The sequence below is a fragment of the Physcomitrium patens genome, chromosome 3, assembly GCF_059467195.1.
Source record: "Physcomitrium patens ecotype Gransden chromosome 3, ASM5946719v1, whole genome shotgun sequence".
NCBI lineage: Eukaryota > Viridiplantae > Streptophyta > Bryopsida > Funariales > Funariaceae > Physcomitrium > Physcomitrium patens.
Window position 1 is genome coordinate 23,182,268 of NC_143412.1, and position 68,080 is coordinate 23,250,347.

Consider the following 68,080-nt stretch of genomic DNA (forward strand, 5'->3'; position numbering starts at 1 on the left):
TCGAGAAGCATTATTGAGAACTACAGCTACAATACGAGGAAGAACAGGTTGGGAGGATCCCGTTGAGTCTCTTTCAGTTCATGCATATATTGCTAAGAGCCAACATGAAGCTTTGATGGAAGAGAAAAGACGAAGAAATTTTGATGATACTAGAGAAGGAAATTCTTTTAAGAGGTAAACTGGAGGAGACAAGGCTCGGGAGGCAGCTTCACAAGAATTGCCTGTAAAGGATACCTCAGCATCATTGGGAGAAAAAACAACGGAGACAAAAGATAAGGGCAAATCAATTGCTTATAAGCTACTTTCTGACATTGAAGCAGCAACAAATTTGAAAGGGGTGTTGGAAGAACGTATATTAAACACTAAGGTGGAATTCACATTGAAAGAAGTCTTGGGAATTACAAAGAAGGAGTTTCATGGTGTTATCATTGACAGCATTAAGCGAAAGAGGCAATTAATGAGCGAAACTGGAATGAGTCATACTATTGACGCAAGAATATGTAGAGATGAAGAAGAGGTTGATATTGGTTACAAGCAACCAATAAATGAAAAGAATGGGTATAATCAGCGAGTACGTTTCGAAGATTCTAGTGACAAGGAAATGGAAACTTTGAGCCATTATACTCGAAAGCATTGGGCAAGGGCAACTACTGAGGTATTGGTGAAGGTAGGAGATATAGAAGAACCAATAGTTGCTTTGGTGGACCATGGTTCTGAAATAAATCTCATGTCTAAAGATCTTTATAAGAAGCAAAAATGGCCAATTGATATGGAACATGGATGGGCAATACGAGCAGCTAATAACACACGAGGCGAATTATATGGAGCTTGTCCAGATGTCAAAATTCGGATTGGGGATGTTGCTACGGAGCAACATTTCTTCGTTCAAGATACAACGTCTTATTCGTTGATTTTAGGACAACCTTATATCACGGCAATACGGATGGAAACAAAGGTACTTGACGATGGTTCTGCTTATGCAAGTGTATGGAGCGAAGATGGGAGAAAAGTTGTACAATTTCTAACAGTACCTCCTAACCATGAACGGAATCGAGATAGGTTGAGGGAGAAACCATTGCCAAAGATTGTTGAAGGATTTAAGGATTTTGGGGAGGTACCACTGTAAAGCGAGATTATGGAGGTACAAAAGAGGAGGTACTCTCGCGAGATGAAGGTGCCTTTGATGCGAGTTTTATTGGTATATTGGAGAATGGAAATATTATGTATAAGAAAGTTGAAGATTTTAAAAGAAAAGAAAGAAAAAGATTATATGATATTGAAGGACAGTTACACAAGATAGGTACATTGTAAGATGATGAGAGGATTTTGGGTGTTTATGAAGAAAATGGGCTGGAAGATTCATTGGAATTGATTACATCTATTGGGTTAGGAGATAATGATAAGATTGTTGAGATTCATTCGAGAGAGGTTTATACCATGCTTGAATCTTTTCAAGCACCAGAAGTCACAGTAGAGACGAGATATAAAACGGCAGATAAGAAGATAAAGCCTGTTGCCGGACCATTACCAGAGGATTCTAAAGAACAAATGGGAGAAGCATCAAAAGAAGCAAGTTTAAGAGATCCAATGAGTATTGGACATCAGTTTACTGAAGAGACTTTTGAAGAATTGAAGATTGGTTCTGATGGTTCTTTATTGCCGGAGGAAATTACTTGCTTCGAAAAGATGTTGGCTAAACAAGGTAGATCGTTTGCCTTCGAATCTCATGAAATTTGGTGTGTGGATCCAAATATTATAACACCTATGGTTATCTTCACTGTACCGCATGTACCTTGGAATCTAAGACCGATTCCAGTACCGAGGGCACATTTACCTAAATTGGTGGAACTATTGAAAGAAAAGATAAAGATGAAAATACTAGAACCTTCATTTGCGCCGTATTCTAGTCGATGGTTTACGGTACCTAAGAAGAATGGGTCACTGCGGTTTATTCAAGATATGCAGCCGATGAATGCTGTAACTGTCAGGAATGCAGGAATTGGACCTATTGTGGATGAATTTGCTGAGGCGTTTGCTGGAAGGGCGATCTATTCAATGGGTGATTTGTATTCAGGTTATGATCAATTTCAACTTGCCGAAGGAAGTAGAAATATGACAACGATGAGGACACCGCTTGGATTCGTTAGAATGTGCACTCTTCCTCAAGGCGCGACCAACTCAGTTGCACATATGATGAATGGGATGAATAAGGTATTGAGAGATTTTATCCCGGAAAAGACTGTGCCTTTTCTGGATGATGTTCCTATAAAAGGGTGCAAAGAAGGAGATAAGGATGAAACTTTAGATACGAGGGGGTGTCGCAGATATGTTGTTGATCATATATAAGATTGTGAAAAGATTTTAACTCGGCTTGGAGAAGTTCATCTTACATTATCGAGTATGAAGTCCGTATTTGGAGTGCGAGAGGTTGTAATTGTTGGACATTTATGTGGATCTTACGGAAGAAAACCAGATCCGACTAAAGTTGATGCAATTGGAAGGATGAAAGAGGATTGTGGTTCTTTAACAGAGGTTCGCAGGTTTTTGGGTGCATGTATATTTTATCGAATCTGGATCCCTCATTTTGCTCACATAGCGGATCCATTATATGAACTGTTACGCAAGGGTTACCGATTTGAATGGGAAGAAAGGCATATTCAGGCAATGCAAAGATTGAAGAAATTTTTGATGTCACCTCCAATATTGAGGAAGGTTGATTATAAGTGCAATAGACCAGTGATTCTTACTGTAGACGCTAGTCCAATTGCTGTTGGATGGGTTGTGGGTCAAGATGATTCGAATGGGAGTAGATTTGCAGTTCGATTTGGAGCTAAAGTTTTAAGTATTCGTCAGCGTGCATATTCGCAAGTCAAAAGAGAACTTTGGGGAGTCGTTTCGGCTATGAAAGCTGAAAAGGACTATTTGATTGGGGCAGTAGTAGTAATTGAAACAGATTGCTTGCCATTGCTTGGAATGATTATTAACTGTTCAACGCCAGATATTGCAATGTTGAGATGGATTGCTTATATTAAGTCACTAAATCCAGAATTTAAGCATATCACTGGAAAGGACAATTTAGTAGCAGACATGCTATCTCGAGCAAGATACGAGAGGGAGGACGAAATAGTTAAAGACATTGATGATTTCGGATTGAAATTCTATTCAATATCAAATCTCAACAGAGAAGACAAGCTATTTCTTGAAGAATCTTATGAAGGAGAATTATTGGATATTGGTCATTATTTGAATACCTTGTCTAAGCAGGGGAATTGGTCTACAGAAAAATTCAAACAAATAAGAAAAAAAGCATATGGATTTTTACTTCGAGATGGATTCTTATGGAAGAGACCGAAGAAAGGAATTGAGATGCCACAACGAGTGATAGGCAAAAGGAAAGAAAAACTAAAATTATTAAAGGAGTTTCATGATAGTTTATGGGCAGGCCATAGAGGAATCTGGGCTACTTTTGCTAAACTCAAGGAACGATATTGGTGGAAAAATATGTATCGAGATGTGCTCTCATTTATAGAGTCATGTGAAATCTGTCAATCGTATTCTAATATCCGACATCGAGATGGTCTTCATCCTACGTATCCTCTGGCTATTCATTTTAAATGGGTTGTTGATTTGGTTATTATGCCGGTTGGGTTATGGCAAGTGAGATATTTGGTTTTAGCTCGTGAAGATTTATCAAATCAAGTAGAAGGAAGAGCATTGAGGACAAAATCTACAGAAGGGATTTGTAGGTTTTTGCTTGAAGATGTCATTTGCCGTTACGGGTGCATAGGAAAAATCACTGCAGATCGTGGAGAATTAAATGCACAAGAAGCTCGTAAGTTCTTTGAAAAATGTGGAGTTAAACTATCACTTACTACTACTTATAATCCGGAAGGGAATGCGAAAAGCGAACGCGGTCACCCGCCGATTGTGAAAGCATTGGTTAAAGCTTGTAATGGGAAGGTTAAAGAGTGGCCACGGCTTTTGTCATTTGCATTATGGGCTGATCGAACAACACATAGTTCGGTGACAGGATATATGCCAGTAGAACTTATGACAGGTCAAAAACCAATTATGCCGATTGAAGAAAAGGTACTTACTTGGAGTATGCTACCATGGGAAGATGGATTGACAAGAGAAGAACTTCTGGCTATTAGGATTCGACAATTGGAGCAAAGAACGGAAGATGTCCAGATAGCATTGGGAAGGTTAAAAAGAGCAAGGTTACAAAACAAGGCGCGATTCGATAAGCAACATCGATTGAGACCAAAAGCAATCGAGGAAGGTGACTAGGTATTTGTTTATGACAATAGTCTGGATAATCAACATAGTACTTTGCGGAAATTTTCAAAACGTTGGTTTGGACCATATGTTGTAACAACTGTTCATGATAATGCGACTTACTCATTACGGGAGTTAGATGGTACAAAATTGAAAATACCAATTGCAGGGAAGAGAGTAAAAATATTTAAACGAAGACACGCGGAGATGAATATGGAAGACCTGAATGAAGGTACAGAGATTCCGCAGCAAGAAGATGAAAGTGATATGGATAATGAAGGTGACGAAGACGAACTGGACAAAGACGTAGGGGATATATTCTGAATCAAACAGCAATTGGGTAAATTGGTGCATACCGGAGGATGCACAGGTTCAGAGGGGGTGGATGTCGTGTTGTAACACGAGTATACAGTGAAAATAAAAAGAAAGGGGAATTTTATTAATATTCAGTTATCTCGAATATTGGGAGCATCGACCAACTCCAGTACAAATACTGAGTGGTCAGGTTCAGTGACTCCGTTACAGTCAGCCAGGGCATACTGGAATACCCCGTTCGATTCCAATAACGGGAGTCAGCAGGAAGAGAAGGACCAATTCACACGACGGGTTCGAGGAGCCAATTGGATCCAATTTCGAGAATCCAATCCGGGTCCTCTTACCCAATATGAGACCTGTACTGGTGGGGCAACCCAATGCAGTCTAGTTATGGGAAATCCAGGTTACTACGGGCATCTTCCTCAATATAGGACCTGAATTGGTCGGGCGACTCAATGTGGTCCCGATTATGGGGTTCGATTCTGTTTCAGGCTGTCCTGTTCTCTGTGCCGTCTCAGGGAACGTTGTTTTTGCTAAATGGATTTCTTAAAGGTAAAAACGGAGGAGAAAGCTTGAGGTGGGAGCCAATTTCGGATCCAAGCTTGAGGTGGGAGCCAATTCCAGATCTAAGACGGAAGATTGAAGAAATTCAGAGGATAAGGTTAAGGAGGATATAGTTTTGGAGTGGTGTAGATTTTTATTTTTGGGGGATGGGAGGTTTTTGAAGAGCAAGGAAATTAGAGAGGGGAGCTTCATGCTTGGGGTCGGGGAAGGAAAGACATAGGATTTGGATTTTTCTTCTTTGTAGAGTTTTGGGGAAGACTGAGGCAATCGTTGCTGAAGTCAGTGTTGTAATGGTGAATCGGGATTTTTAAATGAAGTGGGTTTGAATACTCTTGACTTTTTTGTGAAATCGAGTTACGTCTGTGATTGAAGGATTAAAAGGGTGTCTATAGGATTGAGTATGCGGAGTGAATGAAATTTATTGGGTTAATCTAACAAGACCGTCAGTGGATACAAGATCGTAAGTACAAAGCAGTATTGAAGGTTAACAGTTTGGGTTGTACGGGGTTCTCTGTAACGTCTAGGGACCAACCGGCTGGGGCAAAAAGGACTCCGACAAGTAGTCAAAGAGCACCCGTATAGATTTACGGTACATTGTTGCAGTCGTTTATATTCCAGCAGTCAAAAACTGATAGACTGCTTGACTATCGGCGAATCTCCATACTACCTTCTACAGCCAGACGCCCGGCGCGTTCTCGAGCAGGAAAGCACGTAATACGACACCGGTAGATTTAAACGATATGCAATTGGATTGATTTGTGTAGAAATAGAAAATGGTCCCGGCCTTCGTTAGTCCAACTTGTCACAAGGACGAGTGGTCTTGATATTGCGATGAAGTAGCCATACCTTATCACCCAAGACGAATGATGGTTGTTCCTTTCGATAGACATTCGCATTGGCCTTTTTGTTGTTCTTGAGCCTCTTTTAACTGCGCCTTCATCGTTGCATGTAGCTCTGATAAATGAATTGCCAAATCATTCACAGCAGGATTATCAACTTTTGAAAAGTCAAAAGTATCAAGTCGTGGATGATAACCATAATTAGCAAAGAAAGGTATTTGTTTTGTAGAAGAATGTACTGTGTTATTGTAAGCAAACTCTGCCAATGGCAAAAGAGTTGTCCAATCATCTTGTTGGTAATTAATGGTACATCTTAAATATTGCTCCAAAACTTGATTAACACGCTCCGTTTGTCCATTGGTTTGAGGATGGAATACCAAAGATAGTTTTATATCCACTTTAAGAATCTTGAAAAGAGTTCGCCAAAATCTTGATACAAATTGAATTCCCATATCTGATATAATATCCTTGGGTAATCCATGATAGCGATAGATATTGTCAAGAAAGAGCTTAGCTGTTTCTTCACCTGTGATAGATTTTGTACATGGTACAAAATGTGCCATCTTGATAAAATGATCTACTATCACAAATATAAAGTCATAAGAACCTGAGATTGGAAGATCCGTGATGAAGTCTATAGAAACAGAAGACCATGGTTGTTCTGGAATGGGTAATGGCTAAAGAAGTCCAAAAGATCGATGACGAGGAGTTTTCGATCTTGAGCAAATTTTACATGATTGTACAAAATCTTTAACTGCCTTCCACATTTGAGGCTACCAGAAATCCCTAGATATCAGCTCCAAAGTCTTATTATATCTGAAATGTCCTGCTGCTGGGAAGTCGTGACGAGCTTGAAGAACACGTAAACGAGCTTCTCCTTCTGGAACATATAGGCGTCCTTCGAAATAGAGTAGGTTGTTCTTGAATTCAAATTTAGATGGATCATGAGATTTAGAAGAATTGTTCTTGATATCATGAACAAGAGGGTCTGAAGACATACTTAACTGGACTTGCTAAAGGAAAGTTAAATCAACAGTCAATGTTGATTTTATTGCTCGAAGATGAAATTATTCCGGCTTCAAGAGAACCGTTCTTTGTTGCTCAAAAGTTGCATCTCCTTCTTTTGGTGCAAGATAAGAACGTCTAGACAAGGCATCGGATAAACCTTGTTGTTTTCCTGGCCGATAAGTGATGATGAACTCGAATCTCGATAAAGACATGCTCCAACGAGCTTGGCGATGATTTAATACGCGTGCTGACATAAAATATTCGAGGTTCTTGTGATCTGTATATACGATGACTTCACTAGAAGCGCCTTCTAGATAATGACCCCATTCTTGAAAAGAATCCACAATTACAAGAAGTTCTTTGTCGTGGATCTCATAATTGATTTCTGCTGCTGAGAATTTTCTTGAAGGAAAGGCTACTGGATGAAGTTTATCATCTGTTCCCATTTGTGATAAAATCGCACCCAGAGCAAAGTCTGATGCAACTATTTCTATAAAGAATGCTTTGGAAAAATCAACACGATACAAGATTGGTGCAGAAACAAACGCTGTCTTTAAAGATTCAAAAGCAACTTCCACTTCTTAATTCCATTGGAGTTTGTCTTTACAAGTCAAACGTGTAAGTGGAGCTGCTACTCGAGAGAAGTCTTTGATGAAGATGCGATAGTAGTTGGCAAATCCCAAAAAATATTGGACATCTCTTACCGTTTTTGGGATCTTCCAGTCTATAATAATTTAAACTTTCTTAGGATCCATCATAAGTCCATCATTTGAAATGATGTAACCTAAGAAATCGACTTGAGTAGTGTGGAATACACACTTTTCTATCTTGGCATAGAGTCCTGCATCTCTTAATTTTTGTAACACACGACGAACATGAAGTTCATGTTCTTTTGGATTCTTAGAATAGATCAAGATGTCGTCTAGATAACATACCACAAAATCGTCCAAAAACTCTCAAAAAACATCATTCATTAGATGCTGAAAAGCTGCTGGTGCATTTGTAAGTCCAAAAGGCATGACGTTGTATTCAAAATGTCCATACCTAGTTCGAAATGCAGTCTTTCATTCATCTCCTTCCTTGATGCGTACTAGATTGTATGCTCCTGGAAGATCTATTTTTGTATAGATCTTAGCTTGATTCAGTTGATCAAGAAGTCCGGATATTGAAGGTAGTGGATACCTGTTTTTGATGGTAATCTTGTTGAGTCCTCGATAATCAACACACATCCGCAATGATCCATCTTTTTCTTCACAAATAGAATTGGAGCTCCTACCGGAGATTTAAAATGGTGTATGAAATTCTTGGCTAGATTTTCTTCAATATACTCCTTGAGTTCAGCCAACTCATTTTGTGATAAACTATAGATTGGTCCGAATGGCGGTTGTGCTCCTTCTTGAAGGTCAATTGAAAAATCATAGAGACGATGTTTCAGGAGTGTATCCGCATTCTTTTTTTCAAATACATCTTGAAATTCTTGATATTGGCTTGGAATGCCACTTGAAGTCTTTTCACTAGTAGAAATGGGTGTAGCATAAATAATGTATGGTAATTCTTTCATAGCAGCATGCAAGAAAGCTTTTGCACCTATAAATATGGGTTTAATTGAACTAGACTTATGACTCTCTACTTGCTTAACTACACTATTAGTTATACTTTCAGAGAAAGTGAGAGTTCGGAAAATCCAGTCTATTTGAGGGTTGTATTTTTCTAACCATGATAAACCTAAAATGACTAGGTTAGAAGGAGATCTTATAATATTAAATACTACAAAACTATTATGACTATTGATTATTACTTCTATAGGAAGGGTTTCGTGAGTAATATCTCTAGAAGACAATGGACGACCATCTATGACTTCTACATGAACAGGTTTAGTTTTCTTTACTAAAGATATGCTATGTCTTTTAGTAAATTCTTCATCTAAAAAACACGCTGAGGCTCCTGAATCTAACAAGGCAGAGACTTTGTAATGTTTAGGTCCTAAAATAACATTTAATGTAAAACAAGGAGAGGGCTCTGAGGAGAGAATAGGACCTTTATTAGAAGTTGTGCAAGGTTCCAGCCGCACGGTTCCTATTGTAGCTGGACAAACTTGTTTTCCGACATATTATCTTCTTTCACATCCATACTCCTCATTTTGTGATTGCATCATTTCTTTGGACAATGCTGAGCAGTGTGCTTTGGTTCTCCACAATATAAACATAATCCTTCTTGACGACGACGAGTCTTTTCTTGCTCATTAAGAGGTTTGAAACGTACTACATCAATTTATATATCCTCTACTTCCGAATGTATGTGTTGAAGAGGTGTTGGTGTTGCCATTGAATTATAGTAACGTTGAGGTCCACTTGTACGGTTCTCAGATCGGAATTCAAAAAGACGATTGTCGCACTTCACAGCAAAGTCAATTGCTTGACTCAATGTTTTAGGATCAGGTAAGTTGAGTATTAATTTTTTTTACCTCATATTGTAATCCGTAGAGAAATTGGCTAATAAGTGCAGCATCATCCCACTTGATATCAGTTGCAAGTTGTCAAAATTATGAAGCATATAACGTTACTGATCGATTGCCTTGTCGTAAAATATGGATCTTATTGGTTGCAACACGAATTACATCATGTTCACCATACATGGATCAAAATTCTACCAAAAAAGCTTCTAGATTATCTAATATTAGATCTCGTCGTTCAAAAAAAGATGAAAACCACGATAGTGCCGAACTTGAAAGATGTGTACCAATGAATTTAACTTGTGATCTTGGAGTTGGATAGCTTTGAGATTGAAGTTCAATCACAAGTTGCACTAAATTGATAAATCCTCGAAACTTGGATCTGGTGCCATCAAACTTCTCAGGTAGGGTAATTCTTGGTTCTCTAACATTTGAAGGGCGTTCCACCATAGGAGAAAGGACATGGTTTGGTGCAGATGTTGAAGCAGCTCCAACCATTTCTATATCTTCACTTCCTGCCAATCTTGTTGCTCCTTGTGGTGGTAAATTGAGTTGATGCATCGCAAGTATTAACTCCCTCAATTGCTCTTGCATTTGTGCCATTTCACTCTTCATTTCAAGAAGTTCTGCCATGATAATACTTAGAAGAAAGAAGATGTCTAATATCGCTCAAGACAAATAGAAGAGAGGACTTGCGGACAAAGAAAATACAAAGGACAATATCAGTTTAGAAGAGGATAATCCGCAACTTCTAATACGCTTATATCTTATCAAGAAAAAGGGATAATCCACTCTTAATCAAGATTAGACAAAGCTCTGATAATGTAGGTGTAGTCTTGTCAATCTGTCAAGGACAAGAACTCGATGAAAAAATAATTCAAACAAGTGAGCCTTCACTCAAAGAGAGGTAACAAAATATATATAAACAACTATATATATTGAAAGAAAAACTGGAATGGCTATTCTCAAAAGATGTTACGGACACAAAATACAGACTTGAAATCTAACAAGAAGTTCAAGAAGAAGTGGCAGAACTAGATTAAACAGATGAGTACAAGAACAACACCAGAAAGGTGAGCTAGAACTCGAAGAGATGTGTTGTCGAGACTGAAGAACCCTTCAGCCTCGACTCCTATATATACTACTGAATAGGAAGCTTCTCGAGCTACTTCCGCTAACTAGGACGCTTCTCCAACAACTTCTACTAATTAGGAAACTTCTCGAGCAACTTCCTAGAATCTATCAGAATATTTTAGAACCTTCTAAGAATATTCTAAAACCTTCTAAGAGAATCTTTAGGGAATATTCTAAGAATCTTCTAGAACCTTCTAAAGAAATCTTTAGAGAATCTTTAGAGAATATTCTAGAAGAATATTTGAAGAATCTTCCAATGTATGTCCATGACATCACCTCTTCTTCTAACTTCGAGGTCTCCGAGAAGCAATGTTGTTATCAGTCAATACCAACGCAAGAAAATGAAAATCTGTCGCATCACATCCGCTATGAATTCCAATTGTTGTTCGCGAGGCAAATGATTCATCGGCCCTTGGAGCCAACGGTAGTGACCAACACCTTCAACCTCTGACCAAGCGTGGACTTCTGTGTCTTCATTGTGAAACTGTCCTCCAAACACACCTTCTGGCTGACCGTCATAGGCAGGCTCGACCTCAAATACAATTACTAGCGATCTGTTGCTCGGTATCCTCCGACGTCGTCGTGGTGCAGGCGGTTCTTCATCTCGCGGTCGTCTTCGTGAGCTAGTCGCTTGAGATGACATAACAAGTGTAGTATCTTGACTATCCATGTCCAAAGGCTAAAATGATGAGAGCAAACTATAGTTGCTAACAAAGTTCTACACTATCGAACTATGGGTTTTGGAGGTGCCCTCCCCCCTTTTTATGCTACTTGATGAGCAAGCTTCAGCAAGAAGCTATCGTTGAATCGGCTTAGGTTTATGAGGATATCGTTGATGAAATTCTTGTACCTTTTTTGGTGCATTGGCAAGATTTTCGGCACGCTCCCACGTTTGTTCATTGATGTCGTATCCACTCCAATGCACTAAATACTCCAATTTTCTCCTATTACGTCGTGAATCTAGTACCTTTTCCACCTCGTATTCCTCATGGTTTTCAATTTCGATACTTGGTGGCGGACTTTGTACTCTTTGGAAAAAAGCTGGCTCTCGATAAGGTTCCAACAAAGACACGTGAAAGACTGGATGTACCTTCATAGTAGCTGGTAACTCCAGACGATATGCCGTCGGATTGATCTGCTTCTCGATAACAAATGGCCCTAATCTCCGATAGTCCAATTTGTCATATGGCCGCTTGGTCTTGATATTCCGTCGAAGAAGCCATACTTTACTTCCAACTTTAAAAGTAGGCGCCTCATTTCGATATTTATCTGCAGATGCCTTGTAACTCTCTTGGGCAGATTGCAATTGAAGCTTCAACGTCGCTTGAAGCTCCGATAGTTGCTTCACAAATCCTTCAGCTGCTGGGTTGTTATTTGCTGAAGAACTCAATAAATCGAGCTTGGGGTGGTATCCGTAGTTGGAGAAGAATGGTGTTTGTTGAGTTGATGCATGAAGAGTGTTGTTGTATGCGAACTCAGCAAGCGGTAGATATGCAGTCCAATCATCTTGTTGATAGTTGATGCTGCATCGTAAATATTGCTCCAAAACTTGATTCACCCGCTGTCGTGTTGTAACACGATTATACAGTGAAAATAAAAAGAAAGGGGAATTTTATTAATATTCAGTTACCTCGAATATTGGAAGCATCGACCAACTCTAGTACAAATACTGAGTGGTCAGGTTTAGTCACTCCGTTACAGTCAGCCGGGGCATACTGAAATGCTCCATTCAATTCCAATAACGGGAGTCAACAGGAAGAGAAGGACCAATTCATAAGACGGGTTCGAGGAGCCAATTGGATCCAATTTCTATAATCCAATCCGGGTCCTCTTATCCAATATGAGACCTGAATTGGCCGGTCAACCCAGTGCAGTCTAATTACGGGAAATCCAGGTCTTACTACGGGTCTTAGCCAATCTGACGCGAGGACCAATTTGACCCAATTACGGGAACATCCAAGTTACTACGGGCATCTTTCCCAATATAGGACCTGAATTGGTCGGGCGACTCAATGTGGTCCCGATTACGGGGTTCGATTCTGTTTCAGGCTGTCCTGTTCTCTGTGCCGTCTTAGGGAACGTTGTTTTCGGTAAATGGATTTCTTAAAGGCAAAAACGGAGGAGAAAGCTTGACGGCGAGAGCCAATTTCGGATCCAAGCTTGAGGTGGGAGCCAATTCCGGATCTAAGACGGAAGATTGAAGAAATTCAGAGGATAAGGTTAGGTGGGATATAGTTTTGGGGTGGGGTTTTTTTTTTAAGGGAAGATCAAGGGAATTGGAGAGAGGAGCTTCATGCTTCGGGTCGGGGAAGGAAAGACAGAGAATTTGGATTTTTCTTCTTCGTAGAGTTTTGAAAAGACTGAGGCAATCGCTGCTGAAGTCAGTGTTGTAATGGTGAATCGAGATTTTTAAATGAAGTGGGTTTGAATACTCTTGACTGTTTTGTGAAATCGAGTTACGTCTGTGATTAAAGGATTAAAGGGGTGTCTATAGGATTGAGTATGCGGAGTGAATGAAATTTATTGAATTAATCTAACAAGACAGTCAGTGGATACAAGATCGTAAGTACAAAGGGGTATTGAAGATTAATAGTTTGGGTTGTTCGGGGTTCTCTGTAACGTCTAGAGACCTATCGGCTGGGACAAAAAGGACTTCGACAAGCAGTCGAAGAGCACCCGTATAGATTTACTGTACATTGTTGCAATCGTTTATATTCCAGCAGTCAAAAACTGATAGACTGCATGACTATCGGCGAATCTCCATACTACCTTCTACAGCCAGACGCCCGGCGCGTTCTCGAGCAGGAAAGCACGTAATACGACATAAGTGGTGAACCCGACGTGAAAGCTTGAGGTGGAAGGTATTGGATTTCGATTGATTTTATCTTTATTTTTATGGAAAACGAAAATAAAAATTTTGAAGGGTTTTTGGGAGAAGTTTCTGGTGGGGAGTCTTCTAAAGGACAAGGTATGCACATGGATCCGTCTATTGCTAGTTTGTTTCAAGCCTTCTCATTGTCAATGGAGCAACAGCAAAGCAATGATCGAAAGGAAGCTCTGGCAACCAAAGCATTGCAAGCAGTGGTCAATAAAATTGATCAATTTGATGGGAGGAATATTTCAAGGTATTTAAGATGTTATGTTCGTGAAATGGAATTAAATCGGGTTTCTGAGAAAAAAATGGTTGCACTATTTGGACTTGCCACGATACCGGAGATAAGGGACCACATTACATCGATTACGGATCGTTATGGGAATTCATGGGAGGATTTTTCACATGCATTGAAAGACAAATATTTCTTGGAAGATGCTGATCGCGTTACTAAGAAGCTGTTTCTGGGATGGATTGAACGGCCCAATAAGAATTTGCAAGCAACAGAGCTACTAAGGGAATTTGAGAGGCAGTACTCTCAATTATCGAAGGTAGAAAAATTGACATTGGAGCCGAACAAAGTTGATCTATTTCTTCAAGCTGCTGATGGAGAATTGCAAGAGAAATTAGAACCCCTTCTTGAAGACAAAGAAGAAGATGAAGGATTGACAATGAAGTGGAAGAACGTTGTCGTGTTGTAACACGAGTATACAGTGAAAATAAAAAGAAAGGGGAATTTTATTAATATTCAGTTATCTCGAATATTGGGAGCATCGACCAACTCCAGTACAAATACTGAGTGGTCAGGTTCAGTGACTCCGTTACAGTCAGCCGGGGCATACTGGAATGCCCCGTTCGATTCCAGTAATGGGAGTCAGCACGAAGAGAAGGACCAATTCACACGACGGGTTTGAGGAGCCAATTGGATCCAATTTCGAGAATCCAATCCGGGTCCTCTTACCCAATATGAGACCTGTATTGGTGGGGCAACCCAATGCAGTCTAGTTACGGAAAATCCAGGTTACTACGGGCATCTTTCCCAATATAGGACCTGAATTGGTCGGGCGACTCAATGTGGTCCCGATTACGGGGTTCGATTCTGTTTCAGGCTATCCTGTTCTCTGTGCCGTCTCAGGGAACGTTGTTTTCGGAAAATGGATTTCTTAAAGGTAAAAACGGAGGAGAAAGCTTGAGGTGGGAGCCAATTTCGGATCCAAGCTTGAGGTGGGAGCCAATTCCGGATCTAAGACGGAAGATTGAAGAAATTCAGAGGATAAGGTTAAGGGGGATATAGTTTTGGAGTGGTGTGGATTTTTATTTTTGGGGGATGGGAGGTTTTTGAAGATCAAGGGAATTAGAGAGGGGAGCTTCATGCTTCGGGTCGGGGAAGAAAGACATAGGATTTGGATTTTTCTTCTTCGTAGAGTTTTGGGGAAGACTGAGGCAATCGCTACTGAAGTCAGTGTTGTAATGGTGAATCGGGATTTTTAAATGAAGTGGGTTTGAATACTCTTGACTGTTTTGTGAAATCAAGTTACGTCTGTGATTGAAGGATTAAAAGGGTGTCTATAGGATTGAGTATGCGGAGTGAATGAAATTTATTGGGTTAATCTAACAAGACAGTCAGTGGATACAAGATCGTAAGTACAAAGCAGTATTGAAGGTTAACAGTTTGGGTTGTACGGGGTTCTCTGTAATGTCTAGGGACCTACCGGCTGGGGCAAAAAGGACTCCGACAAGTAGTCAAAGAGCACCCGTATAGATTTACGGTACATTGTTGCAGTCGTTTATATTCCAGCAGTCAAAAACTGATAGACTGCTTGACTATCGGCGAATCTCCATACTACCTTCTACAGCCAGACGCCCGACGCGTTCTCGAGCAGGAAAGCACGTAATACGACAACGTTGAAGATGCGGTGGGGTTGCTTACAAAAAAAAAAAGGAGGAAGGATAGGACTAATATTCCGAAAACAGTACAAGCACCCAAAGCTCCAGTACGTACAACACCACCGACAATGCCTACAGTTCAACCTTCGACATCCTTGTCAAAGAAAGCAGATATGGGTATGGAAGAAATTATACGAGGAATGCGAGATCTTCAAATCAAATTGGCAAGACTTGAAGAGAATACTTCTATAAACAATTCGAAGAATGTTTCAAAACAAGGATATGTACAAAGATGCATTTGGTGTGATGATGCTTCACACACTAGAAAAGATTGCAATGAATTTAATAATATGATACGGCAGGGAATTATTTACTGGAAAGATGGGAAGATAGCATTGAAAGATAGGGAGGATCTTCTTCAAACCAATTTTGGCAAGGGAGGAATGAGAGCATTGGTTCAAGATTACTTAAAAGGGCATGAAACAGTAGCACGAGAAAGTGCAAGTTATGGTGCTAGAGTAGATGATGAAATTGGTGGAAGTACGGAAACTAGTGAGTTTTGGGCTTCTGCCGTTTCTATAATGCAAGAAGGGAAATTACCTCGAGAAGCGTTATTGAGAACTGCAGCTACAAAACGAGGAAGAACAGGTTGGGAGGATCCCGTTGAGTCTCTTTCAGTTCATGCATATATTGGTAATAGCCAACATGAAGCTTTGATGGAAGAAAAAAGACGAGGAAATTTTGATGATACTAGAGAAGGAAATTCTTTTAAGAGGTAAACTGGAGGAGACAAGGCTCGGGAGGCAGCTTCACAAGAATTGCCTGTAAAGGATACCTCAGCATCATTGGGAGAAAAAACAACGGAGACAAAAGATAAGGGCAAATCAATTGCTTATAAGCTACTTTCTGACATTGAAGCGGCAACAAATTTGAAAGGGGTGTTGGAAGAACGTATATTAAATGCTAAGGTGGAATTCACATTGAAAGAAGTCTTGGGAATTGCAAAGAAGGAGTTTCATGGTGTTATCATTGACAGCATTAAGCGAAAGAGGCAATTAATGAGCAAAACTGGAATGAGTCATGCTATTGATGCAAGAATATGTAGAGATGAAGAAGAGGTTGATATTGGTTACAAGCAACCAATAAATGAAAAGAATGGGTATAATCAGCGAGTACGTTTCGAAGATTCTAGTGACAAGGAAATGGAAACTTTGAGCCATTATACTCGAAAGCATTGGGCAAGGGCAACTACTGAGGTATTGGTGAAGGTAGGAGATATAGAAGAACCAATAGTTGCTTTGGTGGACCATGGTTCTGAAATAAATCTCATGTCTAAAGATCTTTATAAGAAGCAAAAATGGCCAATTGATATGGAACATGGATGGGCAATACGAGCAGCTAATAACACACGAGGCGAATTATATGGAGCTTATCCAGATGTCAAAATTCGGATTGGGGATGTTGCTACGGAGCAACATTTCTTCGTTCAAGATACAACATCTTATCCTTTCATTTTAGGACAACCTTATATCACGGCAATACGGATGGAAACAAAGGTACTTGACGATGGTTCTGCTTATGCAAGGGTACGGAGCGAAGATGGGAGAAAAGTTGTATAATTTCTAACAGTACCTCCTAACCATGAACGGAATCGAGATAGGTTGAGGGAGAAACCATTGCCAAAGATTGTTGAAGGATTTAAGGATTTTGGGGAGGTACCACTGTAAAGCGAGATTATGGAGGTACAAAAGAGGAGGTACTCTCGCGAGATGAAGGTGCCTTTGATGCGAGTTTTATTGGTATATTGGAGAATGGAAATATTATGTATAAGAAAGTTGATGATTTTAAAAGAAAAGAAAGAAAAAGATTATATGATATTGAAGGACAGTTACGCAAGATAGGTACATTGCAAGATGATGAGAGGATTTTGGGTGTTTATGAAGAAAATGGGCTGGAAGATTCATTGGAATTGATTACATCTATTGGGTTAGGGGATAATGATAAGATTGTTGAGATTCATTCGAGAGAGGTTTATACCATGCTTGAATCTTTTCAAGCACCAGAAGTCACAGTAGAGACGAGATATAAAACGGCAGATAAGAAGGTAAAGCCTGTTGCCGGACCATTACCAGAGGATTCTAAAGAACAAATGGGAGAAGCATCAAAAGAAGCAAGTTTAAGAGATCCAATGAGTATTGGACATCAGTTTACTGAAGAGACTTTTGAAGAATTGAAGATTGGTTCTGATGGTTCTTTATTGCCGGAGGAAATTACTTGCTTCGAAAAGATGTTGGCTAAACAAGGTAGATCGTTTGCCTTCGAATCTCATGAAATTGGGTGTGTGGATCCAAATATTATAACACCTATGGTTATCTTCACTGTACCGCATGTACCTTGAAATCTAAGACCGATTCCAATACCGAGGGCACATTTACCTAAATTGGTGGAACTATTGAAAGAAAAGATAAAGATGAAAATACTAGAACCTTCATTTGCGCCGTATTCTAGTCGATGGTTAACGGTACCTAAGAAGAATGGGTCACTGCGGTTTATTCAAGATATGCAGCCGGTGAATGCTGTAACTGTCAGGAATGCAGGAATTGGACCTATTGTGGATGAATTTGCTGAGGCGTTTGCTAGAAGGGCGATCTATTCAATGGGTGATTTGTATTCAGGTTATGATCAATTTCAACTTGCCGAAGGAAGTAGAAATATGACAACGATGAGGACACCGCTTGGATTGGTTAGAATGTGCACTCTTCCTCAAGGCGCGACCAACTCAGTTGCGCATATGATGAATGGGATGAATAAGGTATTGAGAGATTTTATCCCGGAAAAGACTGTGCCTTTTCTGGATGATGTTCCTATAAAAGGGTGCAGAGAAGGAGACAAGGATGAAACTTTAGATACGAGGGGATGTCGCAGATATGTTGTTGATCATATACAAGATTGTGAAAAGATTTCAACTCGACTTGGAGAAGTTCATCTTACATTATCGGGTATGAAGTCCGTATTTGGAGTGCGAGAGGTTGTAATTGTTGGACATTTATGTGGATCTTACGGAAGAAAACCAGATCCGACTAAAGTTGATGCAATTGGAAGGATGAAAGAGGATTGTGGTTCTTTAACAGAGGTTCGCAGGTTTTTGGGTGCATGTGTATTTTATCGAATCTGGATCCCTCATTTTGCTCACATAGCGGATCCATTATATGAACTGTTACGCAAGAGTTACCGATTTGCATAGAAAGAAAGGCATATTCAGGCAATGTCGATTGAAGAAAAAGTACTTACTTGGAGTATGCTACCATGGGAAGATGGATTGACAAGAGAAGAACTTCTCGCTATTAGGATTCGACAATTGGAGCAAAGAACGGAAGATGTCCAGATAGCATTGGAAAGGTTAAAAAGAGCAAGGTTACAAAACAAGGCGCGATTCGATAAGCAACATCGATTGAGACCAAAAGCAATCGAGGAAGGTGACTAGGTACTTGTTTATGACAATAGTCTGGATAATCAACATAGTACTTTGCGGAAATTTTCAAAACGTTGGTTTGGACCATATGTTGTAACAACTGTTCATGATAATGCGACTTACTCATTACGGGAGTTAGATGGTACAAAATTGAAAATACCAATTGCATGGAAGAGAGTAAAAATATTTAAACGAAGACACGTGGAGATGAATATGGAAGACCCTAATGAAGGTACAGAGATTCCGCAGCAAGAAGATGAAAGTGATATGGATAATGAAGGTGACGACGATGAACTGGACAAAGACGTAGGGGATATATTCTGAATCAAACAGCAATTGGGTAAATTGGTGCATACCGGAGGATGCACAGGTTCAGAGGGGGGGGGTGTCGTGTAGTAACACGATTATACAGTGAAAATAAAAAGAAAGGGGAATTTTATTAATATTCAGTTACCTCGAATATTGGGAGCATCGACCAACTCTAGTACAAATACTGAGTGGTCAGGTTTAGTCACTCCGTTACAGTCAGCCGGTGCATACTGAAATGCTCCATTCAATTCCAATAACGGGAGTCAACAGGAAGAGAAGGACCAATTCATAAGACGGGTTCGAGGAGCCAATTGGATCCAATTTCTATAATCCAATCCGGGTCCTCTTATCCAATATGAGACCTGAATTGGCCGGTCAACCCAGTGCAGTCTAATTACGGGAAATCCAGGTCTTACTACGGGTCTTAGCCAATCTGACGCGAGGACCAATTTGACCCAATTACGGGAACATCCAAGTTACTACGGGCATCTTTCCCAATATAGGACCTGAATTGGTCGGGCGACTCAATGTGGTCCCGATTACGGGGTTCGATTCTGTTTCAGGCTGTCCTGTTCTCTGTGCCGTCTTAGGGAACGTTGTTTTCGGTAAATGGATTTCTTAAAGGCAAAAACGGAGGAGAAAGCTTGACGGCGAGAGCCAATTTCGGATCCAAGCTTGAGGTGGGAGCCAATTCCGGATCTAAGACGGAAGATTGAAGAAATTCAGAGGATAAGGTTAGGTGGGATATAGTTTTGGGGTGGGGTTTTTTTTTTAAGGGAAGATCAAGGGAATTGGAGAGAGGAGCTTCATGCTTCGGGTCGGGGAAGGAAAGACAGAGAATTTGGATTTTTCTTCTTCGTAGAGTTTTGAAAAGACTGAGGCAATCGCTGCTGAAGTCAGTGTTGTAATGGTGAATCGAGATTTTTAAATGAAGTGGGTTTGAATACTCTTGACTGTTTTGTGAAATCGAGTTACGTCTGTGATTAAAGGATTAAAGGGGTGTCTATAGGATTGAGTATGCGGAGTGAATGAAATTTATTGAATTAATCTAACAAGACAGTCAGTGGATACAAGATCGTAAGTACAAAGGGGTATTGAAGATTAATAGTTTGGGTTGTTCGGGGTTCTCTGTAACGTCTAGAGACCTATCGGCTGGGACAAAAAGGACTTCGACAAGCAGTCGAAGAGCACCCGTATAGATTTACTGTACATTGTTGCAATCGTTTATATTCCAGCAGTCAAAAACTGATAGACTGCATGACTATCGGCGAATCTCCATACTACCTTCTACAGCCAGACGCCCGGCGCGTTCTCGAGCAGGAAAGCACGTAATACGACACCGCTCCGTTTGACCGTCAGTTTGAGGATGAAAAGCCGAAGAGAGCTTAATATCCACCTTCAATATCTCAAAGAGGGACCTCCAAAACTTGGATACAAACTGAGTACCTCGATCCGACATGATATCATTTGGTAGGCCATGATAACGATATATGTTATCAAGAAAGAGTCTTGCGGTATCTTCACTTGACGATGTTTTTTTGCAAGGCATGAAATGTGCCATCTTTGTAAATCGATCCACCACAACAAAGATGCTGTCAAATGAATTTGATGGCGGTAGGTCCGTAATGAAGTCCATAGAAACTGAAGACCATGGTCGGTGCGGAATAGGCAATGGCTGGAGAAGTCCATACGAACGATGTCGAGGGATCTTGGATCTTGAACAAACATCACAAGAAAGGACAAATTCCTTCACATCCTTCCACATTTGGGGCCACCAAAAATCTCGTGAAATGAGCTCCAAAGTCTTGTTGAATCCAAAATGTCCCGCAGATGGAAAGTCGTGGCGAGATTGAAGTACTCGGAGTCGAGTTGGTCCTTTTAGCATATACAACCGCTCCTCAAAATACAGAAGATCTCCCTCCACCTTAAACTTGTCATTATCGACACGTTATTTGATGTCAAGAGCTATAGAATCCTCAATGGTCGCAGTACGTACCTCGCGGAGGAAGCCGTCATCGATAGTTGCAACAGTAGCAAAAATCCTGAATTTTTTTGGTTTCAACAATATTGTACATTGTTGATCAAACGCTGCTTCTCCAGCCTTTGGCGCAAGATACGATCTCCTCGATAATGCGTCAGATAATCCTTGCTGTTTTCTAGGGCGGTAGGTGATAATAAAGTCAAATCGTGATAGAGACATATTCCATCGAGCTTGACGACGATTCAAAATTCGAGCTGTCATGAAGTACTCCAAATTCTTGTGGTCCGTATAAACAGTCACTGGATGTGCAGCTCCTTCGAGGAAGTGACGCCACTCTTGGAAGGCATCCACTATAGCAAGCAGCTCTTTGTCGTGGATCTCGTAGTTGATCTCAGCAGCAGAGAACTTCCGTGAATAGAACGCAACTGGGTGAAGCTTCTTGTCTATGCTCATCTGTGAAAGCACAGCTCCCAAAGTAAAATCTGAAGCATCGGTCTCTAAATAGAAAGCCTTTGCAAAGTCAGGGTGTACCAAGATTGGAGCCGTAGTGAATGTCGTCTTCAGATCTTGAAATGCTTTTGCTGCTTGTGATCCCCATTCGAGCTTGTCTTTGCTTGTTAGACGCGTGAGTGGTGCAGCAACTTGAAAATAATTCTTGATGAAGATCCGATAGAAGTTAGCAAATCCAAGAAAACACTGAACATCTCTAACCGTCTTCGGAACTTCCCAAGATATAATTGCTTCTACCTTTTTTGGATCCATCTTCAAGCCCTCTGTAGTCGCAATGAAGCCCAAAAATTCCATCTCATTCTGGTGAAATTGACACTTCTCCAACTTGGCGTAGAGTCCTCGTTCGTGTAGTTTTTCAAGAACCAAACAAACGTGCTTCTCATATTCTTCTTCATTCTTGGAAAATATCAAAATATCATCCAGATAGATGACAACAAAGTCATCGAGGTACTCCCGAAAGATGTCGTTCATCATATGCTGAAAGACTGCTGGAGCATTGGTAAGACCAAAAGGCATGACATTGTACTCAAAATGGCCATACCTTGTACGAAAGGCTGTCTTCCATTCATCTCCTTCTTTGATTCGCACAAGATTGTAGGCTCCTCTTAAATCAATCTTTGTAAAAATCCTTACACGTCCAAGTTGATCTAAGAGGCCGGAGATCAAAGGTAAGAGATAGCGATTTTTCTTGGTCACCTTGTTGAATCCTCGGTAGTCCACGCACATCCGTAGTGAGCCATCCTTTTTCTTCACGAATAGGATTGGTGCTCCAGCTGGCGACTTTGAATGTCGAATAAAATTCTTGGCTAGATTCTCATCGATGTAATTCCGCAATTCTGCCAACTCCGTCTGCGATAGGTTGTATATTGGACCAAAAGGTGGTTGCGCTCCTTCCTCTAAGTCTATGGCGCAATCATATGGTCGATGTTCCGACAGTATGTCGGCGTTCTTCTTCTGAAACACGTCTTCAAAATCCCTATATTGCTCTAGTATATTCGATGTTGAGATATTCTCGCCGCTAGTTGGAGCTGCATAAATGACAAATGGTGCGCCTTCCTTGGACAATCTTAGGAACGCTCTCGCTCCAATAAACATGGATTTCTTCATGTAGGTTCTACCAACAGGTTTATTATTATTTTTTTCAGGAAATATTATCCTTCGTAGCCTCCAATCAATGGACGGATTATGATCTTCTAACCAAGAAAGACCAAGGATAACAGGGCTTGATGGGGTTCTAATAATATTAAAAATAACGTGACTACTATGGTCCTTAAACACCACTTCTATAGGTTCTGATTCGTGGGTAACGTTGCCTGACAATAAGGGTCATCCATCTATCACCTCTACGTGAACAGGTTTGGACTTCTGTACTAAACGGATCTTGTGGCGTTTAGCAAACTCTTCATCTAAAAAACAAGTAGATGCCCCCGAATCCAATAAAGCTAAAGTTTTTTGTTTTTGAGGGCCTAAAAACAAAGGAATTGTAAAACAACGGGTAGGTTGGACAGAGAAGGAGGAACCTGATTGTTGTCGTGATATTAGATTGTCCAGCCGCACGGTTCCTACTGTGGCTGGGCGTCGTCGTTTTCTGGAATCATCGCACTTCTAGTCTTGACAGGGTGCCAATTTTGCTTCTTTGGACAATTTCCAACCTTGTGACCTTCTTCTCCACAGTACAAACATAACCCTTCCTCCATACGCCGTTTCTTCTTTGTTGGAGTAAGAGATCGGACACGCGCCGTGTCGATTTGCATGTCTGTTGCCTCCGAATGTGAGTTTAAGCTATTTGCAGACATAGTCACGTCGTAACGAGTCATTTGGTGTCTTGGACGTTGGTCTTGGCGACGCTGGAATAGGCGGTTGTCACACTTTACAGCTTGGCTAATAGCTTCGTTGAGCGTTTGAGGATCAGGAAGAGATAACAGCAAGTCCTTCACATCATCCTTCAAGCCCCAATAAAACTGACTCACCAACGCCTCTTCACCCCAATTAATGTCACTTGCCAATTGTCTGAAATCCGAGGCATAGACTGATGCAGAGCGTGTTCCTTGTCGTAGCGATCGGATCTTTGTTATAGCCCATCGAACTTTATCATGCTCGCCAAATGCTTCTGCAAACGCCTCCAAGAACGTTTCAAAGTTGCTCAGGATTGGCGATCGCTTCTCGAACAAGGGAGTAAACCAAGACAGAGCTTGTGCTGTAAGCAAGGTTCCAACAAGCCCAACACGCGCTTCCTCCGTCGGATAACGTTCGGGCTGTAAAATTGTTATCAACCTGATTTGGTTGACGAAACCTCAAAACTTGGAACGAGTTCCATCAAACTTATCCGGAAGACTATCTCGAGGCTCCTTTCATTGTAGGACTACTCGATCTTGTTGAAATGGAGGTAGAACTGCTTCTTCTGGCGCAGAAGTTTGAGGCTGATATGCTTTAGATGGCGCTATCCCAGATGCTCCATTGTTATGGAATCCTACCATGACTCCTTCGATCTCTGTTGTCCTATGTGACAACGAGGCAAGAGCATTTATGATGGCGTCTAGTTTGGATTCCAAACTTTCAGCCATTTTAACGTCTTAACCTTCGGCTAACCTTCAGAAAGAAGAAAAAAGAGTTTTGACAAGAGGACAATATTGGTTCAGAGGAGAGTACTCCGCAACCTCTAAAACGCCTTAAGACTCCAAGATGAGGGGTAATCCACTCTCTCCAAGAAGAATAAGGCTCCAATATTGAGAAAGAAGAGATATCAGTTTAGAGGAGGGTAATCCGCAACCTCTAAAACACTAGCACACCTTCAAGAAGAGGGGTAATCCACTCTCTAACAAGAAGGAACTAGCTTTGATACCAGTGAAAATGCAGTCTCGACAAACTGTCACGGACACAAAATACAGACTTGAAATCTAACAAGAAGTTCAAGAAGAAGTGGCAGAACTAGATTAAACAGATGAGTACAAGAACAACACCAGAAAGGTGAGCTAGAACTCCAAGAGATGTGTTGTCGAGACTGAAGAACCCTTCAGCCTCGACTCCTATATATACTACTGAATAGGAAGCTTCTCGAGCTACTTCCGCTAACTAGGACGCTTCTCCAACAACTTCTACTAATTAGGAAACTTCTCGAGCAACTTCCTAGAATCTATCAGAATATTCTAGAATCTACTAAGAATATTCTAGAACCTTCTAGGAATATTCTAGAACCTTCTAAGAGAATCTTTAGGGAATATTCTAAGAATCTTCTAGAACCTTCTAAAGGAATCTTTAGAGAATCTTTAGAGAATATTCTAGAAGAATATTTGAAGAATCTTCCAATGTATGTCCATGACAAAAGACAAGAAAATTAGAGACCCTTGAAACTAAACTAGAAGCAAGAAAGGAGTTGACAAGAGTGAAGAAGCCTTCACTCTTGTCTATATATATACTATCTAACTAAGAGCTACGTGGCGACGTTCTATAGGACCTCCAATATGTGTTGACTTTGTAGGGCACATGCCTTGACTTACAAGGCAAGTTTTTCTACGTGCGGGCCACATAGTTAGCTTGATCTTTAAACTAATAACATGTGTGGCACATGGCCAACTTGTTGACCACGTTTCTAATCTAAAAAGTCAATTAAAGACACCTATGAAGTCAAAGCAGCATCTAAGAAGTTTCTAGGAAGCTTTCATATTAAATATTATAGAATTAACTTACTTTTACCTACTTTTACTTACTTCTACCTATTTCTATATGTAATTATTAGCTTACATGATTATGGCCGTGACAATCGCACATCTCTTATTGTTCTTAAGATCTTTCAATCTATGATAATTAGGACCTTCTTTGGATCCATCACAAGGCCTTCATTGGAAATGATGTACTTCAAAAAGTCAACTTGAGTAGTTAGGAATACACACTTTTCCATCTTTGTATATAATCCTACATCTTTTAGTTTTTGTAACACAAGACAAACATAAATTTCATATTCTTTTGTATTCTTAGAATAGATTAAAATGACGTCCAAATAACAAAAAATAAAATAATTAAGAAACTCACAAAAGATATCATTCATTAAATATTGAAAAGTTGTTGGTGCATTTGTGAATCAAAAAGACATGACATTATATTCAAAATGTCCATACCTAGTTTAAAAATTAGTCTTCTATTCATCTCTTTCTTTAATGCAGACCAAATTATATGCTCTTCATAGATCTATTTTTGTATAGATCTTTACTTAATTTAGTTGTTTAAGAAGACTTGAAATCTAAAGTAGAAGATATCTATTCTTGATGGTGAGCTTTTTAAGTCTTTGATAATCCACTCTCATCTACAAAATTCTATTTTTTTTTTCTTGATAAATTAGATACGGGCCCTTGTTGGAAATTTACAATGGCATATAAAGTTTTTAACTAAGTTTTCAATAATGTATTGTTTGAGTGCAGCCTATTCATTTTGTGATAGGCTATAGATTAGTCCAAATAGTGGTTGAGTTCTTTCTTTAAGATCTATAGTACAATCATAAGGACGATGCTCCGAAAGAATATCTGCATTTCTCTTTTTAAAAATGTCTTGAAAAACTTGATACTGGCTAAGAATACCACTTGATATCTTCTCAGAATCAACAATAGATATGGCATTTATAGCAAAAGATGGTCCTTTATTTATAGCATATATGAAAGTTCTTGCATCTACCAATAATGGTTTGGATATATTAGACTTATGGATTTTTACTTGCCAAGTTGGACCTTGGACTAAACTATGGGAGAAATCAAGATTATGAGAAATCCAATATATCTAAGGATTATATCTTTTTCACCACAATAATCCTAAAATAATTGGATTAGAATGAGAATTAATTACATTAAATATTACTTAACTATTGTGACCACTAGTTGCTACTTCTACAAGACTAGTTTATGTATAACTTCTTCAAAAGATAATGAATGTCTATTTCTTACTTGTGCTATTTAGAACCTACGATAAGAAGTTGTATAGTTAAAAGAAGCAAATAGATCAACCTTGCAACCAAATCTAGGGAGTTTTACTTCTGTAAGTATAATGGAGACAAGGATTAGTGTGCCTCAAAAGTTTAATGGAACAAGATCAAAATTCTGAGGATGTTTATAACAACTCAAGCTCTTTCTAAGATTGCATCTTTTTCAATACTTCGATGGATTTACTCAAGTCCGATTCATAAGTACGCCTTTATCAAAAAGTGTTCTCTCTTGGTTTGTACCTTTAATAAAAAAAAGATTTGTGTCTCTTTTATGATTTGAATTCATTCCTAAAAGTATATACAGCCCATTTAGAGAAAGTGATTTTAAAAGAATAGCAAAGACCAAGCTCTTATGTTAACGGCAAGGATGATGGTTAGCCACCATATATGTTGCTAAATTTCAATACCTTGCTTGTGACGTGGAATAGAATGACAAAGCTCTTATCAATAAATTTTGATATGAATTGAAGGATAATATAAAAGACTTGTTATTGACAATACCAAAGATAAAATCTTTAAAATAATTTATTGCTCAAGCTATTATATGTGATAATCGATCATTTAAAAGACATCAAGAATAAAGATATGGGTGAAGAAGAACAAATCAAATAATGACGACAATTCCTAAGTTTTCAAAAACTTATTTATCAAAGCCTAAATCAATACAAATTGATATGACACATTTTAAATTCTACACAAAGTAAGAAAAAAGTTAAAAACGTCAAGAAGGCTTATGCTTATGTTATAAAGAAGCTAAACATATTGTTCAACATTGTCCAAAGAAATAATACAATTATAAAATGAAAAGTATGATTACTATAGAAGATAATGTGTTTGAAAACAAGTTGCTCTACCTATAATAGGAACCATGCGGCTAGAATCATGTCCAATATCTAGTATAGGTCCCATTTTTTCCTCTGATTCCTCACCTTGTTTTACAATAGAAGTTTGTTTAGGACCAAAAAATCACAAAGTCATAGCCTTGTTGGATTCAAGATGCTCACCTTGTTTTATAGATGAAGACTTTGTCAAAAAATAAGATATATCTTAATATAAGAAAATCAAACTTATGCATGTAGAAATAATCGAAAGACATTCATTATCTTTTGAAGAAGTTATAAAAATCATAAAGTCTTTTGTATTGATTGATGATCTTGGTAAAGCGATCTACTATCACAAATATAGAATCATAAGAACCTTAGCTTGGAAGATTTGTGATGAAGTCCATAGAAACACAAGACCATGGTTGTTCTGGAATGGATAATGGCTGAAGAAGTCCAAAAGATCGATGACAAGGAGTTTTTGATCTTGAGAAAATATCACATGATTGTACAAAATCTTTGATTGCCTTCCACATTTGAGGCCACCAAAAATCCCTAAATATCAGCTCCAAAGTCTTATTGTACCCAAAATGTCATGCTGCTGGAAAGTCATGACAAGCTTGAAGAACAAGTTGTCGTATTGTAACATGACTATATGGTGAAAGATGATAATACGGATCTTATTATAGAAGAGCCAAGTTAAAAGAAAAGGTAGAAAAATATGGATAAAAGATAAGAAGGTAATAAAACTTTTAGTAGTAATGTTGCTATTTTAGAAAAAACAGCTTTTACTTACTTTCTATGGCCAAAAATAAAGAAAAATAAGGTAGATTGGAAAAATACATGATATAGACATCTTTAGGAAGAAGTTAAGAGTAAATTTTAGTAAAAATTATTTTAAAAAACTAGATATCAATACCCAGAGAGGGCCGGTTATGAACTAGGATCGAAATCAGACCCTGAGGCACAAAACCGAGTCTTGACGACGACTTTGGAACTCTTTGGTAGATCAAAGAGTGGTATTTGATAGCAGATTGGATAAGGTTTTTATAGGAATTGATTTTGGGTGATTTGGAGTTGATACGACTTTGTAAGAGCTTTGCAAAGTCAAGATTTATTTTGGATAACTTGGATTTTATGAAATAAATTAGGGTTTATGTTTTGGATGATTTCAAGAGTTTTGTAAGAGATCTATAGGTGAAATTTTGTAAGTTTATGGTTATAATTGTGTGTAATATGTATTGTAAATTTGAGCTCAATCTATGGGTTGAATTGAAGGATATTGAGGTTTAAGTGGGTCAAGATCTCAGAAAGTAGAATTTTAGGTCTAGTGGGGATTTTTAAGATTTCTTGCAATCTACCAGTTGGATTGGAGTGAAACTTGTGTGAAAGCATATTAGACTTGATTTTCTATGCATATGAGAATTTTGAGATCAATCGAATGGTGCAAAGAATAGATATTGGCTCTGAAAGATTGGCATCAAGATTAGAGAAGAAGGCCGGCCAATACCCGAGCACATTTTTGAGGTTATCATCAATTTGGTAACTCTGATCCTTTTCAATTTTTTTGTGCTTGTTTTTAACTTATTTTTTAAGAACTGTGAAAAATTTGGGTTAAGATCAATGGTTAAATCATTAGTAATTACGATTTAAATCTGTTATAGGAATTACTAGAGTTTGGTTTAGAGTTTGGTTTAGGATTTAGGATTTGGATTAGGGTTTGATTTAGGATTTAGGATTTGATTAGGATTTGATTTAGGATTTAGAATTTGATTAGGGTTTGATTTAGGGTTTAGGATTTGGTTTAAGATTTGGTTTAGGGTTTAGGGTTTAAGATTTGGTTTAGAGTTTGGTTAGGATTTAGTTAGGGTTTGACTTAGGATTTAGGATTTGATTTAGGATTTGGATTAAGATTTGGTTAGGATTTAGTTAGAATTTGATTTAGGGTTTGAAATTTGATTTAGGATTTATTTAGGATTTAATTTAGGGTTTAGGATTTGATTAGGATTTGATTTAGGGTTTAGGATTTAGTTAGGATTTGGTTAGGATTTGGTTTAGGATTTAGGATTTGGATTAGGGTTTGATTTAGGATTTAGGATTTGGTTTAGGATTTATTTAGGGTTTAAGATTTGATTAGGATTTGATTTAGAATTTAAGATTTGGTTTAGGATTTGGATTAGGATTTGGATAGGATTTAGGGTTTGGTTTAGGATTTGATTAGGGTTTGATTTAGGATTTAGGATTTGGTTTAGGATTTGGTTGGGATTTGGTTTAAGGTTTATTTAGGGTTTGATTTAGGATTTAGGATTTTATTAGGATTTAAGATTTAATTAGTTTCGTCGTAAAGTTTGAATGAAGTTCAATAGGATTTTAACTAGAATTAAATTAAGATTGAATTGAGATGTATTTGAGTGATATTTGTGATTCTTCTAATATTTCTTTAAGAATTCCTATTATTTGTTTGAAATTTCTTTGAGGTTTTTTTGAATTTGATTAAGCTTGCTTAGTATTATTATGGTCTAATTAGAGCATTGTTAATATTCTATTAGAATTAAGATTTTGTTATTGTAATTTCCATTCTTCTTTCCACAGCCAGGTATCCGGAGCATTCTCAAGCAAGACTTCAGGTATTACGACAACGTAAACGTGCTTCTCCTTCTGGAACATCTAGGCGTCCTTCAAAATAGAGTAGGTTGTTCTTGAACTCGAATTTAGAGGAATCATGAGATTTAGAAGAATTATTCTTGATATCATGAACAAGAGGGTCTGAAGACATACTTAACTAGACTTGCTTGAGAAAATTTAAATCAACACTCAATGTTGATTTTATTGCTCAAAGATGAGATTGCTCTCACTTCAAGAGAACCATTCTTTGTTGCTCAAAAGCTGCATCACCTTCTTTTGATGCAAGATAAGAACGTCTAAATAAGACATCAGACAAACCTTGTTGTTATTTTGGTCAATAAGTGATGATGAACTCAAATCTTGATAAAGACATGCTCCAACGAGCTTGACGATAATTTAATATGCATGCTAACATGAAATACTCGAGGTTCTTACGATCCATATACACGGTGATTGGACTTCAGGTGCCTTCTAGATAATGATGCTATTCTTGAAATGAATCCACAATAACAAGAAGCTCTTTATCATGGGTTTCATTATTAATCTCAGCTACTAAAAATTTCCTTGAATAGAAAGCTACTGGATAGAGCTTGTCATCTTCTCCCATTTGTGACAAAACGGCACTCAAGGCAAAGTTTGATGCATCTTTTTTCATAAAAAATACCTTAGATAAGTCGATGTGATACAAGATTGGTGCAGAAATAAATTCCTTCTTTAAAGCATCAAATGCTACTTCAGCTTCTTTACTCCACTCAAATTTGTCTATATAAGTCAAACGCGTAAGTAAAGCTATAACTTGAGAAAAGTTCTTGATGAAGATTCAATAATATTTTGCAAAGCCTAAAAAGCATTATACATCTTATGCTGTTCTTGAAATCTTCCAATCTATGATAGACTAGCCCTTCTTGGGATCCATCATCAGGCCTTCGTTGAAAATAATGTATCCTAAAAAGTCAACTTGAGTAGTGTGGAATATACACTTTTTCAACTTGGCATATAATCTTGTATCTCTTAATTTTTGTAACACACGACGAATATGGAGTTCATGTTCTTCTGTGTTTTTAGAGTAGATTAGAATGTCGTCTAAACAACAAACGACAAAATCATCTAAAAACTCACAAAAAATATCATTCATAAGATGTTGAAAATTAGTTGGTGTGTTTGTGAGTCCAAAAGGCATGACATTATATTCAAAATATCCATACCTAGTTCAAAAAGCAGTCTTCCATTCATCTCTTTCTTTGATGCAGACCAAGTTGTATGCTCCTTATAGATCTATTTTTGTGTAGATCTTTGCTTGATTGAGTTGATCAAGAAGTCCTGAAATCAAAGATAAAGGATACCTATTTTTGATGGTGATCTTGTTAAGGCCCCGATAGTCTACGCACATCCTTAGAGATCCATCTTTTTTCTTCACAAATAAGATCGGCGCTCCTGCTAGAGATTTTGAATGGCATATGAAGTTTTTAGCCAAGTTCTTGTCAATATGCTCCTTTAGTGCAGCCGACTCTTTTTGTGATAAGCTATAAATTGGTCCAAATAGCAGTTGAGCTCCTTCTTGAAGATCAATTGAAGAATCATAAGGTTGATGTTCTTGAAGAATATGTGCATTCTTCTTCTCAAGAATATCTTGGAATTCTTGATATTGATTAGGAATACCACTTGACGTCTTTTCACTATCTGAAATGGGTGTGGCATATATAGCAAAAGATGACCCCTCTTTGGCTGCATGCATGAAAGCTCTTGTCCCTACTAGTAAGGGCTTAGATGTACTAGACTTATGTATTTCCTCTTGATTAATAGAATTTTGAAATAAACTACTAGGAAAGTTAAGGTTATGGGAAATCCAATCTATCTGAAGGTTGTACTTTTCTAACCAGGATAGTCCTAAAATGATTGGATTCAAAGGGGATAGTATCACATTAAATATTACTATACTATTATGATCTTTAATTACTACATCTAAAAGAACAATCTCATGGGTAACATCACCAAAAGACAACAAACAACCATCTATAACTTTCACATATACGGTGTCGTAATATGTGAAGTCTTGCTTGAGAATGCTCTGGGCACTTGGCTATGGAAAGAAGAATGGAAATTACAATAACAAAATCTTAATTTTAATAAAATAATAATAATGCTCTAATTAGACCATAATAATGCTAAGTAAGCTTAATCAAATTCAAAAAACCTCAAAGAAATTTCAAACAAACAATAAGAATTCTTAAAAAAATATTAGAAGGATCACAAATATCACTCAAATACATCTCATTTCAAACTTAATTTAATTCTAGTTAAAATCCTATTGTACTTCATTCAAACTTTAGGCCAAAACTAATTGAATCTTAAATCCTAATAAAATCCTAAACCCTAAATCAAATCCTAAACAAACCTTAAATCCTAAATCAAATCCTAACCAAACCCTAATTCAAATCCTAAACCCTAAACCAAATCCTAATCCAAATCCTAAATCCTAAATCAAATCCCAATCAAATCCTAAATCCTAAATAAAATCCTAACCAAATCCTAAACCAAACCCTAATCCAAACCCTAAATCCTAAAATAAATCCTAACCAAATCCTAATAATTCCTACAACAGATTTAAACCTCAATAACTAATGAATAAATCGTCGATCTTAACTCAAATTTTTCATTCTTCTAAAAAAATGAGTTAAAAACAAGTACAAAAAAATTGAAAAGGATCGGAGTTACCAAATTGACGATAACCTCAAAAATGTGCTTGGGTATTGGCCAGACTCCTTCTCTAAACTTGATACCAATCTTCCAAGCTCAATATCTCTTCTTTGCACCGTTCGATTGATCTCAAAATTTTCATATACATAGAAAATCAAGTCTTATATCCTCTCATATAAGTTTCACTCCAATCCAACTAGTAGATTGTAAGAAATCTCAAAAACCTCCACTAGACCTATAATTTTACTTTCTAAAATCTTGACCCACTTAAACCTTAATATTCCTCAATTCAACCATTAGATCAAGCTCAAATTCACGACACATATTAAACACAACTATAACCATAAACCCACAAAATTTCACCCGTAGATCAATTACAAACCTCTTGAAATCATCCAAAACGTAAATCCTATTTTATTTCATAAAATCTAAGTCATCCAAAAATAACCTTGACTTTGCAAAGCTCTTACAAAGCCATAACTACTTCCAATCATCTGAAATCAATGCTTATAAAAAGCCTATTCAGTCTGCTATCAAACCTCACTCTCCGATCTCCAAAAAAACTCCGGAGTCGTCATCGAGACTTGGTTTTGTGTCCTAGTGTCTGATTTCGACCCTGGTTCATAACCGGCCCTCTCTAGATATTAATATCTTGTTTTTCTAAGTAACTTTTTTCTAGAATTTACTCTTAACTTCCTTCTAAAGATTCCTATATCATTTATTTTTTCAATCTACTTTGATTTGCCTTATTTATGGTACTACAAAGTAAGTAGAAGTCACTTTTCTAAAAGGCAACATTGATACCTTTTAATTTTTCTACCCCTTCGACTATTAACTATATTTCTAAGATAAATTGTTCTAATACTTTGAATTAAGATCTCCTAAATTATAATAATCTCCACACTCTTTTACCTATTAATTATGTTACATCATGACAATGGATTTGATTTTCTTGACTAACGATATTTCTTGTTTTTTGACTAAGTCTTTGTCTATGAAACAAGCTGAGGCTCCCGAATCTAATAATACAAAGACTTTATGATTTTTGGGTCCTAAACACACATCTATTGTAAAATAAGATGAGGGATCTGAGGAGAGAATAGGACCTTGACTAAGTATTCTACATGGTTTCAGCCGCACGATCCCTATTGTAGCTGGAAGAACTCATTTTCTGACACATTGTCTTCTTTTGCAATCGTACTCCTCATTTTGTGATTGCATTGCTTCCTTGGACAATATTGAGCAGTATGTTTAGCTTCTCCGCAATATAGACATAAGCCCTCTTGGCATTGTCGAGTCTTTTTCTGCTCCGTGAGAGGTTTAAAATGCACCATATCAATTTGCATTGGCTCTCGCCTTGATAGAAAGGTTTCCAAAAACTTAGAAAGTGTTGCCATGACTTGACTTGTTCCTCTCCAGCCATATCTTTGTTCTTGACATCTTTCAAATAAATGACTATCACATGCAATAACTTGAGCAATGAATTATTCTAAAGAGCCTATTTCTGGCATTGTTAATAATAAATCTTTGGCATTATCCTTTAATCCATAGTAAAATTGATTGATAAGGACTTTATCATTCCAATCCACATTACAAATAAGACTTTGGAATTTAGCAGCATACATGGTGGTTAAATGTGATCCTTATCGTAGTGATACAAGCTTGATCTCTACTACCCTTTCTCAATCACTTTCTCCAAATATAGCCATAAATACTACAAAGAATGAGTTCAAATCATAGAATAGTCATGAATCTTTTTCAATCAAAGGTACGAACCAAGAGAGAGCACTTCCATATTAAAGTGCACCTATGAATCCAACTTGAGTACATCCATCAGAGTATTGGAAAAGATGCAACCTTAAGTAGAGTTTAACTTGTTGCAAAAACCCTCCAAATCTTGATCTTGTTCCGTCAAAATTTTCAGGCATATTAATCCTTACTTCCCTCAAGCTTGTAGAAGCAAAACTCCTGGAATTTGGTTGCGAGGCTAATTGACTTATTTCCTTCAACTACACAACTTCTTGGCGAAGACTCAGAACTTCTTCCATAGTAGTAGGAATAGTGTTTCCATGGTTACTCTTGTGCTCCCTGTTTTTTCAATCTTATACTTGCATTTCACTTTGCCACTTTTCATTCTTTTTTTTATTCTTATCTTACTAAATTGTATTCAAATTTTTTCACATTAGATGCCATATCACTCGTTTTCAATAAACATCATTCATTTGTTGATTTTGTTATTTTATTTTATATAATTTTTATAAATAGTTTTTTCTTTTAGTATTTAGTATTTATTATTTTTTGGTGTGTGGAACTAATAGATGTGGGTTTAGAGCTTTTGAAGTAGAGAGTGGCTAGTCAAATATTAATAGCTTCAAATGGTTAGTTATTTGTCTCATAAAAAATATTCTAAGAAAAAAAACATTAAATAGTATCTAGTATTAATTTGAGTAAGATGTGTATGAATGAGTCTTAATATTTTGTTTGTACAATCATTATGTTGATAAAGTGATGTGAATGTTGACAGCGTAAGTATTGACAATATGGAGAATAGTCTTTTAAGAGTTTATGGAAGAAATAAAATAAAGAGATTGCAAACCAGAGATGATATATTATTATTTTCTAATAAATTTTTGCATAATTCTTTTAGATGAGTATGTAATTTCAAAGTACTATTATTATACTCAAAGTAACCATATTTTATATAAAATATATTCTTTAATTGGTCTTTTTTCTTGATTATGATGTGGTTGTTAACATCTTTTGAATTAATCTTTGCAAAAATACTTGCTTACTTAAGGTGCCCTACTAGTTATAAAATCAATACTAATGGATAATAAATTATTTTGCAATCACCTTCTTTATTTGCCAATAATTAATTCAAATATGTAGTAATTTATATTTTCAGAGCGAGATAAAATATATTCATAATTTTGGCTTTAAAAATAAATAAAATAATTAGATTTATTATCATTTAAAGTTCTAAACTTTCATCGATTCATATTTGTAATATTATCAAAAAAAAAATTAGTAGGAGTTACTCATATTGAGATTGTTTGAAATTATCATTAGTTGAAGTCTAATTTATTTGAGGATTTTCCAAAGTTGAATGCCAATCTTGAATAAATTATTTGAAATTCTTTTTGGTAATTTTAAATTTTTGGACTTTAGTTTAACAAAAGCTTATGGCACCAAAGCCTATACCAAAAGCCAATAAGATAAGTATCCAAGCTCTAAATTAGTAGATATTTATAGTACCAAAGTCCAAATTAAAAACCCATCATGAAGAGGTTTGGATTTTAGACCAAAACATATTTAAAGTATCAAAATCCAGATAAAGAATACTTCAAAAGGGTGTTTAAACCTAAAATCAACAAGTAACTATTTATTTTGTCATGTTTTTTATAACTTTGTTCTCCTAATACTAGATAGTTATTTTGAATGGAATATCATTCCAACCAACTTAAGAACCAAGACTAACATACTATTTTAAAATAATTTAATGATATATATATATATATATATATATATATATTAAAGCTATAATTTTATTTAGATTTTTTAAATTTAGATTAATTATTAATTTGATCATATTAGGATATTGATTTTTTTGATTTTTTAATTTACAAGTTTAAAGACTCTATCAATTTCTAAAATGTATTAAGTGCAACATCCTTAGGTCCATTCTTTGATAAGTTGTGTAAGCTATTAACATTAAGTTGTATAAATGGAAACCTCTTACAGAAATTGGATAATAAAAGGACAATAAATAGATATACATATACATAAAAAAATACATATATACAAGAATAAATAAAATTTTGGCATGTAAAGAAAAAAAACATGTATCTCTGAAAACTAGTTTAGAAAAGGCTATTTCCAAAAAAGAAACATTAGTTTCACTATTTGAGAGAAATAAGGGCACTAATAATATATTAAAATTGCACTCTACATGTTTCTTGGTTCATACAATCAACCAATAAAAAAAATAGTATTGAATCTTGTTTTGATAGAAAATTAACAAAGATGTAATATTGGATAGGTAAACAGAAAATTGTGGTTCAACAATGATCCTAATTTATTAATATTTTATTTTGGTCACTGCTTTTTAAAATATGATAATAATATTTTTTAATGATTAATCATGTTTGATTCCTAACTTGCAAGTAGTATAATATAAAGGTTGTATTATGAGACAAATAATTAAAAAAAAAAAAAAAAAAAATTGGTTCATTTTATTGAATTTATAACTAATTCCAAAACTCCAATGCAGTCCTGATTACACTATGGAGTAAACAACTAAACAACCAAATTTTTACAAATGGAATCTGATTCCGACCATGATATGGGCGGCAAAAAGGCGCTGCTTCCACTGAGAGTTGAACTCAGGACCTCCCGCTTACTAAACGGGTGCTCTAGCCAACTGAGCTATAGAAGCAGTGGAGAAGTGGGGTATCGATCCCCATACCTCTCGCATGCTAAGCGAGCGCTCTACCATCTGAGCTACATCCCCGCGGCTGCTGACGTCACCCACCGCAGCCGCCGACGTCACCGGATGTCCTGCCCCCTGCCGCTTACTCCATTTGTTCCTGACCTCACCGCACCCTACACGCGATGGAGGCGCCCTCCCTCCCTCTCTCTCTGTGTCTGTTTGTATGTTTCTTTATATTTTTGTTTTGTTTGTATGTATGTATGTGACCCATGTGTTGCGATTGATCCACCTTTTTGCAGGGCTCCCTTGAAGCGCAAACAAGGGAGGGGCGCTGGGTGGATGGATGGAATACTCCCCCATCCCACACTCGAGGAAATTAAGCCAAGAAACATGTAGAGTGTATTTTTACTTTCCAACACTCTGAATGGAAGGAGGTGCCACTGATCAAATAGTGAACAAATTTTAATAATCTAACATTCCCTATCAAAATAAACTTAAGAAAACCAAAATTTGAACATGTATTGGTGCAACGTTTTTAGAGGGAGAAGCATGTTTGTTTGTTAATGTGTTTCTTAATTACTGAATATTTTACTAGAGTCTGAAGGACAGATGTCCAGCTCAACCACCCCACTCAATTCCACTGCTTCTGCAGTTCTCCGGAAGCATGAAAGTGTGAGGGGTCATGGGCCTCATGGCATCTGTATAGGTGCAGAATTTATCGCCATCAGACTTCATTTGATTTATCTTCCAAAAGTGGGAGAAATGATTTCCTCTTTTCGATCGTCAGAGGGCACCATATAGTGCAATACACACACAAACATACGTATACAATTGTACCCACAGAAAGGTGTATTCCGAAGGCTTAGATTCTAACTCCCATCTGGTTTTCTTCGACGCCGAAATGTGGACATGACCCAGTTGCACTCTTCTGTGAAGCCTCGGCTTAACACCATTTGTTGGAAGAGGGGCGATTGAGCTTCAACACAGCGGTGAATTTGCGATTGCAGAGTTGAATCCTCGAGAAGCTAGAGATCAGAGTCGACGTTGAGTTAACAAGCAATCGACACACAAATGTGCACTTCAAGGTTGGTAGTGCTCGCTACACGGAAGCACAGAACTGTGAGACTTCGCTCTGCGGCGTACCCTACGAGGGAGCATTTGTAATGTCCGGAATCCGTAGACGCTTTTGACACCATCCCCAACAGCTTGCATGTACACGCATGATGTGCCTTGGGGTCTGGAACTGTGGGAGTACAGACGACTGAAAGTAGGAGCCTTTGATTTGCCACATGAGATATCATCAAGAAACCTCAGTCAGTTGATAAACGATAGCTCAGGACAAAACTCTCTGCCATTGTGGGGAGGAGTAGATTGAACTAGAGAACTTTTAAACCAGGTCAGCTTCTCGTCAGACCCTGTTGTCCCGCGTGCTGACGTTTGAGCTCGCTTTAACGCGGTCTCTGTGGTCGCTGCTTTAACTTTTGTATTACGTGATCATTCGAATTGACTGCGTGTGCCCGGTAGCCCAAGACCTACAATTTGGGTAGTCTCAGCGACACTGAGCACATGTCAAATGTAGAGACTACATGGTACACACACACACATACGGTGAATAGCGCCAAGTTCATTCAGGAGCTGGCGATGAGGACCTTTCAGTTCCATGCTGCTTACACTTGGAGAAACGCTTGGGTGGTCTAGAAGTACCGTTGATCATTCTCACATCATCTTCCGCTTTCCATTATGAAAATAAACAAAAGGTAAATTTAGCCATGATATCTGATGGAGCCCTATGATACGATGAGCCGGAGTCCAGCCCAAGCCATGATTCAAAGGAACTGAATCATGATATATGGGTACCTGCTGAGTTGTGTTTGTCACTGAAAGGAACCAGATTTTTCTTCGACTGCAGCGGCTTCTTCGAGCAAACTCTCATCCATTGCGTCGCACTTCAGCGCAGTGTGCACGTAGCCGACGAGGAGCCTGGAGGAATGCTGCTATCAATACGAAATTATGCGTGCCATGTTTCAAAGACAGACCAACGAAGAATGGTTTTTGGTTGTCCAGATTGGAGAAAAAGTTTTACAGCAGGTTCGTGTGGACGGAGGCCCACTTAGAATTACTTGGAAGAGGAGGGGAATTTATTTGCCACTGACGGAGGACAACGATTAGTGACCCACCTTGTCATTGGACAACGATTAGTGACCCACCTTGTCATTCCTAGGGAGCTGGTTGAGGTGAGAGATTTTAAAAGAAAGAGACCACTGAACAGAGGAAAACCGCCTCAATATTGGAGGATATGTTTTTGTAAGGTATGTTTTGAAATATATACCTCTAATTGAACTTTTGAATTTATTTGAGATGTCAATAGAAGGAAAATTCATGGATGCTACAATTGGCAGAAGTGAAATTAGGTTTGCAACTATCACAAATTTTCATGAGCTTGTCAATACTCTTAGGATAGAAATTTCACACATTACCAACACCACCCCCAAAAGCACTATTCCTTCACCTATAGAAAAGCTCCAAAGATGTTAATATAAAGTTGTACAATTAATGGAAACTAGAAGATCAACTTGACAATCAAGTTCAAGAAGTCTTGATTCTACAAGCACAATTGAAGCAAGGATTAATAAGCCTAAGAAGTTTGATGGTATAAGATCGAAATTTTGAGGATTTTTGCATCAAGTTAAGCTCTATTTAAAATTACATCATCTCTAATACCTTTATGGTTTTTTTTTAGATGGATTCATAGGTGCACTTCTATTTGGAAGTATTTTCTTTTAATTTGTACTTTTGATGGAAAAAGATTCATAACTATTCTATGATTCAAAACCATTCTGAAAAGTATTTATGAATATATTTAGAAAAAATGATTGTGAAAGGGTAGTACACATCAAGCTCGTAATTCTACAACAAGGATCATGTTCAGCCATCACATATATTGTTAAATTCCAAAATCTTGCTTACAATGTGGATTCGAATGACAAAGCCCTTATCAATTAGATTCAATATAGATTGAAAGATAATGTCAAAGATTTATAGTTAACAATGCCAAAAGTTGTTTCATTTAAGTAATTTATTGCTTAAGCCATTGCATGTGACAATCAATTTTTTGAAAGATGCTAATAACAAAGATTTGGTTGAAAAAGTATAAGTCAAGTTATAACAATACCTTTTAAGTTTTTGAAAGCATACTTATCTTTACCAAAATCTATGTAAATTGACACTATACATTTTAAATCTCTTATAGAATAAAAAAAACTTATTATTATTAAAAATATTTATACCTATATTATAGAGAATCTAAGCACATTAGCCAATATTGCTTAAAAAAAGCAATGCAATCACAAAATAAGGAGCATGATTACCAAAGAAGATGAGATATTGGAAAATAAGTTTTTTCAGTTATAATAGGAACCATGTGGCAAAAATCTTACATTATTTCTTGTAAAAGTCATATTCTCTTATCAAATTCTTCATCTTGTTTTATAATATAAATTTTTTTAGGATAAAAAAATCACAAAGTCTTAGCCTTATTAGATTCAAAAGCCTTAATTTGTTTTATAAATAAAGACTTTGTTATAAAAAAAGAAATATTCTTAATTAAGAAAATCAAATTTATACATGTAGAAGTAATACATAGTCGTTTTTTATTTATTAGTGATGTTATATATGAAATTATTCTTTTAGATGTAGCTACTAGTATTTATAGTAATTGAATAATATATAATGTGATTAGATTTCTTTCTAATCTAATTATTTAAGGATTATTGTGGTTAAAAAAGTATAACCTTTAAATAGATTGAATTTCTCATAATCTTGATTTTTTCTATAGTTTAGTCCAAGATTTTGTTAGGCAAATAAAAATCCATAATACCAATATATTCAAATTTTTATTAATAGGTACAAGAATTTTTATGCATATTACAAAAGAAGGGTCAACTTTTGCTATAAATGCCTTATCTATTATTGTTAGAAAAAAGATCTCAAGTAGCATTTTAAGCCAATATCAAGATTATTAAGACATTTTTGAAAAAAAAATATAAATATTATTTTAAAGTATTATCTCCATTGATCTTCAAGAAGGGGCTCAACTACCATTCAAACCAATCTATAGTCTATCTTAGGATGAGTTGACTGTACTTAAGGAATGTGTTGATGAGAATTTGGCTAAAAACTTCATATGTCATTCTAAATTTTCAACTAGGGCTCCTATCTCATTTGTGAAGAAAAAAAATGGATCTCTATACATGTATATGGACTATTAAGGACTTAATAAGATCACCATCAAGAATAGATATCTTTTATTTTTGATTTCAAGGCTTTTTGATCAACTAATCAAACAAAGATCTATAAAAAAATAGATCTATAAAGAATACATAATCTAGTATGCATTAACAAAAGAGATAAATAGAAAACTATATTTTGATTTAAGTATGGATATTTTGAATATTATGTCATATCTTTTAAGCTTACAAATATACCAATTACTTTTTAATATCTAATAAATGATATCTTTCATGAATTTCTTCATAATTTTGTCATTTATTTTTTAGGTATCATCTTAATTTACTTGAAGAATACAAAAGAAAATGAAGTTTATGTTAGTCATGTATTACAAAAATTAAGAGATACATGATTATATGTTAAGTTAAAAAAATGTATATTTTATACTACTCAAGTTGGCTTTCTAAGTTACATCATTTCAAATAATGATAAAACAAGACTAGAATATTTCTAAGATATAAGATCCTTCCAACCTATAGCAATATAAATCCCGTTACAATATAAGACAATGTAGATTAGAATAAAATTAAATAGAATTAAATAAAATGGAATATGAAAAGTAAAATAGAGTAAAAGATAATAAAAAAAAATTGAAAAAAAAATATAAAATCAAATTTTATTAAAAAAAAGAGACCAAAGTCATACCTGACTAAATCTCCAAATAGCCTTGACCAATCTTATTTATATTTTGTCCAACTATCTTTGAACTTTTTAGAATATTTTTAATCATAGGCTCCACCCTGTTAATCGCCTTAAGTCCTTTCTAAAATGTTTTATGGTAGATCCCAAATAGACCACCAACCTAGTTTCAATTCTAAAAACTTCTAAAAACTTTCCAAATATGACTCCAACTACCTATCTCTATGCATATATAATACAAATATCTTATCCATATCCTAAGATAGTTAATCTTCTTCCACTAATATGGAGTGTCTTTGTTTTGCTTTCATTGGTATCTCCAAATTATTTTTTAATAATAGATAAGATTTTAAAGAGGTTCTCACATTGCATCATACATCAAATAATCTTTTTAAAGGATATTGTATTGAAGTTATGGATGTCCATTGCTATGGTAAAGGTAGCAATGCTTCAAAGTGCTATCTACTTCATATTCTTGTTAGTCATCAATCACAACCAATAGTGGTGGTTGATATTAGTATGAAATTCTTTGAGTTGTAAAACATCAAAGAATAGATGGATCCAAATATGTGGCAGAAGCTTGAGGCAATATGCAACATCAAAAATTATTATAGAAAATAAAAAAAGGTCTAAGCCTCGAAGATGCCAACTTACAGATTTGGGTTGATGTAACAAGTACAAAGTTGATATTAGAGAGCAACACCTAGTCACCCTCTTGGAAGGTCTTATGTCATTAGTGATTATTTCCATATTACTTTTGTCAATTCTGTGTTATAAAAAAGTGGTATTGTGCCTCTTGTAAGATCGTTGTAAGTCGTTATATAATCTCTTCTATTTTCAAGTTGTTGGTGTCAATGAGACGATTTCAAGGACATGAATTTCAAAGAAAGAAAATCCTCAATACACTCTTATGTCATTGAAAAGAACTAGAAAGTCATTCAAAGATAATATAATATTGAACTAAAATAGCTATTATTAAAAATAAAAAGACTAAAAAATCTTAAAACAAGACTAAGGACTAAAAAGGTGTTGACAAAACTAAAGAATGCTTCACTCTTACCTCCATATATATTCTTGGCCTCCACAACGTTTTGGAGGTCTTAAAATGTATTGATTTTGTAAGACATATATTTTAACTTGCAACATAAGTTTTTTATATGTGCACCACATAATTAGCTTGTTTTATAAGCTATCAATATGTGGTTAACTTGTTGACCAAGTTTCTAACCTATTAATCAACTATAAATACATATAAAGTCAAAGTAATATCTATGAAGCTTCTAAAAAGCTTTTCTAAAAGGTATTATGAAATTCTTCTACTTTTATCTATTTTTATTTACTTCTATTTAATCATATAGGTATTTACTAAAGTACGTAAGTATATTTGTGACATTATCTTTCCTTCTAAAGACGAATTCCATGAAGAGTGGCCATTATGTGTTGATGAAATCCAAGATATGGTAAATTATATTTACCACATATAATGATCTTTGTTCTCTTTGAAGATGGTTATTAGGTCTTTTCAACCATCGATAGCATCTCATATCAGCACAAGAAGTTCACCTTATTATTTGAACATTATTGAGGCTTTTATAACTTTTTTCAAATAAATCATTTGGAACACTGTCAAAAGTTGTTCCTATCTCTAATAAAATCATCAAACATTGAGAGTCTCTTTTTAAGGTTGTGATATCAAACATATTGTATCCTGCCATCTATTTGAGGAAGGATATGTTGTTCTTGGGGATCTTCATCTTGATTATATTGTCTTGAAGGTTGTGCCAATCACAATGTCTTATTTGGTAAGTTAGCAAATGAAAGCTCTTGAGTTGAATCTGTTGGTTGTTGATTCTCCATCTCTTTTATATCACAAATATACAAAAGCTACAAAGCAGAATAGAAAGTAGGATATTATCTTTCTTTAATCTTATTTTTTTATAGCAAAGATTTTTTTATTCTTCATCTTGATTTTAATGGATGTCGTTAATAAAAAGCTTCAACTCACTTTATTGTATTTATAAGATTTTTAGCTCACTCCCATGTCCATTCATTAATATCATATTTGCACTAATGAACAAGATATTTCAACCTATTTCAATGCCACTTTGAATCTAAGACTTCTTCTACCTTAAATTCTTAATTATTATCCACTTCTATAGGAATATGTGGCATTTGTCCTTTTTCTAAGATATTCATTGTCTTATATGGCTTAAGAAGAGATAAGTGAAATATGGAGTGGATCTTTATAGACTTCAATAGATATAATCAATAAGCAATAAAATTGATTTATTTACTAATATAAAATAATTTAAGCCTATCATAGTCTAAGTTGTTAGAAAGACAAGTAGTCTTGATATTGTGACAAAGTAACCATATTTTATTATCTATGTTGAATTGTAGTTGTTCTTTGTGATAGGCAACTATATTAATTTTTTTTCATTCTTGAACTATCCCTTCATTGTTGCATGTAGCTTTGACAAGTGATTTATCAAATCTTTCGCCATGAGATTATCAACTTTTGAAAAGTCAAAAGTATGAAGTTATAGATGATAACTATAATTGGCAAAGAAAGGTGTTTGTTGACTAGAAAAATATACCAAATTATTGTATACAAACTCTGCTAATAATAAAAGAGTTGTTTAATTATTTTGATAATAATTGATGGTATACCTTAAGTACTATTCTTAAACTTGATTCACCCATTCCATTTACCTATCAATTTGGAGATGAAAGCCAAAGAGAGCTTTATATCCATTTTTAAAATCTTAAAGAGGATTCTCCAAAATCATGATATGAATTGAGTCTCTCTATTCAATATAATATCTTTAGGCAATCCGTGATAGTGATAATTATTCTTAAGAAAAAGTTTAGCCATTATTTCACCTGTGATAGATTTTATATATGGTAAAAAATTTTCCATCTTAGTAAAACAATCTACTACCACAAATATAAAATCATACGAACTTCAGACTAGAAGATCCGTGATAAAATCCATAGAAACAAAAGACTATACTTGTTCTGAAATATGTAATGGTTGAAGAAGTTCATAACATCAATGGTAAGGAGTTTTGGATCTTGAATAAATATCACATGATTGTACAAAGTCTTTGAGTACCTTTCACATTTGAATCCACTAAAACTCTTTAGATATTAGCTCCAAAGTCTTATTATATCTAAAATATCTCGCTGCTAGAATTTCATGATGAGTTTGAAGAACATATTATCATGTTCTATCTTTTGGAATATATAATCATTTCTTAAAATAGAGTAAGTTGTTCTTGAACTCAAATTTAAAAGTATCATGAGACTTAGAAGAATTATTCTAGATATCAAAGACAAGAGGATCAAAAGACATACTTAATTGAATTTGCTTAATAAAAGTTGAATCAACAAACAATATTGATTTTATTGCTTGAAGATGAAAATACTTTGGCTTCAATAAAATTATTCTTTGTTGATCAAAAGATATATTTTTTTCTTTTGCTAGAAGATAAAAATATCTAAAAAAGACATCCAATAAACTTTATTATTTTTCAAGTCAATAAGTAATCTTGAAATCAAATCTTAATAAAGACATGTTCCAACAAGCTTCACAACAATTCAAAATATATATTAATATAAAATATTCGAGATTCTTATGATTTATATATATGGTTATTGGACTCAAGGTGCCTTTTAGATAATGATGCTATTCTTAAAATGATTCTACAATTGCAAGGAGCTCTCTAAGGTGGATCTTATAATTAATCTCGATTGCTGAAATTTTTTTAGAATGAAAAGCTATTGGATGAAGTTTGTCACATGTTTCCATTTGTAATAATATTGCAGCCAAGATATAGTCTAATGTATCTGTTTGCATAAAAAATGCCTTAAAAAAATTAACAGAATATAAGATTAATGTAAAAATAAATTCTTTTTTTAAAACATCAAATAATGCTTTGGCTTCTTTATTCCCTTCAAGTTTGTCTTTATAAGTCAAAAATATAAGTGGAACTGCAATTTGAAAAAAAAATTGATAAAGTTTTGATAATAATTGACAAAGTTCAAAAAATATTACACATCTCTTACTCTTTTTAAAATCTTCCAATCCATCATAGTTTGGATCTTCTTTGAATCCATCATTAGCCCTTTGTTGAAAATGATGTATCATAGAAAGTCAACTTGAATAGTGTAGAATTCACACTATTTTAACTTGGCATATAATCTTACATCGTTAAGATTTTGTAATACATGAAAAATATAAACTCCATGCTCTTTTATGTTCTTAGAGTAGATTAAGATGTCGTCTAAATAACAGTCAATAAAATCATCAAGAAACTCATAAAAAATATCATTTATTAGATGTTGAAAAATAATTGGTACATTAATAAATCCAAAAGGCATGACATTATATTCAAATATCCATACTTAGTTTCAAACACAGTTTTTCATTCATCTCTTTTTTTTAATGTATATCAAATTATATGCTCTTTATAGATCTATTTTTATATAAATCTTTGCTTAATTTAATTAATTAAAATATCTTAAAATTAAAGATAGAAGATATCTATTTTTGATAGTAATCTTATTGAGTCCTTGATAGTCCACACACATCTATAGAGATCTATCTTTTTACTTCACAAATAAGATAGGATCTCTATATGAATCATCAAATCAATTCACTAGTTGTTTTAGAATAAAAAAATACATTTAGAGTACTTAGAATCATAATATATAGTAAATAGTATAGAAATATTTAGACAAATAGAAAATTAAAGAGTTAATTGTAGAATTAGAGTCTTAGTAAGTCTTAGAGGTAATTATCTTACTTGATTTAGTATTTTTTACTTATTATCGAATATTGAAGAATATTTACTAAGATCAATATTTATACTGGCCTTATATCTATACATATTACTTATAAGAAAAACTATAAATATTAGTTAGTAGTTAGAAGAAGCATAAGAAAGAACCTCATGTCTTCTTAGTTAGTTACATAGAAAGTATGATTTGTAATAGATTTAAATTTATTTTATTACTATAAAAATTATCAAGATAGGAATTTATAGACTTAAATTTATATTAGTATTATAGAACCATTATAAGAATTTTAAAAATTTATTTAGAATTTATTAGAAAATCGTAGAGTAATTTCGAAGACTTTGATAAAAATAAGTTTTACCACTTCAGGAGCTATTATGAAGAAATGGAGCAAGATTTGAAGGCCACAAAAGGTTTCTAATCATATTGGATGTTTTTAAACACTATAGTGAAGTCAAAAATGAAAAATTATGGATTTTACCAGTAGAAAATAGGAGGATTGGCAACTAGTATAGTCTTTATTAGAAAGGAAGTACACAAGTCCTATATGGGTTGTAGCACCTTGAAGGTAGTTAGAAAGAAAAGACTTAGGCCTTGTGGCCTTTTTTGTGAACCCATATATACTATTTATGAGCCTTGGTGGAGCTTGAACTCCTGATCTCTTAAGCAAATTATCCTTGAGGTAAAAATTATTTACTTATTTTTTTATTTATTTACTTTTTATTTTTCAAACCTTCATAACTTACTCATAATAACTCAAATTTATAAGTCTCTTATACCATTGAAAAGATAAAAAAATTTAAATTTTTAAAAATATATTATTTATTTTTATTTTTATTTTTTATTAGATAAAAACTTAGTGAACAAACTATGATTAGTTTTATAGTGTACAATTGCTTGATTGTACTTATTCCACTTGTTTTGTATTTTGCTTCTTTTGTTCTTTTTCTTGCTACTTTCACTTTATACCACCCATTACAAGTAATTTTTAGTTGAGACTAACTTGTAATTAAATTAAGGCGTGAATTTTATACTTACATCTTGGTTGAAAATTTAAAATGATGTATGAAATTCTTAGCTAAGTTCTCATTAATGTACTTCTTGAATGCAGCCAACTCATTTTTTACTAGGCTATAGATTGGTCCAAATGGTGGTTGAGCTCCTTCATAAAGATCGATGGAACAATTGTAAAGACAATAATTTAGAAGAATATCTATATTTATTTTTCAAAAACATCCTAGAAATCTTAATATTGGCTAGGAATACCACTTGACATCTTTTCACCATCAAAAATAGATGTAATATATATATATAAAAAAAAAAAGATAACTCTTCTTTTGCGGCATACATAAAAGTTCTTGCACCTTAAGTAAGGATTTGGATATACTAGACTTATATATTTCTACTTGACTAATGGAATTTTAAATTAAACTATCAAAAAAATTAAAATTATAAGAAATCCAATCTATTTAGGAATTATATTTTTTTGACCATGATAATCTTAAAATAATCAAGTTGAATGGAGATTTTATTACATTAAATACTATTATGCTATTATGATCTTTAATTCCTATATCTAAAGGAACAATCTCATGTAAAAAAATTCTTAAAGATAGTAAACAACCATCTATGACTTCTACATGTATAAATTTAAATTTTTTGACTAACAATACTTCTTATTATTTGACAAAATCTTTCTCTATAAAATAGGCAAAGGCTCTTGAATCTAACAAAGCTAAGATTTTGTGATTTTTTGGTCCTAAATAAACTTCTATTATAAAATAAGATGATGGATCTAAAGAAAAAATAGGACCTTTACTAGTAAATACATAAGATTCTAGCTGAATTTTCCCTATTATAGTTGGAGAAACTTATTTTCTAAGACATCATCTTCTTTGGCAACCATGCTTTTTATTTTGTGGTTATGTTGTTTCTTTGGACAATGTTAAGTAGTATGTTTAGCTTTTCCACAATATAAGCATAAACCATCTTGATATTATTGATTCTTTTCTTGCTTCGTAAGAAATTTAAAACACATTGTATCAATTTACATTAGTTTTGGCCTTGATGAATGTGTTTATAAAAACTTTAAAGCTATCTTCATTATTTGATTCATTCCTCCTCAGCCAAGTCTTTATTCTTAACATCTTTTAAATAATTGATTATTGCATGCAATAACTTGAGCAATAAATTGTTCCAAAAATTTTGCCTTTGGCATTGTCAATAGCAAATCTTTGAAATTATCCTTCAACCCATATTAAAATTGATTGATAAGGACTTTATCATTTCAATCCACGTCACAAGAATTTAGTAGTATATATAATAGCTCACCATGATCTTTGTCATAAAGATAAAAGTTTAGTCTCTGCTACTCTTTTTTAATCACTTTTTCTAAATATAGTTGTAAATATTTTTAGGAATGAATTCAAATCATAAAGAAGTCACAAAATCTTTTTCTATTAAAGGTGCAAAGTAAAGGAGAGCACTTCATGATAGAAAAAAGCCTATAAATCTAACTTGAATAAATCTATCAAGATATTGGAAGAGATGCAATCTTAGATACAACTTGATTTATTGCAAAAATCTTTGAAATTTTGATCTTATTCCATCAAACTTTTCATGCATACTAATCTTTATCTTTGTCATACTTGTAGAAGCAAAATTCTTTAGGTTTGGTTGTGAGGTCGATCTACTTCTTTCTCTCAACTGTACAATTTCTTACCACAAACTTTGAACTTATTCTATAGGCATAAGAATAGTACCTCCATGATTTGTATTGGAAATATGTGAGATTTTTATTCTTAGAGTATTAACAAACTCATGAAGATCTGCAATAATTACAAATCTATTTTCACTTCCATTATGAATAGCATCTATAATCTTTTTTTCTATAGATAATTTAAACAAATTCAAAAAATTAAATTAGAGAAAGATAATCCACAACCTCTAATATTAATGAAAATTTTTACAAAGAAGAATTATCTTCTCTTTAAAAAAAAGATCAATATTAGAAAATAAGATTTTTTATTTAAAAGTTGATAGTTTGTAACCTTTAAAATACAACAATAGAAGTAAGATATCTACTCACTTTTAAAAAAGATAGAAATTATAAGTTAATATTCTTATCAAATTATTAAAGATATGAATTTCTAAAAAAGAAAATCCTCAATACACCTCTTGTGTCATTGAAAAGAACTAAAAAGTTATTCAAAGATGATATAATATTGAACTAAAATGGTCATTATCAAAACAAGAAGATTAAAATAATCTTGAAATAAGACTAAGGACTAGAAAGGTATTGACAAGAATAAAGAAGGCTTCACTCTTGCCTCCATATATACTCTCAACTAAGAGTTATGTTGTGATATCCTATAAGACCTCTAAAACATGTTGATTTTGTAAGACATGTATCTTAACTTGTAAAATAAGTTTTCTATATATGCGCCACATAATTAGTTTGTTTTGTAAGCTATCAACATGTGATTAATTTGTTGATCAAGTTTTTAATCTATCAATTAGCTATAAATATATGTAAAGTCAAAACAACATCTATGAAGCTTTTAAGAAGATTTTTTAGAAGGTATTATGAAATCAACTTACTTTTATTTACATTTTACCTACTTCTACCTAATAATATAGGATTATTTAGAGTACGTATGTATATCTATGACAAAAAATAGAGAATTGCTGGCACAATCGGATGCTGACTAGTATTAAAAAAGAATGGTGAATGACCAATACTTGCTTAAATACTATCATTGTAAGCAAATTCTAAGGGGGTCAAATATTCATTTGGAACATTATGATGAATTACCATAAATGCCTATAGCATATCTTTTAAGGTTTGATTTGTATATTTTTTTTGTCAATTTGTTGAAGATGGAAGGCCTTCGACATGATAAGTCATATACTCAGTAGCTTGAACAAAGCTTGCTAAAAATATTTCATGAAGCACGGAATGTGATTCAAAATGATGATACAAGATAATCTATAGTGATAAAAGATAATATTAAAGAAGACCTATGTAAGTATTGGAATATTAATATCAAAGCACATTGCTATCAAGTAAAGTTGCTTCAATAGTCAATCTACAAAGTCAACTATAGTATGATTGTAAGGCATCTATGAAAAATATATTATGAGATCTATATTTATTTACTTTCAACATGCCATAGCTAGTGGAATTAGCTACAATAATTTAAAAGATGCTATATTATATGCTTTGTTATGTTGATATGATTCATAAGAGTACACAAAAGATCAAACATCAAAATCCAAAACCTGTCCAAAACTATGCCCTTAAGATCCATTCTAGAATCTTTTTACACCTTAGATGTCTAGATGTTGGAATATCATGTCACTCTTGAAATGTGCACATCTAAAATATAGCATTAATTAGGTACATAAATCTACTTTTTGAAATAGAAAAAACCATCACTAAGACAATAATCTTCATATTACACATTGTCCACTTATAATTAATTGATAAACATCTTAAAATAAGTATCTTGATGCATAGCTTCCTTCTATTTTGTTCCTTTAATTAGGTTTGAAATAAAATTATTAATGGTAGCAACTTTTGCCTTATCCTCCTATTTGAGCTTCAAATTTGGTTTACACAATAAGGTATTTGACATGGTGTGTTGTTGTCCTTACTTATATTCAAGCTAAATATCAAAGAGTTGTAATTATTCTTCTCAATGATAATGTTGTGATTTCATATTTTTGAGATATAAATCATGTAGCAAAAGTTGATAGTTAATCCAAATAATCAATGGCTTTTCTAAAAAATATTATCCCTACATCTTTATGGCATATTATAATTTGTTACTTATTCTTGATCACATATAGAGTAATTGTGCTCTGCCCTTCTGAGCTTACATGATTTGTACACCTTAGGTTGAAGGCTTATATCTAGAGATTTTTTGTTGGCCTCAAATATAAAAGGTAGCTAAAGACTTTGTACAATCATGTAATATTTGTTCAAGATTTAAAACTCCTTGTCATCAATCTTAAGAACTTCAACCAAAATTTATTCCAAAATAACTATGATCTTTTGTTTCTATGGATTTTATCATAGATCTTTTAGTCTCAAGTTTGTATGATTCTATATTCATAATAGTAGATTATTTTATTAAAATGGCATATTTTATACCATAATAAAAAATCTATCATAAGACAAGAAATAGATAAGTTTTTTTTAACAATATCTATTGCTATTATGGACTATCCAAGGATATTATATTAGATAAAAAGACTCAATTTGTATTAAGATTTTGAATATTCTTTTCAAGATTTTAAAAGTCAATATAAAATTTTCTTTGACTTTTTATTATTAAACAAATGGGCAAACAAAATGGTGAATTAAATTTTGAAGCAATATTTGAAATATATCAGCAACTATCATTAAGATGATTAGATAATTATTTTGCTATTTGAAAAGTTTATATAGAATAATTTGGTACATTCTTCTATTCAATAAATACTATTATTTATCAATTATAGTTATCATCCTATAATTTGATGCTTTTGACTTTTTAAAAGTTGATAATCTTGTAATAGAAAATTTAGCAAAATTATTTATCAAAGCTACATACAACAATCAAAGGCATAGTTAAAAGAAGCTCAAGAATGAAAAAAAATCAATGTGGATATCTATTATAAGGAACAACTACAATACAACGTGGATGAAAAGGTTTAGTTACTTTGTTCCAATATCAAGACTACTTGTCTTTATGACAAGTTTGACTATAGTAGGCTTGGATCTTTTCTTATTTGTAAATAAGTTAATCTTATTGCTTATCAATTATATCTACCAAAATCTATGAAAATCCATTTTATATTCTACATGTCTCTTTTTGAGCCATATAAAATAGTGAATATCTCGAAAAAAAGACAAATGCTACCTCTTTCTATAGAAGTGGATAATAATCAAGAGTTTGAGGTGGAAGAAGTCTTAGATTCAAAGCAAAATGAAAATAAAATTAGAATATCTTATTCATTGGCATGGATATGATATTAATAAATACAAATGAAAGCTAACAAAAAAAAATCTTGTAAATACAATAAGAAAATTGAGGCTTTTCATTAATAACATATGTCAAAAACTAGATAAAAAATAGCAAGATCCATAAAAGATGATGAGCACTCCTTGTGGAATTCATCTTTAGAAAACAAGGTAATATCATGGACATATGTATTTATTCCAATAATTATCTATATGATTAAGTAGAAGTAGATGAGTGTTGATTAATTCCATAATATCTTCTAAAAAAGCTTCTTAAAAGCTTTGTAGATACAATTTTGACTTTACACATGTTTGTAGTTGATTAATCAATTAGAAACTTTGTCAATGTATTAACCACATGCCATATGTATTCGTAGCTTACGGAATAAATTAACTATGTAGAGCATATGTAGAAAACTTTTTGTACAAGTTAAGTCATATGTCTGGTAAAGTTAATACGTGTTGGAGGTCCTACAGATCATTGTTATATAGATCCTACTTAGATGGTATATATGAAGATTGGAGTAAAGCCTTCTTTACTCTTATTAATATCTTTCTAATTCTTAATCTTATTTCAAGATTTTCTAATCATCTTAGCTTTGGCAATAGCTATTATAATTTAATTCTATATTATCTTTGAGTGAATTTTTTATTCTTTTTGAGTGATACAAGAGTGTATTGAGCTTTCAGTTCTTTGAGGTTCATGTCCTTGATAACATGTAAATCAAGTATTAAAGAAATATATAAAACTTTGTATTAAATAAAATCAAAACAATCTAAAATAACTTCTTTTAGCATCATTATATTTTTTTTAATGACATGATATATTTTCAACTCAAAAAGTAATATCTTATGACATTCATAATTATTATTTTTTATATAGTAGCTTTAATTTTTTGAAGGTGAATAATTCTATTATTGAAGATTTAGCAAATATATTTGAAAGTATTTATGAAGTAATATAGATGCTACTAAATAATATTTAAAAATTCATATCTGATGTCATAAAATATAATGACCTATATTTAAAGTTGGTTATAAATTGTTGGTTTTCCTTTTCATTTTTTTTTGTTTTTTTTAAAAAAAAAATTAATATACTTGCATATTGGTTGTAATCACCAAAGTTATAAAAGATTCATTATACTTTTCATGTTTTAAAACCAACAAGACAAACAATACATTAAAAATGAAACAATTACCATTTCAAGTTAGAAGAAATATTAATAAAAAATACAATCTAAAACAAGCATTGGCTTTAAAAAAACTGAAGTAAGCAAAAATATTATATATACTTATAAAAAATATTATTATCAAGCATATAAATAATTTATAGTTTATATTATATGTTAATTTAATTGGATTTTTAAAGTATAATTTATACAATATTTCAAGTCATAAAAAAAATGGTTTTCAAATTTGTAGAACCAAAACATATATATATATATATATATATATTTCTTGTATTGTGGTTTTTTAATAATTAGAAAATCATCTACTTCTTTATCTATTTAAATATTTTTTAAAGTATTTTTTTAATGCTTATGTTATAAGTCCACAAAGAGTGGCTGGATAGTTTTTACAATTTTTTTTTCACATTTAAAAAACAGGATTTATTATTTTCTAATTTTCTTATTTTCTTGAAATATTTAGATTAAATTAAGGAAAAAAGTTCTTTAAAAATTCACATACAAATAATAAAAAAAAAAAATGGTATTTACATTCTGCACTAAGAAGACATATATATATATATATATATATGTAAAACGTTGAATAAAAAATCATTTGACAAAAATATCATGTAAATTAGTTACAGTCCATTATGATTTTTTAACATTCTTAAAATTATGTTAGATTAGAAGAAATTTGATTTTTTAATTTTTTAACTATTAAATTTATTTGTATAATTCTATTATTTGCAACAACTACAAAGGTTTTTGAAAAGTATAGTCTATCACAGTGGCTCGTCTTTTCTTATAATAGATTCCAACATTTTTATTTTCCACATTAACTTTTATTACTAAAAATTTATATAGTCTTTACTATGTCTTCTTCTTATTTTTTAATATCAACACAAGCCAAACTCCTAAAAGAAAAAAACTTTCAGAAAGCTTTTGAATCATGGTCTTTTCAAGTATCTCTTAAATATATTGACCTTTCATTGTTCTTAACAAATTAAAAATATGTGTACACAAAATCATAATAATAATCACTTACTCACAAATATTTAGAAATTAGGTAACTTTTTTTTTTTTATGTTTTTTTAAAAATAATATGTCGTCATTGAAATTTTAAGAATTTGTATATGTAAATGATTGTAATGCTTATTATTTGACTGGTAATTTTTTAGTCACTTATTTTACGTAATTACTCTAATTTCTTACCAGTATTTAGACAAAATAAGTTAAACTCTTTTGCAATATAATAAGTCACTTAAAATTTATGTTTTTGTATGTTTCCTTTTTAGCACTTCATTTTTCTTTGATACAATAATAGTTTATATTGATTTATTTTATTTTACATGTAGAAATTTAATTTCAAATAATGAAATTATCAGCTGCTTTAAAAATATATTTCTATTGTCTACAGTAGATTGAAGTAATCATTTTATGATATACAAAAATGAAAACTGGTATGGAAAAAAATTAATATTAATAAATTAAAAAATTAACTTACAATAACTTATTTCAAAAATTAAAAAATACTAAACACAAACATAGAAATTTCGAGGTAGGTATTTTTGTTTTCAAGCCGATTAAAATTTATTGAATATTTTGCAATAATAACAAAATCACTACTTGCCCTTCAATATTCAAGTTTTTATAGATTTCTAATCTTAAAGTATAAAAGTATATAGAAATGCAATTAAAGAGCTAACAATCTTCTTATGAAATGTACACAATTTAGGTGTCAAGCAAGCTATTGTTTAAATCTTTATCCCTATAAGCCAACTTTGAAAAGCTATAATATAAATGCTTTACATAAACCTATTGCATGCCTTAAAACAATCAGTTTTTTATAACCTCACCTTTCAGAAATAGTGGACAGTATTGCCAGTATTGTTCTATTCGTGATGTGTGCTCAAGTCATTGCAATACCGGGAAAACGTCTGCAATCCAGTATTAAAATGTGGTACTAGTTTCCCTTATTTGCTAGATGGGTGGCAACATTCACCAGGTGTAAAGGTGTACATAAGTCTAATTAATTAATCTTCCAACTGAATGGCATTCCAACAAAGGACTTCTGTAGGCCATGTCGTTTGGTATGTAAGATCCTCGAAATTAGAGGCTATTTCGTATATTTTGAAGAGGAATTGTAGCTTTTGAAGTCTGAGATACCGAACTAGACTAATTACGCCATTGATATTATCCCACAGGATAACATGTGGCTCTACAGGTGTGTACATATAGTGAGCACTGCACATTGTTCATCTTCATGAATATTTTATAAGTTATTATTTAATGAATTCCTCAATAAATTACACGGTTTAATCCTGCATACACAAGTCACACAAGTTTGGAGCAATGACGGAGAACACTATCGCACTCACACGCCACAACGCTCGTGATATTGAGCATGGCTCCCAACAGTTAATTACGAATCAGCATCTGATCAGAAATTGAGAATCACTTGAATATCTTAATCACAAGTAGCGAAACCTCTATGCTAGTGATGTGTGACCCGTATCTGTCTGCAAAGCAGAGCTTGCGCAGTGCAGTCACCAGAAGCCAACTTATCTCTGTAAGGAGCGACATCAGGGGTAAACTTCAATCTTAGACAGATATCCCATTTTGAGTGCTCCATGAAGATTCGGATAAAACCATTGTATTGCAAGGAAAAGAGAGGATACTGTAACATGAATGAGCACAATCAACATAATCTGTCTGTCACGACGAAACCTATCAAACAATACACTTCAAAAAGTGTGAGCCTGAACAAACCCTAGGCAGAAGCGCACTGATTGATATAATGCCACCAGAGCTCTGAAATACATCTGCACTAAACTGAACTAGGCGCATTCTATGGTGATCAATTTGGCACTTTGTATCGTTGATTCTGTACGGTGTCCAATTCACATCAACGCAAACGGAATCACAGCACAATGTGCAACGATGAAATCAGCACTCCAAACCTGCGCTCCTCCAGAAATGACGGTAACTCAACTCATAAGCGAGGTCCAAAAACCCTAACCTAAACATTCGATAAATTGTTTGAAGCCGACAAAAAGGTGCCTGCATAGCTTCTCGTCCTCGCACATCAACGCACACAATAATCAGAGCAACAGAAACCTAACAGAGACCTGCGTGAAAGTCCAAGTGCGAAAGCAGCGCTCACCCGCTTGCGGGAGTCGTAGAGCTTAAACTACAGCGCGAGCTTCTACGCAGTTTCTAAAGGACTGACCCCTTGAAGAAAAATAGGATACTGCTGAAAAACATGACAAGCTCTCTTCTCTGCAGTAGAACTGCTCCTTCAATCCCCGACTTGTCGATACTCCTACCGCCATATACCCTAATAAGTTAGGGAGGGAGCGACCCAACCCGGTATCTTTCCGTTGCAACCACAATTGAAGCTATTATCGATCTGCGGCTCAAATGCGAATGTTGAAATGAACAATTGCCCAACTTTCCCACACACCCACATCCACATCCCTTCTACTCATGCTCACCATATCCTCCATCCTTTGCCCCTTTTCACGAGCAAAATCTCATCACAACCCCTCGCTAACAAACCTCTCCATCAATGAGCTAACGTAGCTCACAGAGCATTACAATGAACCCGGCAATTCAATTCAAGCTCATCATAGGTCACTGATGATCAATCTGTTGCGAGGTGATCAATCGATTGACAAGCTATTCCGTTGCATTAACCCCTCGCAACACTGTGCAGAATGCACAAGGCCGTCTTCCACTTCACTTGAGAAATCCATTAGGGTTAGGGTTAGGATTTTGAATATGCGGATTGCTTCGTTACGTACGCTGCAGCTCTTGCGTTACCTTTGTCAGCAGAAGTCAATGGCGGGTACTCATACCCTATAATGTTTTGTGAGTAATACTACGAAATTTCTCTTTATATTCAAATATGTATACACATTTCATTGTATGTGAAGTAGAATCCAAAATGTCTGTGATGCCACACTAGAATACAAATGATAGGAATTCAATTTGTGTTTTTCTAGGTTGAGACTGATGAATAAACGTGGGTTAATAAAGTCAATTGTACATATCAAGTCAAATACAACTATGATGATAGTGAGAACCAATCATGTGTAGATGCATCATTGATACCAAACAAAAGCATGTGAGAGATTTTTTTAAAACTTATATATCATCAATATATTAAGATCGCTCAACTAGACAAGTACAAGGAGACAAGTGGTGGCTCTCCTTCACTGCATGCTCCCCACTTCGTTTTCATCAAAAAAAAACTTCACGTCATCTGGAGTTTACAGGCCCTTAACAAAACTGATTACTTGCTGTTTCGAGATGTTAATGTGTTGTGTCGATATGTTCCATGTGCCGCCCCCCAAACTCAAAGAATTCTTTTGCATTCTTTTTCTCGAGTGATGAGTGAATGGGAGAGCAGGTGGTAGTCGCTATGCGTTGCAAGTAGGTAGAGAGCTCTATACGATGGTATTGAGCTGCTACGTTTGGTTGGCTGGTTGGCTGGACGTTGTCGTGTGTGGTCATGTTGCAAAGCATTGAGGCGAACGCTTGATGATCCTGAATGCTGGTGCTGCTGGGAGTGGGTGCAGCTCCAGCTCTTACCGCGGTGTTGGAAACTAATTCAGTGCACACCTCAGGAGGTAAGCCACCCTAGGCAGAAGCCACACGTGAGGAAGTCCAGCAAGTTTCTAAGTTTTTTTTACATTAGTTTGTTTTATGGTACTGATTTTATTTGTGCCTTCCGTTGTAGGTTTTGTGCAGCTCCAACTCTTGCCGCGGTATTCATAAACCCTTAACAAAACTGAGATATTGATGATAACTTGCTATTTCGAGATGTTCCATGTGCTGCCTCTCAAACTCAGAGCAGGTATTACGTCACACGGGCTCTTGCTGCGGTGTTCATAGGCCCTTAACAAAACTAAGATATTGATGATAACTTGTTGTTTCGAGATGTTCCGTGTGCCACCTCCTACACTCAGAGCAGGTATCTCATCACACGGGTTCTTCTTCTCAGGTGATGAGTGAATGGGAGAGCATGTGGTAGTCGCTACGCATTGCAGGTGGATAGAGAGCTCTTTACGATGGTATCGAGTTGCTGCATCTGGTTGGCTAGTTGGCTGGACGTCGTCATTTGTGGTCGTGTGGCAAAGCATTGAGGCAAACTGGATGAATTTTACAAACTGGTTTATTACAAGTGAATTTTATTACTTGATGAATTTTATTGATTGATGATCTTGAATGTTGGTGCCGCTGGGAGTGGGTGCAGTTCTAGCTCTTGCCGCGGTGTTGGAAGCTAATCTAGTGCACACCTCGGGAGGTAAGCCGCCGTAAGCAGAAGCCACACTTGAAGAGGTGAAACACAAGTCGAGCAAGTTTCTAAGTTTTTTTTTACATTAGTTTATTTTATGGGTATTGATTTTATTTCGTGCCTTCTGTTGTAGTTTCTATGTAGCTCCAGCTCTTGTCGCGGTGTCTAGTGCACACTTCAGGAGGTAAGCCGTCGTAGGCAAAAGCCACACTTGAGGAAGTAAAACATAATTACACATGAGGAGGTAAAACACAAGTCGAGCAAGTTTCTAAGTTTATAAGTTTCTAAGTTTTATTTATTTTTATTTTTATTTTTATTTTTTTATATTAGTTTGTTTTATGGATACTGATTTTGTTTGTGTCTTCCATTGTAGGTTTTGTCAGATGATGAGAAGAGGCCATTGTATATGATCAGTATCAGTTTACAAAGAATTAAGTTGTTGACCAGGATATTTTGGGCCGGCTTGCTCCAGAGTAAGCAAATGAATTCATTTGCAATATTTTTATGACAATCAAAGTTCACTTACTCCAACCATGTCAAATTTATTTTTAATTCACGCCAAAATTGTACTTTACAAATAACAAGTTGCTAGTAATGGAAAGATCAATTAAATTGCAAAGCCTTTGGCTATCATCTTTCTTTCCTCTATAACAGAAGCTAGGATATTATTGTTAAATAAGGATTTATGTAGGGATTTTATAAGAAATAAAGTCATTTTATTAATTTAATAGTTTTTATCTTTATAGTTATATTTATAGTTTATATAATTTTCATATTACATTTATTATATGTTCATTGTAAACACAAGTTCTTGAGCAACAAAGTTTTATTGGAATATTACAAGTATTGTTAACTACATCAAGAATTATTGTACAAAAATTAAATTGTAAAAATTTCATTTCTTTTTGTATGAGATTTTTTATATTCAACTTCATATGTATAAATAGATATATATATATATATATATATATATATCTATCTATTTGTGTGTATAAATAAATAATGATATATTATCTAGTAAATATGGAGATACAATTTTATAGAGGTACAATTTAGACGACTCTAATTTTATGGAGGTACAAGCTTATTCCAATTCTCTAGTGAAACCTGTGGCATTATAAATGGTAGTTTTAACAATGAATCGAAGAGTAATTGTTCAACGACAACGTAGGAAATGTGAGAGATCACAAAGAGAAGCCAAAATAGTTACAAGTACTAAAGCTATATATAATCTAGGAAGTATGAATGTTTTGTGTCTTTATTGAAACACATTACATTGGTTTGATGAACATTTAGCTCAGTTGCTAAGGAAGTTGCCATTATTTAGACAATGTTGTCAAGGAAAAGTTTCTCTACTATCTCTACTTTCTCCGCCTTTGCTTTAGAGATGCTTATTTAAGGACTAAGATGCAAGAGCAAGGGAGTTCCAAGAAAATATCTATCAATACAATGCTATACATGTGTTTATGTCCTTAGGTGCAAATGTTGATCGATCTATGCTTCAAAGAAATGCTCCATATAGTTTTAGAATAAATAGAGAGTTGCGCCATTTAGCAGGAGCATTGTTACTTGACTTACGCATAGCTCTATATCCATGATGCATCATTTGCACAAGATAGAAGAATGAGATGTAATTATGAATTATTGAGTCAAACTTTGTCGAAAATTAGAGAAGTTTTAAAGGAGAATAATTTGTTTATTGGATTATATAGATAGGCATATAAAATACTATCTGAGGTGCAGAATGAAGGAGTAGTAGAAGTAGATCTTGATGTTGCTTTGCACTTTATGAATGAAAGCGATAGATGCCAATATAATCTTTCCACCAGTTTTGAAGAAATTGCTATTATATTGCCTAGAGATGGATCAGAGCATAATATATTTTGTGATATTATTATTTGCCTACGTAGTAATGGATTATTAGAAAGGATTCATGAGGTTCATCTGGCATATTTGCCCTTTTATTATGTTCTATTTTTTTTGCATGGAACCTTTGGATGATATCTTGACTTAAGGGCACAAAATATAGTGATGGATATTGTTTGAGAAAGAAAAGATGCTGGACGAGGAGATTAGAGAGGCAACATCTTTATACAAATGGATTATTTTTCTTATCAACTTTTTTAAGGCTTACCAAATATTCCACAATTTTGTGTGGAAGAAAGCTATTACAAGAATTTATGTTTGATGGATGGACTGCAACTATGCAATTATATTTATGATATCTACGTTACAATCAAGGAAATCTACATGCTGATTTATACCAAGGATTAGTGGATGTTGTTATAACTCATCAAAATATTGGGCATAAAGAAAGATGATATGAATTAAATAATTTAGGATAAAAGATCTTACTTCCATCATCACATATTAGAAGTGCAAGACATATGATAGAAATACTTTAAGATTCTATGGCAATTACAAGGTTTTATTAGCATTGTGATATTTTTTTGACAGTGATAGTAAATCCAAGATGGTCCAAAATCCAAAATGAATTGCTTCAAGATCAATGAATAAGTGACCAGATTGATTTGGTTGCCCATGTATTTGAACTCAAGAGATAGGCAATTATGGAAGATATAAGAAAAAGAGTTGTCTTTGATCATATTGTTGCACATGTTTATACCATTGAGTTTTAAAAGAGATGTCTACTTCATATGCATATCTTGATATTTTTGAATAAAAAAAGCAAGATTAGATGTGTTGGAGATGTAGATCGTATGGTTTTTGCAGAATTTCCAAATAAAAACAATGATCAAAAGCTATTTGAAGTTGTTCTACTATGTATGGTACATGATCCGTGTAGAATGCAAAATCTCCAAGCACCTTGCATGGAAGTTGGTCATTTTACAAAGAGGTATCTAAAGGTTTTTGTAGAAGAAACAACAATAGATATTGATGGATATCCTCAATATTGATGAAGAAATGATAGAAGAACGTTTGAAATTTGAAGAATGGTTGTTGATAACATGGATGTTATTCTATTTTGTCCAAAACTATCTCAAAAGTACAATTGTCATATTAATCTTGAGGTTTGTGCATCTATTTGTGCTATCAAGTATATCCACAAATATATTTATAAGGGCCATGAATGCATTACAATGCAATTTAAAAACCAGCAAGACAAGATCAAATAATATTTGGATACAAGATATATTGGCGCTCCGAAGGCTATTTAGAGACTATTTGGCATGTGGATCCATGAAAAAATACCAAATGTTGTTCATTTGGCCATTCATCTATGATGAATACATCAAGTGGTATATGATCCAAATGACAAGGCAACTACAATTTTAGAACATGGTGAAAGATAAAAGATAATATTAACTTCATTTTTTGAAATGTGTGCAGCAATTGCAATTAGAAAATAATATACATACCAACAATTTTCACGACATTTTATTTGATATAAGACTAGAAGGATGTGGATATTAAGAAAATGTGGATTTGCTATTAGAAGATAATATTTTATAAATCTTGCAATAGAAGAAAGATATTATTTGAGGCTTTTGTTAATCCATGTTAAAGATCTACAATTATTTGAGCATTTAAAGACTATTAATGGAATTTTCTATCCAACATTTAAAAATACATGTACAACTTTAAAATTACTTGAAGTTGATAGAGAGTGGCAACAATGTTTGAAAAAAGCATCAAAAATACAAACTAGATCTCAATTGAGGGTATTATTTGTTGTTTTTCTATTATATGGAAATTTACTAAATCCATTAAACCTATAGAAAAGATTTAAGAAAATCATCTTGGATGATTTCAATGCCTGTTTGCAAAGAAAACATGGAATTAGCAATCTAATAGAGAAACAAATTAAGGATTTTGGACTTTTCTTGCTGGATAAGATTTTGCAAGATTCCAACAAAATGCTTATATAGTTTCTTCTAATGCCATTACCAAGAAACAATTGAAATGCAATAGTTAATGGAAATCAATTTATTGCTGAAGAAAGAGCATGAGACATTCAACAATTATAAGTAAATTTGGAGTAATATATTCTACAGTTGAATCTTGAATAAAGAAAGGCATATGATGATATTGTGGCCTCTATAATAGAAGAATATAGATGCATGTTTTTTCTAAACGGACTTGCAAAAATTGCTAAGATATTTATCTACAACACTTTGACAACTAAAGTTCGATTGATGCAAAAGATTGTCATATGTATTGTATCATTAGGAATTGCCGCATTTCTACTTGAAAGGGGAAGAATTGTCCATTCTATATTCAAGATTCTACTAGATTATAATGAAGATTCTTTTTATTCAATTACTAAGAATTCCGACCATGTTGAATTTATTTATCAAACTTTCTTTATTACTTAAGATGAACTTCTAATACAACATCGTTATTATTATGAGGCAATTGATCATTCTTTTAAAGACATTTAGGATATTGATTGCCTATTTGGAGGAGCTACAATAGTTTTTGATAGAGATTTTTACCAAATATTGTGAGTGATTGTAAAAGGAACTTAAGAAGAAATTGTAGCAGCATCTTTTTGACATTCAACACTTTGGCCTCAAATAAAAATCTATATATTAAAAGAAAACATGGGATTGAATTTAGGAGCACTTAAAATAGATATTGAGTTTGTTAATTAGCTTCTTCACATATAGAATGCATACACGCATTGTATATATAGATGGTGGTGCATTTGAATTCTTTATGGTTACATTATTATTGACTAATATTTCTATTTGCTACTTGTTAGATTAGAAATGGTACAAACTTATTGCCCGATAATGTAGTTAAGCTTCCTGATTATATGATTCTTGACCAAAAATTAATGTTCTTAGTGTATGTTGTTTATCTAAGGCAAGCAAAAGATGATGTACTAAATGATGCCTTCTTTAGAGATAGAAACATTTTATTTGCATGGAATGATAAAGTAGAGGATATTAATGAGAAGATTATTGCCATATTTCTTAGAAAATAATAAGAATATCTAAGCATTGATGAAGTTATTGTTGAAGATGGTATTGACAACTATAATATTTATCTAGTCAAATTCATCAAGTCGCTTAATCCATCTGGAATGCCTAGATCAAGGCTCTGTCTTAGAATTGAGATTCAAATGACACTACTAAGAAATATTGCTCCTTGCTAAAGACTTTGCAATGGAACCCAATTGATAATTATATGACTAATGGATTGAGTTCTTGAAGCAAGAATTCTTAGAGGAAAATTTGCTGAAAACTTGGTGTTTATTCTACGGATTACATTAACTTCTAGAGAAAGCAATTTTTCATCTGTCTTATATTTACAATAACAATAAACAAATCTCAAGGGCAATCAATTAAGTATGTTGGTTTGGATCCACGACAATATATTTGTTTTCATGGTCAACATTATGTAGCACTCTCTTGATGCACTTCCTTCTATTCTATCAAGATTCTTCTTCTTGGAAATAATAATTTAAATTTCTTACTAAATATTATTTTCTTAAAATTTTTAATTACATAAATATTAGTAATTTATTTTTTGTATTCTAATTTATTACTTTATTAATTTATTAACTTTAATACATCTTTGAATGTCTTAACATACTTTTATGATTTAATATTTTATAATTTATTTTTTATTTTTTTATATTTTCACAAGTAATTCCTTGAACAAGATTAATTATCATTTTTGTATATTATCTATGACAATGACATGGATTTACCTATCTTATTTCATACCTAAAAGCTCTATTGTGTATTTTATTAATTTTAAAATTTTATTAGTTATTTTTTATTTAATTTTTATTTTAAATATTTTTTTAGAAATAATTAATTTTTTTTATAGTTTTTATCTTTATAGTTACATTTATAGTTTTTATTCATAACAACATGGATTTATTTATCCTCCTTCATACATAAAAGCTCCATTATGTATTTTTTTTTCTATTTGTATTGTATTTGAATTTGAAAAATATTCTTTGGTTCACAAAAATAGCTTCATTTGAGTCAAAATTTCTATGATAAGGACACAAGTTCATCGAGTCTATATATTAAGATTGCTCAAGGAGATAAGTGGTGGCTCTCCTTCACCGCATGGTTGGGCCTTCGTTTTCATCAAAAAGGTTCATGTTTTGTGGAGTTCACAACCTGTTTTATAATTGATTGGAGAGTTCTACAGGGTATTTTTTATGGTGTTCCATACTAATTTTTTCTTTTTCAAATTTACGCACTTCATATTGTAATGCAATCATATAGACATTGGAAAGGCAAATACATTGGAAAAGGCTCAACATATATTTAAGTTTTGCGTTTTGAATAAGAGCAATGTATTCTAAATGTTTCAAACATTGATTTCGAACATTGATGTTTTACATTAGTGAATTAAGAATTATCATCATAATGCTTTGCAATCAAAATTTTAGAAAAATTTCATTGTGGATTAACAACACGGGTTCATCGTGAATCGTGATTGTGGGAGGTTTTTCTGTTATTCCATCGAAGAAGAAGCAGCAGAATGGGCTTATAATCTTGTTGCTCGAATCAACTTTTGTACTTATAAATTGTTGCTATGGATATATTCATTTACTTCAATTGTTTGGTGGAACTTTCTTCGAGGAGGCTAGAGTTCTAATTTTATGATATTTTATGATATTTATGATATTATGGTGAAATATTGTAGTAAGTATTGCTAAAATATTAAAAAATTTGTGTTTTTGTTTAGCTTTTTGAGTTTGTTTGTTTGTTCTTTGTTTTGTTTTGTTTTGTTTTGTTTTTTTTATTTGAGGTTTGGATTTGTTGTTGGATTGGTGAAATGTGGATTGAACTGAAGTTGTTTTTATAATATAGTGCTATGTTTTTGTGTTTTTTTTTAGCTTTTTGAATTTGTCTATTTCTTTTTTTTTTGTTTTTTTTTATATTTGGATTTATTGTTGGACTGGTGAAATGTGGGTTGGACTGAAGTTGTGTGTATAAAATTGGATTTTAAAATTTTATTATTTTCAAAAAATATTTATTATTTATAATATTTTAAAATTTTAATAGAATATTTTAAAATTTTAATATTTTTATAATTTTTAATATTTATAATATTAATTTTAATATGATATTTTATTTTATTATTATTTTATTATTTTTATTATATTTTATTTTTTAAAATTTTTAAAATTTTATTAGTTATTTATTATTATTATTTTTAAAAATATTTTATTTAATTTTTATTTTAAAGAATTTTTAAAAAATAATTTAATTTTTTATAGTTTTTATTTATTTAGTTATATTTATAAACAACATGGATTTATTGATCCTACTTCATATATGAAGGCCACATTATGTATTTTTTTTCTTTCTATTTGTATTGTATTGTATTTGAATTTAAAAAATATTCTTTGATTCACAAAAATAGCTTTATTGGAGTCAAACTTTTCATGACAACAACACGGATTCATCTAGTCTATATATTAAAGCCATTCAAGGAGACAAGTGGTGGCTCTCCTTCACTCTATGGATGGACATTTATTTTCATCAAAAAAATTCATGTTTTGTGGAGTTTATGTTTTTTGGATGCAATTTAGAGGAGACAAAAACCTCTTACAATTGGCTGCATATATTCATTATTTTTGTCAAAAGTTTTCATCAAAAGTTTTTATTAACTCTTAACTCTCTTCAAGTTAGTCAACAGTGAAGGAGCAACTCTCTTAGTTAACTCTTGACTCTAATCAAATTAGAGTTTGTAACTTAACTCTATTAAATTTAACTTCAATGTCTTAACTTTTTGGATGAGTTAGTATCGATGCATCTAGAAAACCAGTATAATGGTGGATTGCCTTGCATGTGATTTGCTTTAATGTATACAACAAGTTAATCTTTGCTAGATTCCACTACAAGACCAACTGTCACGGACACAGAAATACAGGCTCGAGATCTAACAAGAAGTTCAAGAAGAACTGGCAAGAACTAGATTAATCAGATGAATACAAGAACAACACCAGAGAGGTGAGCTAGAGCTCCAAGAAATGTGTTGTCGAGACTGAAGATCTCTTCAGCCTCGATTCCAATATATACTCCTATTTAGGAAGCTTCTCAAGCAACTTCTACCAACTAGGAAGCTTCTAGAAGGTTCCAGAGACTTGCTTCTAGAAGGTTCTAGAAACTTGTCTCTAGAAGGTTCTAAGGACTATGTCCCTAACATCTTCTACCAACTAAGAAGCTTCTAGAAGGTTCCAGAGACTTGCTTCTAGAAGATTCTAGAAACTTGTCTCTAGAAGGTTCTAAAGACTATGTCCCTAACATCTTCTACCAACTAAGAAGCTTCTAGAAGGTTCCAGAGACTTGCTTCTAGAAGGTTCTAGAAACTTGTCTCTAGAAGGTTCTAAGGACTATGTCCCTAACATCATCCCCTCTTTTAGCTTCGAGGTCTCTTAGAAGCAATGTTATTGTTAATCAGTACCAACGTAAGAAAATGAAGATCTGTCGCATAACGTCTACTATGAACTCCAACTGTTGTTCACGAGGCAAGTGGTTCATCGGCCATTGAAGGCAATGGTAGTGGCCCATTCCTTCAACTTCTGACCAAGCATGAACTTTCGTGTCCTCATAGTGAAATTGTCCTGCAAATACGCCTTCTGGCTGACCATCGTAAGCAGGCTCGAACTCGAATATAATCACTAGTGATCAGTTACTTGGTATCCTCTATTGTCGTCGTGGTGTAGGCAGTTCTTCATCTCGGGGTCGCCTTCGTGAGCTAGTCGGTTGAGATAATCT

At 33.9% G+C, this 68,080-nt stretch overlaps 1 long non-coding RNA gene and 2 other non-coding genes across 8 annotated transcripts; 1 reads left to right on the plus strand and 2 right to left on the minus strand.

The window, feature by feature from the left end:
* Positions 1-37,094: 37,094 nt before the first annotated feature.
* On the minus strand, positions 37,095-37,168 carry TRNAT-AGU (transfer RNA threonine (anticodon AGU)). Its single transcript has one exon. It is a non-coding gene; the product is annotated as a tRNA-Thr (tRNA).
* Positions 37,169-37,170: 2 nt separating this feature from the next.
* TRNAA-AGC (transfer RNA alanine (anticodon AGC)) lies at positions 37,171-37,243 on the minus strand. Its single transcript has one exon. It is a non-coding gene; the product is annotated as a tRNA-Ala (tRNA).
* An 18,825-nt stretch (positions 37,244-56,068) lies between these two features.
* On the plus strand, positions 56,069-60,206 carry LOC149989601 (uncharacterized). 6 transcript variants are annotated; one of them, XR_016502323.1, is made up of 5 exons: positions 56,086-58,695; positions 58,806-58,922; positions 59,322-59,372; positions 59,497-59,547; positions 59,737-60,206. It is a non-coding gene; the product is annotated as an uncharacterized LOC149989601 (long non-coding RNA). The 6 variants fall into 6 exon arrangements; XR_016502321.1 differs by having other exon boundaries at positions 56,069-58,695; positions 58,806-59,372; positions 59,497-59,607; XR_016502320.1 differs by having other exon boundaries at positions 56,070-58,695; positions 58,806-59,372.
* The last annotated feature ends 7,874 nt before the right edge of the window (positions 60,207-68,080 follow it).